The following is a 72089-nucleotide window of genomic DNA, read 5'->3' on the forward strand; positions in this document are numbered from 1 at the left end:
ACCAGCGAGTAGTTGATTTTCCCACCAACAATCCGCACTGATTAACTGCTACTGCCACCGACTCCAGGAACCCCAGTTTCACTACCTCCCTGGAAGGTAGGCTGCCACGTAGAAGGTGGTCTACCTCGGCACGTTTTGCTCGCAACACCACCTCCCGCCTGAACGCTCGCAACACCACCTCCCGCCTAGCGGAGGAAGCAGCAGATGTCTCCTTCACTTCTTGCTGGGCAGTAGCTGCTGACTGTCCTCTAGATCATCCTCACTAAATAGTGGAGCATAAGATACTTCTGTGGGGGAGGGAACAGCCTAGGACAGAGGCAATGGGAGGACATGGAATGCTTCTGGGCAATGCAAACTGAGGGTTGTGTCTGAGGAACCCACCAACTGTTGACTGGGGGTGTCAGATGTCACTTGAAATGAAGTGGATGACCGTATTAACCAATTGATGGGTTGCTGGTCGGCAGATGGGTTGCTGGTCGAGACATGACAGCTAACTGATACTGGGAGCTCAGGCCTCTCACTGCGACTCCTGCTGCCACTCGCCCCATGTCTGCTGTGACCTCTGCCTGATGAATTTAGGCCTCTGCCACTCCTCTGTGCACATCCTGGAACTTCTCTGCCTGACATACTTGAGTGCATATATGAGGGGATTACAATACGCTCCACTACGCTTAAAACAGTATTTGTGTAAAACACCAGCCAGTGTGTACTTTTGGCTGACCTTTCACAGTATCTAGGCCCTTAAGACTTTAACAGGAACAAAATAGTACACTACTTAGATATACATATGTGGCATGCACTTAGGAGGGGAGGACAATGCGCTCGAATACTCTTAAAACAGTATGTGTGTACAACACCAGCAGTACACACCAGTGCTGCAGCACACAGTCGCTTTGTACTACACCCAAAATTGCACTTTCTCTCTCAATCTCACTCCCTTCCCTATCACTGCTTCTAGGGAGGATTTGGGCTTGAAGTGGATGGCTGCTGGTCTGTGCAACACACTGTGCAACACACTGCTCTCTGTCCCTCTCTCTGTGCAACAGAACACTGATGTGAATGGGAGGTGAATCTCTGCTGGAAAAATGCTTTTCTGTGCAGCACACAGTGCTGTCTGGCCTTCTCTATCTCTTTGGAATAAAAGGATGAAGTGACTGGCCGCAAGATAGCTGCCGATTATATAGGGCTGTGACATCACAGGAGTGGCTGGCTGCTGATAGGTTGCATGCTGCATGTGATTCAGGGTAATCCTGCCAAACCTTGTTCCCACCTTCCCATGATTCCTTGCCCCATGTCCTCACATGTAGATCCGCCACTTTAGATGCCATGGAGCCTGGACCGCACTAAATGGAGTTTAATGAAGCAGTTTGCGCAATCGAATTGCAGCAATATTTGCATTAGTTGCAAATCAAAGTTTTCATCAGATTTCATTAATTGATTCCTACTTATTACCTATGTCTAAAGTTATTTTTTTCTAAACAGATTGTCTAAAATGGGCACTGTCAAATTCAAAAACATTTTATATGTTGTACATCTTGGCAAAACATGAACTTTTCTAATATGCTTCATAAAACGTTTTTATAGAAATCATGGCTTATAAAATCATAGCTTTGTCCAAGGTACACCACAGACATGGACAAAGTCCTGTAAGTTAGAGCAGATGTCCTATAAGACAGGAGAGAGCACAGAGGTGTACAATCAGACAGGTGAGAGCACAGAGGAGTCCTATCAGAGAAGAGAGAGCACAGAGGAGTCCTATCAGACAGGAGTGAGCACAGAGGAGTCCTATCAGACAGGAGAGAGCACAGAGGAGTAGTATCAGACAGGAGAGAGCACAGAATGGGCATGTCTAAAATGGGCTCTGTCAAATTCAAAAACATTTTATATGTTGTACATCTTGGCAAAACATGAACATTTCTAATATGCTTCATATAAAGTTTTTATAGAAATCATGGCTTATAAAATCATTGCTTTGTCCAAGGTAAACCAGACATGGACAAAGTCCAGTAAGTGAGAGCACAGAGGAGTCCTATCAGACAGGAGAGAGCACAAAGGAGTACTATCGGACAGGAGAGAGCACAGAGGAGTACTATCAGAAAGGAGAGAGCACAAAGGTGTACTATCAGACAGAAGAGAGCACAAAGGAGTACAATCAGACAGGAGAGAGCACAGAGGAGTACTATCAGACTGGAGAGAGCATAGAGAAGTACAATCAGATAAGAGAGAACACAGAGGAGTCCTATCAGACAGGAGAGAGCATAGAGGTTTCCTATCAGACAAGAAGGAGCACAGTGGAGTCCTAACAGACAGGAGTGAGCATAGAGGAGTCCAATCAGACAGGAGAGAGCACAGAGGAGTCCTATCAGGCAGGAGAGAGCACAGAGGAGTCCTATCAGACAGGAGAGAGCACAGAGGAGTCCTATGAGACAGAAGAGAGCACAGAGGAGTCCTATCAGACAGGAGAGTGCACAGAGGAGTGCTATCAGACAGGAGAGAGCACAGAGGAGTACAATTGGACAGGAGAGAGCGGAGAGGAGTTCTATCAGACAGGAGAGAGCACTGAGGAGTTCTATCAGACAGGCGAAAGCACAGAGGAGTACTATCAGACAGGAGAGAGCACAGAGGAGTCCTATCAGACAGGAGAGAACACAGAGGAGTACTTTCAGATAGGATTCCTCTGTGCTCTCTACTGTCAGATAGGACTCCTCTGTGCTCTCTCCTATCTGAAAGTACTCCTCTGTGTTCTCTCCTGTCTGATAGGACTCCTCTGTGCTCTCTCCTGTCTGATAGGACTCCTCTGTGCTCTCTCCTTTCTGATAGGACTCCTCTGTGCTCTTTCTTGTCTGATAGGATTCCTCTGTGCTCTCTCCTGTCTGATAGGACTCCTCTGTGCTCTCTCCTGTCTGATAGGACTCATCTTTGCTCTCTCCTGTCAGATAGTACTCCTCTGTGCTCTCTCTCCTGTCTGATAGTACTCCTCTGTGCTCTCTCCTGTCTGATAGTACTCCTCTGTGCTCTCTCCTGTCTGATAAGACTCCTCTTTGCTCTCTCCTGTCCGATAGCACTCCTCTCTGCTCTCTCCTGTCTGATAGCACTCCTCTCCGCTCTCTCCTGTCTGATAGTACTCCTCTGTGCTCTATCCTATCTGATAGTACTCCTCTGTGCTTTCTCCTGTCTGATAGAACTCCTCTGTGCTCTCTCCTATCAGATAGTGCTCCTCTGTGTTCCCTCCTATCTGATAGTACTCCTCTCTGCTCTCTCCTGTCTGATAGGACTCCTCTGTGCTCTTTCCTGTCTGATAGTACTCCTCTATGCTCTCTCTTGTCTGATAGGACTCCTCTGTGCTCTCTCCTGTCTGATAGTACTCCTCTGTGCTTTTGCCTGTCTGATAGAACTCCTCTGTGCTCTCTCCTGTCTGATAGGACTCCTCTGTGCTCTTTCTTGTCTGATAGGATTCCTCTGTGCTCTCTACTGTCAGATAGGACTCCTCTGTGCTCTCTCCTATCAGACAAGAAAGAGCACAGAGGAGTCCTATCAGACAGGAGAGAGCACAGAGGAGTGCTATCAGACAGGAGAGATCACAGAAGAGTCCTATCAGACAAGAGAGAGCACAGAGGAGTCCTATAAGATAGGAGAGAGCACAGAGGAGTACAATCGGACAGGAGAGGGCACGGAGGAGTACTATCAGATAGTGTTGCTCACGAATATTTGCAATGCGAATTTTATTCGCGAATATCGCATATTTGCGAATTCACGAATATTTGCGAATATAGCACTATATATTCGTAATTACGAATATTCGTTTTTTTTTTATTTTTTATTTTTTGTTTTTTTCACAGTACACATCACAGTGATCATCCCTCTCTGCTTCCAGCTTATGTGGTGTAAAGAAGGCTCTAATACTACTGTGTGAGACTGGGGCGCGAATTTTCGCATATGCGAAAATTAGTATATGCTAATTTTCACATATGCGAATTTTCTCCTATGCTAATTTTCGCATGCGTGAATATTCGCATATGCGAAAATAAAACGGGAATATTATGAATATGCGAATATTCGCGAATATATGACGAATATTCGTCCATATATTCGCGAATATTCGCGAATTCGAATATGGCCTATGCCGCTCAACACTACTATCAGACAGGAGAGAGCATAAAGGAGTGCTATCAGATATGAGAGAGCACAGAGGAGTCTGATCAGACAGGAGAGAGCACAGAGGAGTACTATCAGACAGGAGAGAGCACAGAGGAGTACTATCAGACAGGAGAGGGCATAGAGGAGTCCTATCAGACAGGAGAGAGCACAGAGGAGTCCTATCAGACAGGAGAGAGCACAGAGGAGTCCTATCAGACAGGAGAGAGCACAGAGGAGTACTATCAGACAGGAGAGAGAGAGAGGAGATTGCTAGCCCATCCTCACTTACTGGACTTTGTCCATGCCTGTGCTTCAGCTTGGACAAAGCCATGATTTTTATAAAAAGGAAGTAACATTTTCTTATGAAGTATATTAGAAAGTTTTATGTGTTGTCAAGATGTTGAACATGTAAAAAGTTTTTTAATCTGACAGTGCCCATTTAATATACTGTATGAGCGGATAGACTGAAAGGTTTCTAACAATAGTAAGCGCAGAACATTCGACTATCCCTATCAAATCACACGTACAATATTTGCTCAGTTTGAATTTATTACACACGGCTTTGCAAAAGTATTTAATGCTGTTAAATCAGGCTTGTGTGCCACGATTAGACATTACTTTCAGCAATAAGTTCATCTGAACGCTTTGTGGTCATGAATTAATTTAAATAGTAATTATAAGAATTTTTAATATAATTATTATCATTTTAGCATTGTAAAAGTTACATGGGTTTAATTCGATTTGACTAAACAGTATAAGCTATAGTTCATCCAGTCGATGTCAAATGCATTTCATGCAAGAACAGGGAGTCGCATCGTTTTCTGTAATTAATAAAATTATTCAATCTACTTTCTGTTCTATGAGATGAAGACTAAGTGCAACTACCATGTATTATGTATTTACTTACTTAAAAAAATGTTTATTTATACTGTAATGCTGCCAGTTATAGTCCTGAATCAATCCAGTTTGTCACAGCTCCAATTAATCTTTAAGTCCAGGTTCAACACTCTGAAGAGATGTCTTTCTACGTTCCACCAGATTCCACAGATCCTCTGATGTTGGAGCTGTCCTGGTTTTGTCAGCACTCCCCAGTCTTGGATTGGCATACTGGGCATATTCTTTGCTTGGAGCCTCAATTCCGCACCTCCTGCTTGTTTGAGCCCCTTGCTACATAATCTCCTCTGATGCCTTAAAGGGTAGCTCCCACCATCCTATTTTTTTTTTTCTGTCCCTGTCTATTGTCAATCTATCCCTAACCCCCTCCCTGCTTTAAAATTTTTATTTTTATTATATTAAAAAAAACTTTTTGTCTGCCTGGTAGTGTGCTCACTACCAGGCAGACTTCCCCAGCAGGCACCACGTCACTGATGCCTGCTGGGGACAACACTTTCGCCCTTAGTTTATCTACACAGGGTGCCTCCAGCTGTTTCACTACTACAACTCCCAGCTTGCCCTGACATCTATTGGCTGTCAGGGCATGCTGGGAGTTGTAGTAGTGAAACAGCTGGAGGCACCCTGTGTAGATAAACTATAAGTTAGTGCCATGCGGCGCTGCGATGCTAGCCCGTTCCCTCCATCACAAACCCCCATACCCCGTTCCCTCCATCACCCCGTTCCCATCATCACAAACCCCCCTCCCCGCATACCCCGTTCCCTCCGTTCTGATACTTGCAGAGTCCGGCAGCGGGCATGCAGGGACAGCGGCGGCGACGACATGGGCGGGAGGAGTGGCCTCCCAGCCAGTGGCCGGGGAGCCAATGCGCTCGCTCCCGCCTGTCTGATTGACAGGCAGGGAGCAAGAGCAGCCTAAATGAAAAAGGACTGATTGCCAGGCCAAAATCAGTCCTTTTTCAGGCGTGACGTCATGCCGGGCTGTAGCCGGCCACTAGGTGGGTGACCCCTAGTGGCCGGTTTTTAAACATAAATTTCACCCTGATAATAAAAAAAAAAAATAATGACAATATATTAGAGATATGTTGTAGTACATAAGTACTACAACATATCAAAAAATAAAGTTGGTGACAGTGCCCATTTAAAGCTCTGCTGGTCTACTGGCACCTCCTCTGAACACAGCCTATAATGAAAATAATAATAAGGAAAAAGGTAGAGGCTCTACAATCCCACCAGCCATATGATTGTCCTTTTGATTTTCCACAAATGGTCCCCAGTCATACTCTCCCCCCCCCCCCCCCCCTATACATCTTATCCCCTATCCAGAGGATAGGAGGTAAAATGTCAGATTGCGGGGGTCCGACCTCTGGAACCCCTGTGATCTCGGTGCAGCACCTGGCATTTTAAACATTATTTACGGAATGCTTGGTGCGGGCGGCCATGGTCGTGATAACACCCCCCCCCCCCCCTCCATTCATGTTTATGGCAGAGGGTGTGATGGCATGATGGTGAAAAGATGTCTAGGGACGGAGTACCCTTTTAAAGTATCTGAACCCATGAGGCGCAGTCTGCTTAGCTATGACTGAAATCTCTCTTGCACCTACAGAAGTCCTCCATCTTCCTTAGTTGTTGTTTCTTCTGTTGAAGCAGGAGTGGTTTTTGATGCAGAAAAAATTAAAAGGAAAATCTATTACCTGTGGTTTCTTCTATTCTATGAAAAGGAATCACTCCATCAGCAAAAGAAGATTGCTTGCTATCAAACTCGCCTTAGTTCCCAATGTTCATACTTCTTTGCCAGATTTACTTTGCTGTTTTTCGGCAGATAAGAATGTAAAGGCTGTTGCCTTCTTCTATTCTATTAATCTGGCTAACCAGTTTGAAAAACCACAACATTGGCCCTCATTTACTATTCTAAACCCGACTTGTTTTGTCAGGTTTTTTTGGTGCATCTTTGTCTGCGCCATGTCACAGACATCGTGCGCCAGTCTGCGACACGCTGCGACATTTTTTCCTGACGAACCCGATGTGGATTCTCCCAAATCCGAAAAAGGGGCATAACCCGATATTTCTGAGCTTTCCCATGTATTTATAAAGGTTTCCAACCCGAATTTGTTGAATTGTTGTGGATTTTTTCCCGACAACTCAGAGGAGTTGGAAACCAAGCCAAAAAGACGCACATGCGACAAACAGGATGCAACATAATATTAAATACCAGGGGAAAAAAGCAATTGGGTAAGAAAGCAACATAGACTTACAACCCGATTTTTTAAGTAAATGAGGGCCATACTGTTGATCCCACATGTTCAGTCTCTGTTTTCTCTGTTTTCAGTCCATGGTGCACCTTTTCCTTATGCATTATATTTTTTAATATCACCAAAGAAGTGACCAACTCCTGTGTACAGTACTGGGCACTAGTGTACAAGAAACATATAGTTGAGCTGTAGAGGGTTCTAAGACTAAGGGAAATGGGAGGACTACAGGACCCAGAAAGATTATCAAAATAAAGGTAAATTATGTAGTTTAGAAAAAAAAAGACAGCTTAGGGGCAAGCTAATAACTATGAATTATATCAGGGGGCAATAGAGAGATTCTTCTCATGATCTATTTATACCCTGGACTGTATCTATAACAAGTGGGCATCTTCTTTGCAGGGCCGGACTGGGGATAAAATCCAACCTTGGAAATGATTGCATATCAGAAGGATTTTGGCTTACTCAACTTCATTTTGGCAAAATGTAGTCTTGCTTTTTTATGTTTCTGTGTCAGCAGTGGGGTCCTCCTGGGTCTCCTGCCATAGCGTTTCATTTCATTTAAATTTCGACAGATAGTTAGCGCTGACACTGATGCTCCCTGAGCCTGCAGGACAGCTTGAATATCTTTGGAACTTGTTTGGGGCTGCTTATCCACCATCCAGACTATCCTGCGTTGACACCTTTTGCCAATTTTTCTCTTCTGTCCACGCTACAGTGCCATGGGTTGCAAACTTGACATTATGTCCAATTAGCTTTTTTTTTTACTCCATTTTGTGGTTTAGTTCCAATACACACAAAGTGAAACAAAAGACAGAAAGTACTCCGTAGTGTGATACCGTTGTTGCACAAAAGTAGCTCAGGTGGATGTCACGCTTCCCAAAATGCCAAGTGCAACAAAGGATCAAGGCGTAAAGATCAAAGGAAATGAGGTGTCAGCAGCCACTTCACGTCTCGTAAGGTACAGATACAACAGGGGTAGAACTCCAAGGTGTAGACAGGATAAAAGGGCGCTGGACAACCAGGTAGCTAGACCAAACGTTCATTCACCCATAATGCAACGTGTTTCACAGCACAGCTGCTTCATCAGGCATGATGAAGCAGCTGTGCTGTGAAACACGTTGCATTATGGGTGAATAAATGTTTGGTCTAGCTACCTGGTTGTCCAGCGCCCTTTTATCCCGTCTACACCTTGGAGTTCTACCCCTGTTGTATCAATACACACAAAGGGAATAAACATGTGTATAACAAAACATGTGTTATTGCAATCCTTTTCTGTGAGAAATACTTAATTTTCTTGAAAAATTTCAGGGGTGCCAACATTTACGGCCATGACTGTATATATATATATATATATATATATATATGTATATATGTATATGTATATATGTATATATGTATGTATATATGTATATATGTATATGTGTGTGTATATATGTATATGTGTGTGTATATATGTATATATATATATGTGTGTGTATATATGTATATATATATATGTGTGTATATATATATATATATATATATGTGTATATATATATATATATATATATCATACCAATATACCAAACTACCAATTAGTTTGGTAGTTTGTCCCCATATTAGTTAGGCAGAAGCATAGTAGATAGTCCCCCACAGTAGGAGTGGGCTGCAGATTCCCCCCACAGTAGGCATAGGCAGCAGAGTTCCCCCACAGCAGGTGTAGGCAACAGAGTTCCCCCACAGCAGGTGTAGGCAGCAGAGTTCCCCCACAGTAGGTGTAGGCAGCAGAGTACCCCCACAGTAGGTGTAGGCAGCACAGTTCCCCCCACAGAGGTTACAGGCAACAGAGTTCTGCCACAGAAGGTACAGGCAGCAGAGTTCCCCCACAGTAGATAAAGGCAGCAGAGTTCCCCAACAGTAGCTACAGGCAGCAGAGTACCCCCACAGTAGGTACAGGCCCCAGGATGGAAAAAAATTTGCTCACCAGATGTCCCACCCAGCTATCTCCTCCGGAACGCGTCCTCCATCCTCCACAGTTACTCATCGGCGCCTGTACTGTGTGGGGGCAGAGGTCACGTATCCTCTCTGTGTAGGCCCCAGATGCGGCTCACACAGGGAGGAAGCGCGGTCTGCCTGGGGATCCGGGATGAGTGTCCTGGATCCTAAGTAGCAGTAGCGGCGGGCCCTTTACCCGTCCGGGCCTCGGACCACGCCAGTGCTATTTTAAGCATTGGGCAGTGAAGCAAGGGCCGGCCTACCGGGAATTTTTCCGGTTGGCCAGTCTGGCCCTGTCTCTTTGCCTAGAGGAATGAAGGTTTCTACACCAGCACAGATGGGGGTTCTGTACTGTAAGAGTAGTGAGACTATGGAACTCTCTGCCAGAGGAAGTGGGCATGGTAAACTCAATAAAAGACTTTAACCTTTTAAACTATGTAACTATGTAAAAGTTTTAATAAACTAATAAAGCACACATATGCTTTCTGCTCATGTTGGAAACAACATGGAAGAGAAGATGCCAACACAGCAAGAGGGGGTCTGGATAGTGACAGCAACACAGCATTCAAAATAAGGCTATGTTCACATGTCAGAATTCCTGCTCCGAATTTTGCATGAAAATTCTGCAGTAAATTCTGTTGAAATTAATTATCTAATCACTTCAATGGAATTCCTGCAGCGGAAATTCTGCTGTGCGAATGGAACAGCAGAATCCCATTGAAGTTTATTGGTTATAAATTCATGCAGAATGTTCAAGCGGAATTCCATGCAGAAATTCAGAAATGTGAATGTTACGCCGAGCGCTCCGGGTCCCAGCTCCTCCCCGGAGCACTCGCGGCGTTCCTCTCTCTGCAGCGCCCCGGTCAGACCCGCTGACCGGGAGCACTGCACTGACACTGCCGGCGGGGATGCGATTCGCATAGCGGGACGCGCCCGCTCGCGAATCGCATATCAAGTCTCTCACCTGTCCCGGTCCCCGGCTGTCTCGTCCTGGCGTGCGCGGCTCGTCTCCTTAGGGCGCGCACGCGCCAGCTCTCTAAGATTTAAAGGGCCAGTGCACCAATGATTGGTGCCTGGCCCAATCTGTCTAATTAGCCTCCACCTGCTCCCTGTCTATTTAACCTCACTTCCCCTTCACTTCCTTGCCGGATCTTGTTGCCTTTGTGCCAGAGAAAGCGTTTACAGTGTTTGCCTTACCAGTGTACCTGACCTCTTGCTATTGCTATTGACTACGAACCTTGCCGCCTGCCCCAACCTTCTGCTACGTCTGACCTTGCCTCTGCCAAGTCCTTCTGTCCCACGCCTTCTCAGCAGTCAGCGAGGTTTAGCTGTTGCCGGAGGATACGACCTGGTTGCTACCGCCGCAGCAAGACCATCCCGCTTTGCGGCGGGCTCTGGTGAATACTAGTAGCAACCTAGAACCAGTCCACCGACACGGTCCACGCCAATCCCTCGCTGACACAGAGGATCCACATCCTGCCTGCCGAATCCTAACAGTGAACATAGCCTAAAAGTACCAATTGGGCAACAGCAAAAAAATTATATAAGTTCCTCAATTCTTCCTCCCTGCATTTTCTTAGTTTTCCTCCTACTTTTTCGATTGTTCGTTCACTGTATAATTTGACAGTTCTCTTTCTTTTCTTCTTTGATGGTTGAATAGATAAATGAATAGATAGATATATAGATAGATATGAGATATATATATATATATATATATATATATATATATATATATAGATATAGATAGATACTGTAGTTAGATAGATATGGTAATAATCCAACAGCACTCCAAACTGTGAAAAACTGTGATAGTTTATTCCCCCATGTCTATGCGACGTTTCGGCTACCCACTTGTAGCCATTCTCAAGCATGAGAATGGCTACAAGTAAGTAGTCGAAACATTGCATAGACATGGGTAGAATAAACTATCACAGTTTTTCACAGTTTGGAGTGCTGTTGGATTATTACCATTGAAGTTCTTGGGGGTCCATGACCTGGTGGTCCCTTGGCCTGCTTGCACCCATCACTACCGACAACGCCTGGTTGTGCTGCTTCTCCCTTTCTCTGTAGATAGATACAGTCTCGGACTGGCCATCGGCAAAGCGGGCATTTTCCCGGTGGGCCGCAGCAGTCCGTGGGCTGGGCTGTTCCCCTCCCTGCTCTGAACACTTGGCAGTTTACAGCCACAGCTTTAAGAGCTGTGCCCTGGGCCGATCTCAGGGATTTACAACAACTGACAGGTTGGACACCGGCTGAGTCTGAGGGAAGGTCTGCTGCTGACAGGGACTTTTCTATTCTTGTAATTTTTCCCCTTCAGGCCCTTTACATCAGCGCTGGGGCCGCACAGACTCTGGGAGGAAGAGAGCAGCAGAGATGGAAGCTCCTCCCCCTCCCCCACACGACCCCCTGTGTTCCATGCTGTATTTCCTGCTTCACCAATAAAGCTGCCCACAGGAAAATGAAGCCTTCCCCTGCCCACAGCTGGTGCTATGTACAGTAAGTAACTTTTTCTCTATCTTAGTGTTTCCCAACCAGGGTGCCTCCAGCTGTTGCAAAACTACAACTTCCAGCTGGAGGTACCCTGGTTGGGAAACACTGATCCTATCTATCTATCTCATATCTATCTATCTCATATCTATCTGTCTATCTCATATCTTTCTATCTATCTATCTATCTATCTCATATCTATCTATCTATCTACAAAAACCAGATTGGAGCAGCACGTCCTATTGTACCATAGTGCTGGTGCAGGCGGCGTAAAAAGCTTTGGTCAAAGCAAGTCAGACATCTAGGAAAGATGCCGCAGCACACAAAAAGAGTTCAAGTGCAAAAAAACAGTGGTTTATTCCATGGTAATACAAGCAAGCGACGTTTCAGCTGCCAGTGCCAGTTTTTTTCCACATATTTAATCATCTTCACTATTACTGTAAAAACTTCTTGTTTGGTTTTATTTTTATTCATTATTCTTTATCATTTATTATTCATTAATTATTTGTCATTTTTTTTTTTTTTATTTGTTTTATTTTTTTTTTTTTATGCTATTATATTATATTTCCATTATTTTATTATTTTTATTATTTATTTTTTATTTTTTACTTTATTGTATTTTTGATTTTATTTTACTTTAGCTAATTTACATTGTTTACATAGATGGCATTAAATATTTTCTGGTACCCGTGCTCAGTGAGTGATAGATGATCGCGGGGCTGCCCTGGGTAAAATACCCACCTCCATAAGCCTACCACTATGGACCCGATCTGACGCACGACGCAGACGGGGACCTCGTGGTGACTCCCCCAATCACTTGGGGTGAGCAGGGGCAGTTGAGGGGTTCGGGCGAATAATAGCCCGATGTGTATGACATTTGTGCGTGGAGCCGGGATCACTGCCTTGATCGCATTACATCTTTATTACTTAAGCCCTATATCTATGGCTATATTTTCATTTTACTTCAACATTTTTTATTATTTTTTTTTATTTTTATAATAATTTTCATTATTTATTATTTACCATTTATTTTCATTTATTTTTATTTATTTTTTATCTTTATTTATTTTTATTTATTCTTTGTTTTATTTTCACTACACACTTTTACTTTATCGCTCTTTATGTCTTACTCACATGCTTTATTCACATACACACATTTTTATTTATTTGTTTATCTCACACCCACATTGCTTATTTCATTCATACACTTAGATCATACATATACTGCCTGCGATCGGGTGTGCGCCTTTGTTTGTGGCGCACCTGCGGTCGCACGGCTTATTTCAATACATGTTCAGACCGTGCGGCCACGGCTGTGCTCTGATTCGTGCCCTTGGCTGGACATGTCTCGGATCACGCCGTTTGACTGCCCGGTCTTCCTTTACACATCATGGCAGCGTTGACATCCTCTCCTCCTTGTGCGCATCCGCAGACTAGGGAGCGGTCACGTGGCGCCCAGGTCATGTGACGTGGGGAGGTCGCCTGGCCGCTCCTGGCGTTCTGCGCGCGTGGAGTTGTATACTACATACCCAGACTCTACTGTTACCTATAGCAACGACGGCTTTACACATAGAGACAGGTATGATGGGTGCGACCACCTTGCCCCCACCTTGTTTACTAATCATTTGATTCACCTGCTGTAATTATTGCTAAAATGTTATTTTTTACAATATGTGTAGCCTTTTCATATGTAATTCAATTTTAATATATCAAACATTGTTGTGTTTGCTCATTTACATGTATACTCTGTATGGTCACTACTTTGTTGCTTGAAAAAGGCTGCACTGGCAGCTGAAACGTCGCTTGCTTGTATTACCATGGAATAAACCACTGTTTTTTTGCACTTGAACTCTTTTTGTGTGCTGCGGCATCTTTCCTAGATATCTATCTATCTATCCATCCATCTCATATCTATCTATCTATCCATCCATCTCATATCTATCTATCTATCTATCCATCCATCTCATATCTATCTATCTATCCATCCATCTCATATCTATCTATCTATCTATCTCATATCTATCTATCTAATATCTCTATCTATCTTATATCTAATATCTATCTATGTCATATCTATCTATGTCATATCTATCTATCTCATATCTATCTATCTCATATTTATCTATCTCATATCTATCTATCTCATATCTATCTATCTCATATCTATCTATTGCATATCTATCTAATATCTATCTCATATCTATCTATCTATCTCATATCTATCTCATATCTATCTATCTAATATCTATCTCATATCTCTATCTATCTAATATCTATATATCTATCTATATCAGTGTTTCCTAAAAGGGGTGCCTCCAGCTGTTACATAACTACAACTCCCAGCATGCATTTGACTGTGTGCGCATGCTGGGAGTTGTAGTTTTGCAACAGCTTGAGGCACCCTGGTTGGGAAACCCTTTATCTATCTAGCTATCTATCTATCTAGATAGAAAAATAATGGAGCAGCAGCACAACCAGAAAATAAAAAGTAGGTGCAGGCAGCCTGTTAGCCCTGGTCGCAAGGCCCAAAGTCCAGATAATGAAACAAAGATGGCTGCAGTACTCAAAAATAGTGAAAAACCATGTGGGTAGCTTTATTCCATATTAAAATACAGGTGCAACATTTCATGATTGAAAAAGACTGCACAGGCAGCTGAAACATTGCACCTGTATTTTAATATGGAATAAAGCTACCCACATGGTTTTTCACTATTTTTGAGTACTGCAGCCATCTTTGTTTCTCTATCTATCTGTCTATCTATCGATCTCCCTCTCTCTCTCTCTCTTTCATAACTAGTGTTGCTCGCGAATATTCGCGATACAAATTTTATTCGCGAATATCGCATATTCGCGAATTCGCGAATATTCGCGAATATAGCGCTATATATTCGTAATTACGAATATTCGGGTTTTTTTGTTTTTTTTTTCACAGTAAACATCACAGTGATCATCCCTCTCTGCTTCCAGCTTGTGTGGTGTAAAGAAGGCTCTAATACTACTGTGTGAGACTGGTGTGTGAATTTTCGCATATGCGAAAATTAGCATATGCAAATTTACGCATATGCAATTTTTTGTTTATGTTAATTTTTCATATGCTAATTTTCGCATATGTTATTTTCGCATACGTGAATTTTCGCATATGCGAAAATAAAACGAGCATGTTACCAATATGCGAATATTCGCGAATGTATGACGAAAATTCGCGAATATTCGCGAATTCGAATATGGCCTATGCCGCTCAACACTACACATATCTATCTATCTCATATCTATCTATCTATCTATTGAGCTATATCCCTCTGTATCTATCTATCTCATATCTATCTATCTAATGAGCTATATGCCTCTGTATCTGTCTATTTATCTATCTATTGAGCTATATGCCTCTGTATCTGTCTATCTATCTATCTCATATCTATCTATCTATCTATCTCCTATCTATCTCCTATATATATATATATATATATATACATATATATCTATTGAGCTATATGCCTCTGTATCTGTCTATCTATCTATCTCCTATCTATCTATCTATCTATCTATCTATTGAGCAAACAAAATAGGCGACAGCACTCTCATAAGATGCAAATAAGCGGTCTTTATTCACATAGGCGTGGTGGCGATGTCGCCACCACGCCTATGTGAATAAAGACCGCTTATTTGCATCTTATGAGAGTGCTGTCGCCTGTTTTGTTTGCTGTCTATGGAGATCTGTGACCTGGATCTGTCGTGACTGTGTACACCTCATCATTTTTGTAAGGAACTACAGGAGTGCTGTTCTCTTTGGATTTTTTCTATCTATCTATTGAGCTATATGCCTCTGTATCTATGTATCTATCTCATATCTATCTATCGAGCTATATGCCTCTATATCTATCTATCTATCTATCTATCATCTATCTATCTATCTATCTGTCTGCCTCTATATCTATCTATCTTATATTCAGGGGCAGACTGACAGGTTGGGCAGCCGAGCACCCGAGGGACTGTGCCTGAGAGGGGGACAGCCTTTTTTTTTTTCTTTTAAACGGAACCAATCATCAAATAATGCTTGGCAATGCATTATATATGCTAAAATCATTATCCTCACCATCACAGGGAGATGTTTGTGCCCCCAAGGATGGTGAAGATGTTAAGTTATAAAGCAAGTTGTCCCCGGGGGATGTTTGTGCCCCTTACCAGCTCTGTCCGCTGCGGCCGTGGCTCCGCCCCACAGCTTGAATGACGGCTCACATCACCGCTCTGCTCCATCCGGTTAGGGAGCAGAGCTGTGACACAAGCCGTCATTCAAGCTGTGGGGCGGGGGCATGGCCGCAGCGGACAGAGCTGGTAAGGGGCACAAACATCCCCCGGGGATGGTGAGGATAACGATTTTATCATATATAACGCATTGCCAAGCTTTATATATGCTAAAATCTGCTGATTGGTTCCCTTTAAATTTAATTTACCTTCAGCCTACTTAAACGGCAGAAAAGTGGCCTGCCACCAGCCCCTAACCCCAACCTGGGGGCACTACCTACTGGGGGCATTACCTACCTAGGGAAACTACCTTTTATGAGCATTACCTACCTGGGGGCACAACCTACAGAAGGCACTACCTACTAGGGGAATTAACTACCTGGGTGCCCTATCTACTGGACCTTACCTACCTGGGGCACTACCTACTGGGTACTTTACCTATTTTGAGCCTTACCTACTACCTCCTGGGGGTATAACCTACCTGGGGGGCACTACCTACTGGGGAAATTACCTACTACCTACCTTTTGGGGGCATAAGCTACAACCTACCTGGAGGCATTACCTGGTACCTATGGGGGGCATAACCTACCTGGGGGCACTACTTACTGGGGGCATTACCTACAACCTACCTACTGGGGGCATTACCACCCTACTAGGGGCTTCTACCTTATTGGGTAGATTCTCTACCCTGTCTACTGGGGGCATTACCTAGGGCATTGAGGGTAGGGAACAGGTGGGTAATTATCTTAAAAAGTGCAAGCCTAATATGTTTGTTGTCTGGCAGATTCTGGGGTGACGACTCATTGAAAGGTTGGAAGAAGACTTCATGACAGTCTGAGTAAGACAGAGAAGAAAAGAGAAGAGAGCGACTCCAAGAAGGCGCCTCCTGTGAGTCAGTAGATGTAACTGCACTGTAATCACTTGTACGGTTTGCAGAGCCTGTATAGAGCAGGGGTCACTACTATGTGGGCTATGTATGGGGGATATTGGTCAATGTTCTGTGGTCTTTATACACTGAACATATGTGGTGGAAATGGTAGTGGTCATGATGTGATGGTGTTATTCTCACTTGTATACTGGTATTGGTGACATTGGTCTCAGTACACAGGATTTGGTCAGTAACAGTATGATGGTAATATGTATGGTAATAATATTCCTCCTTGTATACTGGTATTATTGGTAATATTGGTCTCAGTATACAGGATTTGGTCAGTAACAGTATGATGGTAATATGTATGGTAATAATATTCCTCCTTGTATACTGGTATTATTGGTAATATTGATCTCAGTATATTGTATTTGGTCAGTAACAGTATGATGGTAATATGTATGGTAATAATATTCCTCCTTGTATACTGGTATTATTGGTAATATTGATCTCAGTATATTGGATTTGGTCAGTAACAGTATGGTGGTAATATGTATGGTTATGATATATCTCCTTGTATACTGGTATTATTGGTAATATTGATGTCAGTATATTGGATTTGGTCAGTAGTGTTGCTCGCGAATATTCGCAATTCGAATATTATTCGCGAATATCGCATATTCGCGAATTCGCGAATTTCGCGAATATAGCGCTATATATTCGTAATTACGAATATTCGTTTTTTTTTTTTTCTTTTTTTTTTTTTTCACAGTACACATCACAGTGATCACCCCTCTCTGCTTCCAGCTTGTGTGGTGTAAAGAAGGCTCTAATACTACTGTGTGAGACTGGCGTGCGAAAATTCGCATATGCGAAAATTCGCATATGCTAATTTTCGCATATACGAATTTGCGCGTATGCTAATTTTGTATTTGCTAATATTCACATATGCTAATTTTCGCATACACGAATATTCGCATATGCGAAAATAAAACGGGAATATAACGAATATGCGAATATTCGCGAATATATGACGAATATTCGTCCATATATTCGCGAATATTCGCGAATTCGAATATGGCCTATGCCGCTCAACACTATTGGTCAGTAACAGTATGATGGTAATATGTATGATGATAATATTCCTCCTTGTATACTGGTATTATTGGTAATATTGCTCTCAATTTACAGGATTTGGTCAGTAACAGTATGATGGTAATATGTATGGTGATAATATACCTCCTTGTATACTGGTAATATTGATCTCAGTATATTGGATTTGGTCAGTAACAGTATGGTGGTAATACATATGGTGATATTTTTCCTCCTTATATACCGGTGTTATCTGGTAACTGTATGAGTTGTTTAGAGACGTGTTTCTATCATGGGAAATTGTCTTATCTTAACAGGCTAGATTCATAAAGTGTATTTCAGGCATATTTCATAAAAAAAAAATGTGTCTACAAAATCACAGAAAGGTTGTGTCAGTATGTTTAACATTAATATGCTCTATGTAAGTCTATGAAAAAGTGTTTGTTTTGCACACAATATTTTTTTTAAAAAGGACATAATGTTACGATCCGCGACGTCGCTTTCTCACACCTCCACATAGCCACGCCCACAGATAAAATGGACTGCTTATTGTAAAATGCCCGGGCCTATTTTTGGTCCCAGTCCAGCCCTGGATAGATAGATAGATAGATCGATAGATAGAGTGCAGAGAAATATGTTAGTGCAACATAAATAATGATTATTATACTTAATTTGACAAAAATGCATTTCCATTTCTGTAGTTATATGATCCTTTTGTGAACCACAATGATTTTTTTCCAGCTCATACATTGATTTTGGCAGGAATGTAAGCATGGTTTCCCTCCAAAGTAATCATCAAGCCGGCTTACTCAAGGCAGATATTAAAGTGTAACAGTGGGATTTCTCCATATCTCCCCTTTAACTCAATTTCTCTTGTAACTCAAATAGAGCTGAGATCTTATGTGACTGTCACAGTCTTAAGAGATTTGCTATCAGGTCGAAGTTATGATAGCAAAATATAATTTTCCAAATAAATATGTCTAACATTATTTTCCCGTGTACATTGTTAGCGATCATGTGTCTGGGAAATCAAAAACAGCATGTCCAAATAACCCCCCGCTCCATAGAGACTGCTCCTGAATTAAACTGGAACAAAAAACCAATTAAATGAAAGTGCATCTATATTAGTACAATTTGTAGACACTTCAGGTGAAAGAATAAAAAAAAAAAGTAAATAATGAACACAAAACTACACTTGATAACGTGGTTACAGGGATTAAAGCAGATGAGAGCCAAAGGAGGAAATTCAATTTAAAACTGTGAAACTACATGCATGGCTGGCGTCCTCTAAAGGGAGACATAAGCTTCTAGTTTTAAATAAGGACTTTCTTATGAACAATCATACTAGATTGTAGTATAAACCAAAAGGGTGCATTCACATGATTGGTGACATGCACAGAGTAAAAACTGTACGACAAACCTGCATGGGTTTTACTGGGACTTATATTGTTGTTGTTTTTTTCATAGACTTTTTGGTTGATCTGTTATTAATGTGCCAAAAAAAATATCGGAAAAATTGCCAAAACTCCCGGTAAAATGCACATGGTTTCACCACCCAAAGTTAAATCGATAGAACACCATTTGGCATGAGATAATACAATTTTTGGCCAATTTCACACAGCAATATTTAGGTTGGTTTTTTGTATCACCATTTGGAAGTCAAAACTAAGAAGCGATATAAATCGTTTGTTGCGCTTCTAGTTTTGGCCTATAAATACTGTTCATACACAAAATTCCCCCAAAAAAGGAGCATAGAATCCTAAAATAGAAAAAAACACATATGGGTCCAATAAAAAGATAACTTTATTAATTTGTATGCAAAATAAAACATTTTAAAGCAATGATAAAGATAATGGTAAAGGGTAAACTCCGTGGTATAACTCCAAGGGGAACAGAGGACACAGTAGAGGTCCAAAGAAACCAATAGCTGTATAAAAAAAATGTACATAGGAATAGGGCGAACATATGTGAAGTTCGATCCGCCCCCTATACTTTAACATTGCAATAAACTTTGACCCTATGAGTCAGAGTCAGCAGACACATTACAGCCAATCAGCAGCAGTCCCTCCCTTCCAGACCCTCCTACCTCTTGCACGGACGCCATTTTAGCCTCATTCAGCATGCTGCAGGCTTAGGAAGTGGAGGGTCAGAGAAGCTGCTCCTGCTGTATAGGGAAAGCGATAGCTAGGTTGCTGCTAGGTGGTGTATTCAGGGTCCAGTTTACTTCTAAAGCACTAGTGTAACATCTGCTTTAAGGACAGCACCCAAAAAAGCCCTTTTTAGGGCTGAAAGATATCAGTCCGTGTGTCTTGCAACAGCTGGGGGCACCCTGGTTGGGAGGGAACCGCTGGTTAAAAGGGGTACTCCAGAATCAAACTTAAGTTCCTTCAAGCAACTAACTACTACAGTATTCAAATGGCTGAAAGATATCACTCCGTGTGTTTTGCAACAGCTGGAGGCACCCTGGTTGGGGACCACTGCTTAAAAGGGGAACTCCGCTGGCAAGCTTTTTTTCTTTAAAGCAACTAACTACTACAGTATTCAAAGGGCTGAAATATATCAGTCCGTATGTTTTGCAACAGCTGGAGGCACCCTGGTTGGGGACCACTGCTTAAAAGGGGAACTCCACTGGCAAGCTTTTTTGCTCATTGTCACACTAGTGCAAATCACATTTGGTGTGACAGTTGTGCAAATTAAATAAAAAAATACCTTTTTTGGCTGTTAAATAAAAACAGTCGTCACTGTTAGTTCACGTCACAGTTGCCAGTTTTTTTTGCCTGCAGGGCAAATTGTGTCACCCTAGTGCAAATCACATTAGGTGTGACAGTTGTGCAAATTAAAAAAAACAACCTTTTTTGGCTGTTAAATAAAACCAGTCGTCACTGTCAGTTCATGTCAAAGTTACCAGTTTTTTTGCCTGCAGGGCAAAGTGCACCCTAGTGCAAATCACATTTGGTGTGACACTTGTAAAAATTTTACCAAAAAAATGACAGGCAGAGGAAGGCTACTCCGCAGGGGCCGTCGTGATGCTGGGATTCCCTTTGGCCCTAGAATGGCCAGTGTTCAGAGGCCACGTACCCTGAACCCCCAAAGTTCTGAGGACTTAGTTGACTGGCTATCACAAGACACCCAATCTACTACAGCTTCCGCTCGGAACCTTGACGCACAATCCTTCTCTCCTCTAGCTTAGCTTCGGGCACCTCTCATGCTACCACTTGACCGCCTGTCGCCACCACCAACACTAGCACCACTGCAGCTTTACTTGATCCATCAGAGGAGTTATTTACACATCATTTTGAAGACATGATTGATGCGCAACCATTATTGCCAGAGGATGTAGTTAACAGGGATATGTCTCAGTCAGGCAGCATTACACACATGGACGTACTGTGTGATGATGATGTTGTACCCGCTGCTGCTTCCTTTCTTGAGGTGTCAGATAGCGGTGAAGGTGTTGATGATGACGATGTGTCTGTGGATGCCACGTGGGTGCCCGCTAGAAAAGAAGAAGAGGGGGAAAGTTCAGATGGGGAGACAGAGAGGGGGGAGGAGACGAGTTGGAAGCAGGGGGAGGTCGTCGCAAGGAGCTAGTGGCACAGTCAGACAGCATGCATCGGCACCCAGGGTCAGCCAGACGGGACGCCAATCAACGCATGCTGTTGCCACCATCAGCATGCCGTCATCGCTGAGCTCATTTTTTTTTGTGTGCCTGCCTCTGACAACAATGAGGCCATTTGCAACCTGTGCCAGAAGAAACTGAGTCGTGGGAAGTCGAACACCCACCTAGGCACAACTGCTTTGCGAAGGCACATGATGTCACATAACAAACGCCTATGGGATCAACACGTCAGTACAAGAAGCACACAAAGTCAAAGCCACCATCCTCCTCCTGGTCCAGCATCTTCAGCCAGGTCAACCACTGCTGCCCTCCTTGCCCCCTCTCAACCATCCTCCTCTCCGTATCTCGCCTTCAGCAGTTCCTGCTCATCTGCCCACAGTCAGGTGTCTGTCAATGAGATGTTTGAGCGCAAGAAGAAAATGTCTCAAAGTCACCCCCTAGCCCGGCGTCTGACAGCTGGCTTGTCGGAACTGCTAGCCCGTCAGCTTTTACCATACAAGCTGGTGGAGTCTGAGGCCTTTAAAAAATGTTTAGCCATTGGGACACCATAGTGGAAGGTACCCGGCCGAAATTTTTTTGCACAAAAGGCAATCCCCAACCTTTACTCCATTGTGCAAAAGGAAATTATGGCATGTCTGGCACACAATGTACGGGCAAGGGTCCATCTGACCACTGATACCTGGTCTGCAAAGCATGGTCAGGGCAGGTATATCACCTGCACTGCTCATTGGGTAAACCTGGTGACGGCTGCCAAGCATGGAATGCGTGGCTCTGCAGAGGAGTTGGTGACACCGCCACAACTTGCAGGCAGGCCTCCTGCCACCTCCTCTACTCCTTCTTCTCCATCCTCTTCCATAACATCCTCGGCCGAGTCCTCTTCCACTGCTGTGTCTTGCTCGACATCACATGGGTGCTATTCCACATCCCGGATATGGTAGTGTCACGCCATTTTGGGGTTGACTTGCCTAAAAGCGGAGAGTCACACCGCACCAGCGCTCCTGTCGACCCTGAACACACAGGTGGACCAGTGGCTGACTCCGCACCAACTGGAGATCGGCAAGGTGGTTTGTGACAACGGAACAAATTTGTTGGCGGCATTGAGGTTGGGCAAGTTGACACATGTGCCGTGCATGGCACATGTGTGTAATCTGATTGTACAACGCTTTGTGCTCAAGTACCCAGGCTTACAGGATGTCCTGAAGCAGTCCAGGAAGGTGTGTGGCCATTTCAGGTGCTCCTACACGACCATGGCGCACTTTTGAAAAGGATTTCTTTGTGTTTTTCACCGTCCTGCATTATAGAGTCTTCTGGACTTTATGATAATTTAAACTTGAATTTTCAAGAGTACTAACCATTACACAAAGGAACGCTTGTTGTGTGTGATTTTTTAACTTCAATTTTCAAAAGTAAAATACAGAGAGGGATGAACTCTGTTTCTTTATTTGATGAAAAATGTTATTTAGAAAATAATTTCTTTGTCTGTTTATCCGTCCTGCATTCTAGAGCCTTCTGGACTCTTGGATATGAGCTTGTTCTTATTTTTCAGCCATGTGTACATGCCAAATTTTTCTTGCCTCTGGTGCTGCACTTTTTATGCTGCCGCAATTTTTCTGGGCGCTGCTACAGCTGCGGCTGCAACAATACCAAATTTTTGAGCCATGTGTACATGCCTAATTTTTCTGGTACTCTCTGCTGACATCTCTGTCCATTTTAGCAACTGTGCATATTAGATGCATGGTGGCTCAGAAGTTAGCACTGCTGAACTGCAGCGCTGGGGCCTTGGGTTCAAATCCCCCTATGTGCTGCCTAAAGGGGGGCTGGTCTCTAACTATGTGCTGACTAACATGGGGGAATCTATGTGATGCCTAAAGGGGGATCTAACTATGTGCTGCCTAATATGGGGGAATCTATGTGCTGTCTAAAGGGGGCTAAAGCACGTTATTCCAAACCATTTAGGAATGTTAGGTGATTTATGCCCTTTATGGATTAAACTATGTAATTTTCCATGGGAGTTTTGCCATGGATCCCACTCCGGCACGCCACAATCCAGGTGTTAGTCCCCTTGAAACAACTTTTAAATCACTATTGGGGCCAGAAAGAGTCCCTGTGGGTTTTAAAATTCGCCTGCCCATTGAAGTCAATGATGGTTCGCCGGTTTGCGAACCTTTGCGGAAGTTCGCGTTCGCGGATCGCGTTCGCGGACCGAAAATTTTATGTTCGCAACATCACTACATACAATGCAAAACATCTATGGATATAAGAAATATGTAACAAAATAAATAAAATAGTCATTACCAATTGGACTATTACAGAGGACCTCTACCACCCAACGTTTTACACCATAACGGTTTCTTCCGGGGTGTGTAAAGGTACCCTAAAGCCATGTTCAAACAGCTAAATTTTCGAGCAAAATTACATGGAAATATTCCACTTGGAATTCTGCTGCAGCAGAGTCCCATTGATTTCAATAGGATTTTACTTGACTGTGTACACAGCTGGATCACGATTTTGGTGTCCGCAGAAAAAATGAACCTTTTTTATTGTTTCTGCGGATTTTGCTCAGAAATGCTTTGCCGTTTATGGAGATGGCACAGTCCTAGCACTGGTGGAAGTACTAATACTTCTCCTTCCTCATGGATCCACCTCTGGCTTTGGTTTAGTTTTTATTTTCACTTTCCTTTTTCTTTTTCAAAACACTACAAAGTGGAAGCACAGCCTTAGGCCTCCTTCACACACATTGTTCAGCATTTTTAAATGTGTAACTCGTAAAACAAAATGCCATGAGTTTTAAGGGTTTTCAATGGCATTTTTGCATTTTTTATGTTAGGTAGGTTCACAGAGCATATACTCTGCAAAATACCTGCCAGAAATTTTAGACACACCATCATATTTTTTCCGCAATGTTTCTCTATTTTCTGTGACCCAGATATGGATGCAGTGACTTTGAGCCCTATTACACATGGTGATTATTGTACAACTAAATAAACAGACTTATAATTCATAACAGAGATATATTATTCGATGTGGAATTGATACAATATATGCCTACTATACCGACCTGAATACAAAATACTATAAAAATATATATATTTTTTGTAATAATGAAAAAATATAAAATCATGCTAAAATCCAGATAGAAAACACGACCTGACCATTGTTGGACAAAAATATCTATATGAAAGAAAGACCCATGGTATGCGACACAAATAACTAAAGGGAATATTGTTTAAACAAAATCAAGGAGGGATACAGAATAAAATGAAGTGGTATAGGCAGTGATTGTAAGTGGAAAAACAGAACCCTATTTAAAAGAAACAGGCTACAAAGTGCCCAAATGTGAGTGCCCACTAAACGAGAGAGAGAAAATACTCCCATGCAAAGCAAGCCACATAGCAAAACATCATTACGCAGCACAAGTGCACACCAGTGGAATTCTCCTTGTTTTTTATTAAAATATGATTCCCTTTACTCCTTTGTGTTACATACCAATATTGATTGTCATTACGCATTCATGGGGCATATACTTATTAGTAGTGTATAACAAATGTCTTGGTTTCTTTTTGTCTCTTTTTATAGCATGGATTGGGAGCATAGTATCTTTCATATAGATGTTTTCCTCCACCAATGTACTTGTTTTCTTCTGTTTGGATGCTGCTGCTCCATATCATCATGTGATTTTATATTTCTTTCATGATTACAATAAAATATGTCCGGCAATTATCAATGTGTTTACCCTTTTTTCCCATCTATATTTGGTGAAATTTTGGCACAAGAGTCGATGATAGTAGCGGGAGAATTAATGCATGCACTATTTCTCCCGTTTATTCGCCTGTCACAAAATAACGGCCGTTATTAATAATTTGCGATAACGGGTTAAAACAGGTATTAGAAAAATCCCTTAGACTATAATGGGATTTTCTAACGGCTGTTAGTGATTTTGTACCGGTCGTATAACTGCTGATTTCCTAACGGCATTCATAACGGAAGTGTTTTTATAATGTGAAAGGGGCCTAAAGTCACGGAACAGGGTATGGAAGGAATTGTTGCAAAAGAGGTGGACCAAACAAAGGCTCAGTTTATAATGCGGCCGACTGAGGCTATGAAGGAACTGGGGGATACAGTCTCAAAAAGCCCTCTCAGAATACTGGCTAGGACAGGTGGAGCATAGAAATGGGTCTCTAAATTAGCAAAAATATATTGAAAGAGAGGGAACAAGTACAGCAAACAAACTCTCATATTGAATCTGTAAGAGCAGAGGATAACATGCTAGTCTCAGATGACTTGGGAATTGAAAAGGTATTTTATGATTTCTATGCATTAATACAAATGTTGGCAGGATAGATGTTTACGTAAAGGGGTACTCCATCCTTAGACATCTTATCCCCTATCCAAAGGATAGGGGATAAGATGCCTGGTCGCATGGGTCCCACCGCTGGGAACCCCCGCAATCTCTCCTGCAGCACCCCTGTCGTCTGGCGCACGGAGCGAGCTTTGCTTTGTGCCTGATGACTGGTGATACAGGGGCCGAAGTATCGTGATGTCACGGCCCCGCCCCCTTGTGACATCATGGTGTGTGTTTTATATGCAAGAAACAATTTAAAAAAAAGATTTGATAAAAAAAATTGAAGACAAGAAATGAATGTCACTGTTTTAACGCATCAATAATTCAGCAGAGAAAGTTTTAGAACATATTTTCAGCCTGTTTGTCCACATGATCTCATAGACTGCTCCCTTATCAAGAAGGAAAACTGAAACCCTGATTAATGGTGTTGTATAATGTGACTGGTTTAAGTAAATTGTGTTGGAAAAAGATATGCAGCAAGTTTATGGTATGACAGATGGAAAATGTGGTGCACAACTGATAATGGTATACCGTAACTATAAATAACTATAATGGTAAAGTTGTATATTGCCCTTCATTTCACATTGATGATACTCAGTAGGGCATCTGTAGGGTCATTATATTTTAAGAAATTGGGCAATTGAGATGTAGCTAAATTTGACAGTTCACCTGTATAGCACTGGTGCAAAGCCCTTTTGGTTTTACCTTACCTAGTAATATCTCAAGCAACATACAAGACCTCATTTACTTAGAGTAGAGTATAGTTTTCTTTGTGGGTTTTTGCGTTTCCTACAAGTATTTCCCCATGGTATTTACCATGGTTTCTTGTTTTGGCCATTTTCCCAACATTTTGCTCTTTTTACACATGCTCTGAGCTGTCGGGTTTTCCAGAGCTGAAATCCACCACATTTTTGTTGTAGAAACATTAGTAAATTTGTAGATTTCTTAAAAAAATATTATTTTTTTTTTTTTTTTGAGACATTCCCCATTTTCCTGATGGCCATGCCATCTGGGTGTGGTTAAGCTTGCTGAGCCAATTAGAGTCCTCCTGGTTGCAGCTCAGGCATATATAAGGTGGCCCTTTTCAGTCATTCTCTGCTTGTGATAGTCCTTAGTAACTTACCTAGCTATCTCTGTACTCATTCTGTTAATTCTGGTTTTGTGACTTTTGGCTTGGCTTTTGACTTCCCTTTGATACTCTGTTACTGTACTTCGTGCTCTCCAGGTTTAGACTCGGCTCTCTGACTACATATTTTTTGTGTGTGCATGTTTAGGTTTGTTTTCTGTTAGTCTTGTACCTCCAGCCTTTCCCGACCTTTTGTCAGTTTTGTAGTTTATTGTTTTGACTTTTTGACTGTTCCTCACTTATTTAGGAAGGGACTGTCACCGTGGTTACGGACCTATAGTCTAGGGCAGGTACGTAAGTTGGCAGGGACAGTGGATGAGAATAGTGTGCACTCCTTCCCTGCCCAGACGTGACACCAATTTTTTCTATGTTCCAAGCAATACACTAAAAACCCTTTAAGTAAAGGCTAAAAGCTAAAATTAGCTTTCATTTACCACAGATGTTATATAGTTTTATGGTCACTGTGTGGAATCTTTCAAACAATCTGGAAAGCTATGCCATGTATTAAAACCTTCAGACAAGTTTAGCTATACAAGAAAACTGTAGTAATTTGCCCATAGCAACCAATCATAGCTCAGATTCCATATCTTATTGAGTTCTAGTTGTTGGGCCATTATGGCTATTGTCTCCAAGAAATAGAAATACACGTGCTGTGTCTGGTAATGCAGCACCATTGCTTTAATAAAGAAGCAATGTCTAAGGATCTGTTCAAACCATGTTAGAGCCCTGTGTTTAGTGCATACGTCAACAAAAGCTCAAAATATGAATGTCAAATACACACAAAGAGCTGCATTCCCCTGAATGAGGCCAAAAAATATTCATTTGATAACCATCAGACCCTTATATGATGGTAGATACAGTACACTTTTTTTTAAATGTTTCTAATACATATATCTGGCAGCAGGTTCTAGTGGAATGTGAACAGAGTCATAGCTCATTTTATATAACCCCTAGAAGGGAATCTGTCACCAGGGTCACCTGCACTAACCTACTGGTACAGTGTTATAGTGTGGGTGACTTTGATTCCAACACAGTTTTTTGTTTTTTTTCCTACATGGCAGAGTTATGCCCAATAATCCAAATATGCAAATTAAGTGCTTAGACGCACTGGTGGCATTCTCAGGCCCTTGGTGCATTCTACTGCCTACCCGGCTCCACCACGTGCTATACCCTCTTCATAAATATTCATGGACCCGATATCCATTCTATACATGGAACATGTGACTCTAGATCCGCCCACTCCTGTCACATGATCATCATCATCAAAGGTCCTTCAGCCACATTCTCTTCTATCCACACTACTGAACTTTGCCAGCCCTATGTAATGCTGTATCTAGCAGATGCAGAGCAGGTTCTGTTTGGGCAGTCACTGAGGAGCAGAGATCTCCACACACAATACAACAGCAGTGGCTGCCCGACATGCTTGAGTTGTAAGACCTTTGATGACGTCACAGTCATGTGACCAGTATATATGTGGGGAAAGCTCTGCAGTGCAGAATAGAAGAGAATGTGGCTGAAGGGCCTGTGATGATGATGATCATGTGATAGGAGTGGGCGTAGCAAAGAGTGCACCTTGCACTTAATTTGCATATTTGGATTTTCCAGGATAACTTGGGAATGGGGTCACATAGGAAAAATAGACAAACAGCATTGGTATCAGCATCACCTGCACTATTCTATTACCCGGTCAGCAGGTTAGTGCGGTTGACACTGATGACAGATTCCCTTTTAGGGTAGGGTCACATGCAACAGATCCGCAGCATATTTTATGCTGCAGATCTGCCAATGACCAACCCGAGAGTGTGCCTCCTGCTGTGTCTGCTCATAGCAGCAATCCACCACTACAAGCAGACACACAGGGACCTGCGAGTTGTGCGCGCATGTGCAGTGTACTCAGACATTGCAGCCATTCTCGGCCTAGCTCAGGAAGCAGGAGGAGCAACCACGATGTCTGGTCATAAACTGCCCATGCGCGACTTGCAGGTTCCTGTGTGTCTGCTCGTAGCGGCAAATTGCTGCTACGAGCAGACAACGCAGGCACAGCAGGAGGCACACTCTAGTGTGATGTAGAAACAGAGGACAAGACAGCAATCACCATCCAACTCGGCTTTATTCAAGCGTTAAGATGACAGAGTATGTGCTCAGGTGGAGGCGGAGGCGGGGAGCATGGCCGGGGCAGATCAGTCCCTGGTCTGTCCCGACCATGCTCCTCGCCTCCACCTGAGCACATACTCTGTGTCATCTTAACGCTTGACTAAAGCCAAGTTGGATGGTGAGTGCTGTCTTGTCCTCTGTTTCTACATTGTTACTTGCTCTTTTAGACATTACACCACCGTTGCCATCCGTTGCCTGGATTGTCCTTCTGTAACTCTCCGTCGGCTGTTTCCACTTACCCTAGTTTTGTTCGTGCCGGACCACCCCATTTTCTACATATTATACACTCTAGTGTGACCCTACCTTTAAACTTCTCCAAAATATTTTAAAAGAAAGTTTCTGTCCCCTATCTTTAAATTACTTAACCATCTGCCAGAAAATTACTTTTGGACCTTACACAGCTGGAGCCTTGCGGTGAGGACAGAGGGTTCAGATTTATTTGATTCTAGAGGACAGTTTAAAAACTAAATTGACTCTCTGTTACAATTCCTAAGATGGCGTCCCTACCTATTTGCATGTGATTAATACAGCCGTATTACCTCTAATGACATTGTACTGCATGCAGAAGGTGGTGTTGTTGTTTACAGAGAAATAATAAGGCTTCCCTTATTTAATCCATCTGCAGTTATCCTCAGACAGATGATAAAAGCCACAGATTGAGAATGAGCGCAGTTTACAGCTAAACGCTGCCTTGTGATTACCTCTTCTCAGGTGGTGACGGTTATTTCACCACCTCCCAATCTAAATGTGTTATCACAACATGACACATGGTGTTCAGAGAACCAGGAACAGACATATCAGCAATAAAACCTGTGTATGAGCTAAGAGTAGCATTTGGATTATGACCACATTAACGTCCATATGAAAACAAAGTAGCGAAATTGTTTTCGACTTCATTAGTCACCGGCTCACAATTCCTGTCTAGAGAGTTTCCTTCTAATTACGCGACAAACTAATTAGGATTTTCACGGATATGATAGATTCTGTTTGTTAACTTTGAAAGGAGGTGTTTTCTTTAGGTTGCCCAAAGGTAATTGCATGATCTGAGCAACAAAAAGTACATGCAATTTACCGCTAATTGAAGCGGTTTGGTGACAAGTACAGGTGTAGTATGTCAGAACCTGTAGGGTTAAAAAGTTCTGACAGCTTCTTTGTTGTTGTTTGTTGCTGGGTTATGCCCGGCTGTCTGGACTGGTCAGCTGACCTTGATTGTAGCACCTTTTCTGGCTCCATATAAGCTGGCAGTCTACTCCCAGTCAGTGCTTGCTATAGAGCTCAATTTGTACTCTAGCTAGCTGTCCTCTGTATTTGTTACATCTGGCTTTTTGAACATTTGGCTTCTCTCTCTGACTATTCTCTCTGGTATTAGTGAACTTGTACTGTGACTTCTCCTGGTTTCAGACGTGGATAGTTGACATTGGACCTATTGTGTGTATTGTGTGTTTAGTCTTTCCTTGTTAGTCTGTCTGTTATTACTGTCCCCGGACTTAAGACTGTGTCATTGTAGTTTATCATTTTGACAAATACGCCCCTCACGTATATAGGAAGGGACTGTCTTCATGGTTGTGGACCTGTTATTTAGGACAGGTACGCAAGTAGGCAGGAACAGGGGGAGTGGGCGAGAATAGTGTGCACTCCTTCCCTGCCAATTCCTGACAAAGTATTTGGTTTTTATGTGCTTCACTTAACCCCTTAAGGACCAGGCCATTTTATACCTTAAGGACCGGAGCGTTTTTTGCAATTCTGACCACTGTCACTTTAAACATGAATAACTCTGGAATGCTTTTAGTTATCATTCTGATTCCGAGATTGTTTTTTCGTGACATATTCTACTTTAACTTAGTGGTAAAATTTTATGGTAACTTGCATCCTTTCTTGGTGAAAAATCCCAAAATTTGATGAAAAAAATGAAAATTTTGCATTTTTCTAACTTTGAAGCTCTCTGCTTGTAAGGAAAATGGATATTCAAAATATATTTTTTTTGGGTTCACATATACAATATGTCTACTTTATGTTTGCATCATAAAATTTATGAGTTTTTACTTTTGGAAGACACCAGAGGGCTTCAAAGTTCAGTAGCAATTTTGAAATTTTTCACAAAATTTTCAAACTCACTATTTTTCAGGGACCAGTTCAGTCTTGAAGTGGATTTGAAGGGTCTTCATATTAGAAATACCCCATAAAAGACCCCATTATAAAAACTACACCCCCTAAAGTATTCAAAAAAACATTCAGTAAGTGTATTAACCCTTTAGGTGTTTCACAGGAATAGCAGCAAAGTGAAGGAGAAAATTCAAAATCTTCATTTTTTACACTCGCATGTTCTTGTAGACCCAATTTTTGAATTTTTGCAAGGGATAAAAAGGAGAAAATTTTTACTTGTATTTGAAACCCAATTTCTCTTGAGTAAGCACATACCTCATATGTCTATGTTAATTGTTCGGTGGGCGCAGTAGAGGGCTCAGAAGGGAAGGAGCGACAAATGGTTTTTGGGGGGCATGCCGCATTTAGGAAGCCCCTATGGTGCCAGGACAGCAAAAAAAAACACATGGCATACCATTTTGGAAACTAGACCCCTCAGGGAACGTAACAAGGGGTAAAGTGAACCTTAATACCCTACAGGTGATTCACGACTTTTGCATATGTAAAAAAAATATATATTTTTTTTACCTAAAATGCTTGGTTTCCCAAAAATTTTACATTTTTAAAAAGGGTAATAGCAGAAAATACCCCCCAAAATTTGAAGCCCAATTTCTCCCGATACAGAAAACACCTCGCATGGGGGTGAAAAGTGCTCTGCTGGCGCACTACAGGTCTCAGAAGAGAAGGAGTCACATTTGGCTTTTTGAAAGCAAATTTTGCTCTGGGGGCATGCCGCATTTAGGAAGCCCCTATGGTGCCAGAACAGCAAAAAAAAAACACATGGCATACCATTTTGGAAACTAGACCCCTCGGGGAACGTAACAAGGGGTAACGTGAACCTTAATGCCCTACAGGTGTTTCACGACTTTTGCATATGTAAAAAAAAATATTTTTTTTTACCTAAAATGCTTGTTTTCCCAAAATGTTTACATTTTTAAAAAGGGTAATAGCGGAAAATACCCCCCAAAATTTGAAGCCCAATTTCTCCCGATTCAGAAAACACCCCATATGGGGGTGAAAAGTGCTCTGCTGGCGCACTACAGGTCTCAGAAGAGAAGGAGTAACATTTGGCTTTTTGAAAGCAAATTTTGCTCTGGGGGCATGCCGCATTTAGGAAGCCCCTATGGTGCCAGAACAGCAAAAAAAAAACACATGGCATACCATTTTGGAAACTAGACCCCTCGGGGAACGTAACAAGGGGTAATGTGAACCTTAATACCCTACAGGTGTTTCACGACTTTTGCATATGTAAAAAAATATATATTTTTTTTACCTAAAATGCTTGGTTTCCCAAAATTTTTACAATTTTAAAAAGGGTAATAGCAGAAAATACCCCCCAAAATTTGAAGCCCAATTTCTCCCGATTCAGAAAACACCCCATATGGGTGTGAAAAGTGCTCTGCTGGCGCACTACAGGTCTCAGAAGAGAAGGAGTCACATTTGGCTTTTTGAAAGCGAATTTTGCTCTGGGGGCATGCCGCATTTAGGAAGCCCCTATGGTGCCAGGACAGCAAAAAAAAAAAACACATGGCATACTATTTTGGAAACTAGACCCCTCGGGGAACGTAACAAGGGGTAATTTGAACCTTAATACCCTACAGGTGTTTCACGACTTTTGCATATGTAAAAAAATATATATTTTTTTTACCTAAAATGCTTGTTTTCCCAAAAATTTTACATTTTTTAAAAGGGTAATAGCAGAAAATACCCCCCAAAATTTGAAGCCCAATGTCTCCCGAGTACGGCGATACCCCATATGTGGCCCTAAACTGTTGCCTTGAAATACGACAGGGCTCCAAAGTGAGAGCGCCATGCGCATTTGAGGCCTAAATTAGGGACTTGCATAGGGGTGGACATAGGGGTATTCTACGCCAGTGATTCCCAAACAGGGTGCCTCCAGCTGTTGTAAAACTCCCAGCATGCCTGGACAGTCAACGGCTATCTGGCAATACTGGGAGTAGTTGTTTTGCAACAGCTGGAGGCTCCGTTTTGGAAACAGTGGCGTACCAGACGTTTTTAATTTTTATTGGGGAGGGGGGTTGTATAGGGGTATGTGTATATGTAGTGTTTTTTACTTTTTATTTTATTTTGTGTTAGTGTAGTGTAGTGTTTTTAGGGTACAGTCGCACGGGCGGGGGGTTCACAGTAGTTTCTTGCTGGCAGTTTGAGCTACGGCAGAAAATTTGACGCAGCTCAAACTTGCAGCCGGATACTTACTGTAATCCTCCGCCCATGTGAGTGTACCCTGTACGTTCACATTGGGGGGGGGGAATCAGTGCAAAACTACAACTCCCAGCATGTACGGTCTATCAGTGCATGCTGGGAGTTGTAGTTTTGCAACCGCTGGAGGCTCCGTTTTGGAAACAGTGGCGTACCAGACGTTTTTCATTTTTATTGGGGAGGGGAGGGGGGCTGTGTAGGGGTATGTGTATATGTAGTGTTTTTTACTTTTTATTTTATTGTGTGTAGTGTAGTGTTTTTAGGGTACAGTCACACGGGCGGGGGGGTTCACAGTAGTTTCTCGCTGGCAGTTTGAGCTGCGGCAGAAATTTTGCCGCACCTCAAACTTGCAGCCGGATACTTACTGTAATCCTCCGCCCATGTGAGTGTACCCTGTACGTTCACATTGGGGGGGGGGGGGAACATCCAGCTGTTGCAAAACTACAACTCCCAGCATGTACGGTCTATCAGTGCATGCTGGGAGTTGTAGTTTAGCAACAGCTGGAGGCACACTGGTTGTGGAACACCGAGTTTGGTAACAAACTCAGTGTTTTGCAACCAGTGTGCCTTCAGCTGTTGCAAAAGCTACAACCCCCAGCATGTACGGACAGCGGAAGGGCATGCTGGGTCTTGTAGTTATGCAACAGCTGGAGGCATACTACTTTGGCTGGGGATGCTGGGGATTGTAGTTATGCAACAGCTGGAGACACACTGGTTTGCTACTTAACTCAGTGTGCCTTCAGCTGTTGCAAAACTACAACTCTCAGCAGTCACCGACAGCCAACGGGCATGCTGGGAGTTGTAGTTATGCAACCACCAGATGCACCACTACAACTCCCAGCATGCACTTTAGCTGATTGTGCAAGCTGGGAGTTGTAGTAACACAACAGCTGAAGGTACACTTTTCCATAGAAAGAATGTGCCTCCAGCTGTTGCAAAACTACAAGTCCCAGCATGCCCATAAGGGCATGCTGGGAGTTGTGGTGGTCTGCCTCCTGCTGTTGCATAACTACAGCTCCCAGCATGCCCTTTTTGCATGCTGGGAGCTGTTGCTAAGCAACAGCAGGAGACTGTCACTCACCTCCAACGATCCTCGCCGCACAGGTCAGTCCCTCGTCGTCTCCGCCGCCGCCGCTGCTCCTGGGGCCCCGATCCCAACAGGGGCGCCGGGGATCGGGGTCCCCAGCACCCGGGGTGCACGTCCCGCACCCGCTCACGTCCTCCGGAAGAGGGGCGGAGCGGGTTGCGGGAGTGACACCCGCAGCAGGCGCCCTGATTGGTCGGCCGGTAATCCGGCCGACAAATCAGGGCGATCGTGAGGTGGCACCAGTGCCACCTCACCCCTGCTGGCTCTGGCTGTTCGGGGCCGTCGGAGACGGCCCCGAACAGCCTGTAATTCCGGGTCACCGGGTCACTGGAGACCCGATTGACCCGGAATCCGCCGCAGATCGCTGGACTGAATTGTCCAGCGATCTACGGCCATCGCCGACATGGGGGGTCATAATGACCCCCCTGGGCGATATGCCCCGATGCCTGCTGAACGATTTCAGCAGGCATCGGGGACCGGCTCCGCTCCAGATGGTTGCGGGGGGCCGGTAAAACACATGACGTTCTCATACGTCATGTGTCCTTAAGGACTCGGAAATGGAGACGTATGAGAACGTCATGTGTCCTTAAGGGGTTAAACCTACCATGAAACTGTCAGAAAATTGCATGTGGAAAGGGACTGGGACTGGGAACGCACTGGGAAAGGCATTGCCTGCCTCCTGGGTAACGCCCCTTTCCCAGTCTGTGAATCTGACTGAGACTGAGAAGAAAATACATAGCAAGATCAAGGGAGAAAACTAAAAAATAATAAAAATAAAGGTAGGGGGTGGTTTATCATGATGGGGCAGGGAGCTGGGATGATTACAAATTACCTCTTATTATCTTGTTAAATTTTATAATGTATAACTCTTCTATTGTAATCTCTTCCTAGGCTGTGTCCTATTTTATGGCATCACAGAAAATTGTCTCACAAAGTAACAAATCATATATCTTTATCCTTAAACTGTGTTCTCCTTTGATGAGGCCACAACAATGTTGGTTTTTAACCCTAAAGTCTTTTTACATGGGCCAATTATCTGCTAAATGTGCATTCCTAGGAACACTCATTCCTGATGATCGGCCCATGTAAGAAAACATGCATAATGAGAAATGCACATTTGTTGGCTGTATGGATCATTTGAGAATTGAATAAAATCTTTGTTTTTGGCCACACATTGCCCAGGGGATGTGTGGCTGACAATGATAAACATTAGCGATTGTTCATGGGGATCGACCACAAGATTGATCAAATCTTGTAAAGACTCAGTATATAAGCGCCAATCCCTGAAATCAATGCACTTTATCGGTGCCCATTGTCCTGTCACATAGGGCAATAAGGCTCTGTTCTATAACTGTGATGTCACTGTTCTATTTTAATGTTATCTCAATAGTTAGGCATTGTTCTGGTGTCATGATGTCACTATATTTTGTATCTTCTTTTGCAGTATAAGCTGTGTTATATTAAGTGTTTGTTTATACATAATATTTATGCCATGTGTTGCTATCTCTTTTACTATATCATACTCATTACTATGTTCTTATATGAATTTGTGACAAAATATTGTCAGATGGGATGGACAGTAGAAAGGTTTTTAGGCTTATGTTTTCTATTTAGATTGCAGACTGAGCTGAACTGATACGAAAATATAGCATATAATTTTACTAAGAGTATCAAACATAATAAATAATAATTCCAAAATAGAAAATTTGACTCATTCTTCAAAAAAAAAAGGAAAGTTACTGTCACAACAGGTAAGGAGCAGTACAGAACTGAGCTCGCCCCAACGACTGTCCCTAACTACTTACAAGATCCACCCTAAATGGCAGCCATAAACTGGGCGACTTTCCATACAATTACTAAAGGCATAGAGCATTAGGGAAGTATGACAGGGCAGGTCAGAAACACACAGACACTAGAAAATACCAGAGGGGAAATCCTAGGACAAGCCATAGGAGAACAGCGTAGTACAAAATCAGAAGCAGAATCAGGATAATAAACACACAAGGGTCAAACATGCACAAAATCAGTAGGCTAAAGAGAAGTCCTGAAACAGGCAAAGGATTAGGCAAAAATTTAGGGATAGTCCACAGGGAATAAACTGCTGGTGAAAGATAGAACCACAATAACAGGTATCTAACTGCAGCAGATGTTCAGTTTAAATATCCCTCAGGAGGTGTGAGTGTCGGCACTATAGCTGATTGGCCCTTTGCCTCCCCCTCCTGATTGATCAGCCGGACTAACAGTATGATGTGTGAGTATGACTTTGAATCCACAAAAACCATCCCAGAATGTGTTTTACCCCGATAACAAAAGCCTAAAAGGTAACCACAATTTGGAATAAAGATTTGGAAAATGGTGCAGCTCACAATTAAATACTGGCCTAGGCAAAGGAGGCAAAAACACCTACACCCAGGTGTATAGTAATAATTTGTTTAAAAAATAAAACTGGGGCTGCCTACACCTCAAGGATAGTAGTTTGAACAATTTAATATGTTTAGGCTGAGACCATGCTTCAAATATTCATAATATAAATTTATTTAAAACATGAACATCAAAGTAAAATATGCAAAAATATATACACACAAAAATGTACAAAAATATACACACAAACAAATGTCTAGAGACAAAGTGAATGCATAAAAAAATTCACAATAAAAAAATTTACTTTTAAAATGTATCAATGCAGTGTGACCGCTAATACGGCATTTCTGTGTCTGATGCTACCAATGTCCAGAAAAATAAATCAAGACAAATATATGAATGTCCAAAGTATTGTCCCAAATAGATCTGCAAAATGGTGTATAATATAGTAGAGATATTACCCAAAATGAGGATTCCTGTGTTACCCTTGCGCTGTGACGCTGTCCTGTGAGCGCTGGCAGGCGCCGGCACAGATGCAGTGCCGTCTGAACCAGCCATGCCAGCGCCTGCCAGCGCTCACAGGACAGCGTCACAGCGCAAGGGTAACACAGGAATCCTCATTTTGGGTAATATCTCTACTATATTATACACCATTTTGCAGATCTATTTGGGACAATACTTTGGACATTCATATATTTGTCTTGATTTATTTTTCTGGACATTGGTAGCATCAGACACAGAAATGCCGTATTAGCGGTCACACTGCATTGATACATTTTAAAAATAAATTTTTTTATGGTGAAATAATTTTTTATGTATTCACTTTGTCTCTAGACATTTGTTTGTAACCTTTTTTCCCCCCGCAAGGGCCCTGTGAGGGGATTTTTGTGTGTATATATTTTTGCATATTTTACTTTGATGTTCATGTTTTAAATACATTTATATTATGAATATTTGAAGCATGGTCTCAGCCTAAACATATTAAATTGTTCAAACTACTGTCCTTGAGGTGTAGGCAGCCCCTGTTTTATTTTTTATACAATTTAGAATAAAGTTCGGGAAAAACCTGTTTGCCTAAGTGGCATCCCCAATGACCACTGAGGCGCTGGAATTTTCTGGCAAGGGATGTTTAGAACAGAATTTTAGAAAGTGACTAGCTTCACCACAGTAGAAACAGTACCCTTTAAATAGTACCCATTCGAAAATGGTTATGACATTTTTGACGCTGTCTGCTGGGGAGAGCACCCATGATGTAATGTCTACCGAAACAGGGAGCCACCAATTGGTGCAAAACTACAACTCCCAGCATGCCCAGACAGCCTTTGGCTGTCTGGGCATGCTGGGAGTTGTAGTTTAGCAACAGCTGGAGTCTCCCTGTCTGGGTAGACACTGCCAGAAGGGTCTGTTCACATTACACAAAACGGACAATGTGAACAGAGCTTCAGATTAACTAGCCTTGTTCCCCTCTGTAGCTCCGCCCCCTAATGATGTCATCACTAGGGGCGGAGCTACACGGACCTGCCCTGTACTCGAGGTAAGTAAGCGGACTTAGTCTTCTGTATACACTATATACAGCGATCTATAGATAGCTGTATATAGTGTATACCGCCAAAAGGGTTAACCTACACTGTCCAGCAGTGTAAGTTAACTCTTTCCTTGCTGGGCTTGCGCATAGCGCACAGCTCAGCAAGGGGTTAAGTGAGCCAGCAATGTGTATACTGTATACACATTGCAGGCTCACTGTAAGTTCTTGCTGGGCAGTAGATATACGATGTATACCTACGGCTCAGCGTCAGCTGTTCTCCCGGCTCTGTAGCCATGAGAACAGCTGATCCCGACATTCACATAAGGACGATCGCAGCGGGTGTCAGGAGGAGTGACATCCCTGGGATCTGTCCCTTACTGCAGGTACTAATACTCCCAACATGGAGCACACTCTGCTCCATGCTGGAAGCTGTAGTACCTGCATTAATAGACATATCGCAGCGAGTGTAACTTCTGACACCCACTGCGATCTGTCTATTAATGCAGGTACTACAGCTCCCAGCATGGAGCAGAGTGTACTCCATGTTGGGAGTAGTACTTGTAGTAAAGGAAAGATCACTGCGGGTATCACTCCTGACACCCGCTGTGATCCTCCAGTTTAATGTATGGATGCGGCGGCCGTTCTCCTATGGACCCCTGCACTGCCGTATATATACACATATTCCTATTTCTCACAGAGAGCTGTGATTGGCTGGAACCATCTGGCCAATCACAGCTCTGTGGGAAATATGAATATGTGTATATATAAGTGAGTGCAGGGGACCATAGAAGAGCGGCCGCCGCATCTATACATTATACAAAAGGATCACAAGGGACCCCTGCGATCTGTCAATTAGTACAGATAACTACTACTACTCCCATCATGGAAGAGTGTGTTCCATGCTGGGAGTAGTAGTACTACCTAAAAAATGTAAAAACAAAAGTGAAAAACACGCGCACACTACATTTTTATTATTGTCGGCTACATTTTTAGTGCTTTACCCGCTCACATAAATTGATCTCTGTTTAAAAATTAATAAACATTTCATAATAAAAAAGATACATTTTGTTAGATACATTTTTTTCCATCACTACTGTATCTTTTTTATTATTATTTTTTTATGGTACCCTACGAAACTTTAATAAAAAAGGTATCTCCATAATTTTTTAGGATCGCTAAAGTCCAAAAAAAGAATAAAAAGATTTACCGAATGTACCCGAATACCGAATGTATCCGAAAAATCAAACCGTATCTGTATCCTTTTTATTACTTTTGTTATTAGAATGAATTCTTTACATTCGTTTAGGGATAACGAATGCATTTGTTATTGTGCTATTCGTATTATTGTGGCTATTCGGGAACGTTCAAAATATGTTTTCATGCATTCGGATCAGTCCGAATGCCCGAAAACGGTAACATTCGGTAAATTAGACATTTGTGCCAAACCGAATTGCACATGTCTAATAAGTTTATATAGCTGTGAGCTTTGTCCAAGGCCAGATTAAGGGTGCTTGGGGTATAGAGCCATTAAAGGGGTACTCCCGTGGAAAACTTTTTTAAATCAACTGGTGCCAGAAAGTTAAACAGATTTGTAAATTACTTCTTTAAAAAATTCTTAATCCTTCCAGTACTTATTAGTGGCTGTATACTACAGAGGAAATTCTTTTCTTTAGGGATTTATTTTCTGTCACAACCACAGTGCTCTCTGCTGACACCTCTGTCCATTTTAGGAACTGTCCAGAGCAGCATATGTTTGCCATGGGGATTTACTCCTGCTCTGGACAGTTACCGACATGGACAGAGGTGTCAGCAGAGAGCACTGTGGTCATGACAGAAAAGAAATTCAAAAAGAAAAGAATTTCTTCTGTAGTATACAGTCGTTAAAAGTACTGGAAGGATTAAGATTTTTTAATACTAGTAATTTACAAATCTGTTTAACTTTCTGGCATCAGTTGATTAAAAAAAAAAGTTTTCCGCCGGAGTACCCCTTTAAACATATAAGGAACTTTCAACATACACAGGCTTTCTACCACCTCTAGACTAAATTCAAGTGTGAGATAATACTGTGGCATATGCCTTTGAGCTACATGCTATACAATATACATTAGGGGAATTAATAGATGTTACCAATGATACTTGATACCACTAAACAATAATTTAAAGCGTACCTGTCATAGTGCAAAAAAAAGAAATATAAGTGATATATTACTCAGGACCCAATCCTGATCATGTGCATATAATTTTTATGTGTCTCTGACCTATATATCCAGAGATATAAGCATTTATCTGCTGGTGAGTTACTTTTTCATTGTGCAGGCTGGAGGGGGGGTGTCAGTCTGTCTCCCTCACAGGAGCAAGCCTGGGCAGTCAGCCAATCAGTGCTCTCTACTCTGTAACCCTTTCCTCTCTGGTTTTATGCTGTGTTATATTACACAGAGGAAGATGCTTGGAGCTTGCCTGCAGTAATCAGAAGACATTATGGTGAATTCATAACAGGATAAAATGTATAAATATAAGAATAGATCTTTATAAAATGAGTGCAAGGATTTTTTACATAAAAGTACATCATTTTTATGAATACATGTTCTATCTGTTTTATCTTCTCCTAGTAAAGCTGGATGCTAATCAGCATAGCTTTCACTATGTGTGTCATTCATCTTTCACGGACTCCTGAATGTCTGATCAACTTCTTTGTCATTCAGGAGTCCGAGAAAGCTTTGACTATTTCAGCATGCTGGGAGTTGTAGTTTAGTAACAACTGAAGCTGCAATGTTTGTAAATAACTGTGTTAGAGCAGTGTAGCCTCCAGCTGTTTCAAAACTACAGCTCCCAGCATGTCCACACATCCTTTATCTGTAGTTTTGGATACACAATAGAAATCTCCTATACTGGATACCGGTATGCTTTACAGCAGGTATCCAGTATGCTGTAAAATCTAGACTAGTCTGTCTGGCTAAAAGACAGGCGACCCCTAGTGGTGGCTATTTTGAGCTTGAATTTCAGGTGAAATTTAATTTTTTTTTAACAGGTGTATATTGTGAAATGTCATATTATAATGAGTCCTGCAATATATATGAAAAGCTTTTAACAATTACAGTGCCTCTTTAAATAATACTGCCCCATCATGACCCACTACTTACTGTACAGACCCTATAAGAGATAACAGTGCAATTACATCCAGTGACTTTTAGGTGACATCTTCTCTGGTCATTAACTGTACCTTCCCTTTTCTTCTCCATCCAGCCCAGGTGACCATGAAAACTTCTTCTAGCCGCAACCAATCTCTGCTGAACCTTCCAAACAAACATGTTAGACTCCAGGACCCTCCTCGCCTTTCCCTACCTATAGTGTCCTAAACAGTAATAATGCCCCACTTTATATCCTGCATAGCAAAGTGGGTAGGTAAGTGAGTTGCGGGAAGGGTAGTTGGTTCGGAGAGTAGAAATTGGTTCCCCCTCCATTTGGTAGGCAGATAGCTCAAGTAGATATCTTAGGTAGTTTACCCTGTTTGGTAGAATGCTCCTGTTGGTAGTTTTCTCTATTAGGTAGGTTGCCCATGGTGATATTTTTTTTACCATTAGGTGGGTTTCCCCTGTAGGTAGTTTTTCTGCATTTGAATGGTACTCTTTGCCAACATTTTGATATTTACTATGCTCATTACTTACTGGAGAAGTTCAACCTGCTCTTATTCTTGATATTTACAACTCTACCACAGTCTATCAGGTTGCACATTTTATCTTAGAATGAGCCGAATTTCACGATATTTATGCTAGATTATCTAGACTGCCTCTTTGTATTAGAGAGAATGCATTTTATCAGTAGTGAGTCTAATGAGGAAAATTATGTCATCTGATGAGGGACGTTTTCCATGAAACATTGTTATGGCTTATACTGAAAATTACTAAAAAGAGATTTGCATAATCCTCATTCTAAATGACTTCAATGTTCATAAACTTTCAAGTAAAAAAAAAATCCAATTAATGTTAAATCAGAGATAGGGCTTATTTGTTTCCATTTTACTGAGTTATTCATTAAATGAGCAGCTATTCATTGTATCATTTGGCACAGCATGTTTCTGATAAATTTAAATTCATTCACAAAGTATTATCCATATATATTAGTACCCTGAGGTTTCCTTGTTCTGTCAGACTGCTCGACATTAGGTATGTAGAAATTTATGGACAAATTAGGAGTCCAATTTAGCTAAAATAGAAGGCATATACTAGAACAGAGAGGCGAGGAAGTGTATAATCACACATTATGTTAAGTGTGGCATGTTGTAACTCATGGCTGAAAACTGGAATTACTCATGAAAAGAAAGCTTTAACTTTAGCGAGATCATCAGCAGATGCACATGACTACATTATATATGGTCTTCCTCAGGGCTCAGAGGAAGGGAAAACCAAGGCCCCCGTTTTGAAAGATCCAATGACAATTGTGGACCTTCGTATGGATGTCAGTCAAGAAGGTAAAACCTGTCAGGGAATTTCATAGTTTTTGTTTATCATTTTTATCCAAACCATAGATTTTTCCTAATCCCAAACCCTTGTTTTGTTAAAGTAACTATGAAACTTACCTGCCCTTGCTCCCGTTCTGCATCTGATCTCTGCAGGGCCCCACTGGGATCATCTCTCTGCTTGGCACAGAGATTCACAACCTATCAGAAGGTAGAGGCACGAGGCCATTTAGCTCTGGAACCAGTGCTCATGCCTCATGCTCATGCCAGGATATTGGAACTGGGTACATGCTGCAGTCAGGTGCCCATGATTGTGGTTCTACTTGTCAGCAGCATTTTTTTCCCTGTGTCTTGTCCCTGAATTTTGACCTGACCTGAACCTTTGGCTTTTTTTTATTTTATTTCTCTTTAGCCTGTTTGGCAATGCATTATCCTCCTGGTCTTGACCCGTTTGCTTGTCAATTCGTTTCCCCATTTGGTATTCCTATTTGGTCATGTCAATTTGTTGCTAACCTCTCTGATGCTCCATGCACTTAGTAAGTGTAGAGACCATCGCCAAGTTGGGCACTGCTGCTTAGGCTGTTCAAGTAGATAGGGACAGTGACTGGGGTGAGCTCAGGCCTTCACTACTTCTTATATGTCGTGAAAAAATCATGGGCCCATTATTACATCTGGTGCCCATTATTACATCTTGATCTCATATGCCATGGCAAAGCTGGTAGATCAGATGAAAGGACCTAGTTGTTCCAGGACTTGGCATCATGAGATGTCTCAAACACTCTCAGCCCCTGCTCTTGTTACCTTAGACAAGAGAGATCACAGGTGAAAATGGACCTCTACTCCTAACCCACGTCTACAGCCAGATCCATCTCCGTCTCCCACTCTTTCACCAACAGTTGCTCAAAAACCAATGCAACTTGGTTCCAAATTGAATCCACAGGAGTAGAAAAGGTTATAGTAATAGTAGTTATAGTAAAAAAAAAAAAAAAAAATCAAACGAACACCCGAATACCGGATGTATATGAAAAATCAAAACGGAAAAATTTTTCAAAAACGAAAAAACTAAACGAAAATGTTTCTAGTGCACAAGTCTAAAACGTATACAAATGGGCACGGCACAGGGAAAAATTGGCATGGCATGTAAAGTGTGCCACTAGATTATTTGGTATCTCCATGATGAGTCATTACATTACATGGTAGTCTCGTATGGAAACAAAAGCTATGCCAGCAACGCCAGGATTAAATTGCTTGTAACCCTTTTATTTGCACCCTAAGCCTTCCTGATAAAGTATATAGAACTATTTACTTGTCACAGTTATTTGGACCCCCCGACCCTAAAATTTCTGGATGTTCCCCACCCATCTCAGCCAGACAGGGATTAGGAAGTGAAAAACAATGTAAACCATTTTAAATGAGCACTTTCAGATCCAAACACTTTTTATATGTTGTTACTGATGACAATTAAAGAAATGTTCTAATATGGTTGTATAATATTTTTTTTTATATTTAATGAAGAAAATGGCTTGTGAAAATCCCACCACTATGGGTCCCCATACCTACTAGGACACTTGCCAGTCCTGCAGGAGCATTAGTCTACATGAGCAGACCCACCAATCACCTCCCACACCACAAGGGATGGACACGCCCCCTTCCCCTGAGAGGATTTCTAACACTGTGAGCTAATGATAAGAGGTATTTTATAATAAATATAGGTGATAGAGGCGTAAAAATGTACATGGTCAGGATTAGGTAATGAGTAACATATTCATTAGCTTTTTGTGGAATCTGACAGGTATGTTTTAAGGTGTATTTGGAATGACAGACATTGGATAGTAATAAAAAATAAATCTAGAAAAGCATGGAACAGTGGAAAATTAGCCAGATGAAGCGGACGCATGAGTACACTTCTCCTATGTATATAGTGAGAAAAATGATTTAAGAGACAAAGATGAACCCAAAGATCACACTTTTAGTAAGGTCATCTTGAACTGAAATTGGGATTTTCAAAATTCAAACAGCATCACCATATACAGAAACTTATTGGAAAACATCAGGTAAAGAAATCTTTCCTAACAGAAAGACCCAAATTTGAAAGCCTGGTCTTTGCAAAATGCCTTTGTAACCAAAAATGGAATTACAAGGTGTAGATAGATAGAAGGAATGATATACACAAAATTAAACTGGTGCTCAGTGTCAAAACCATAGACATACCCATAAGTACTGTATACCAAAGCTAAAAAAATCAACACATAAACTACTATATCTATCTATATATATATATATATATATATATATATATATATATATCTATATAAAACTCAATGGGGGAGATTTATCAAAGGATTTAGACTGTTTTTTCCTGTCTAAATTTGTCGCACAGAAAGTCGCAGTCTAAATATGTGCAACTTTTCTGCGACTTTTGCTGTAGAGGATTTTTAGAACATTATGCATGCAAGTCTATTTTAGACAGAAATGCATTGGAAAATGCATTGGTGCTGAATTTATCAAGTGCGACTTTTGTGCGACAAGTCGCATCTGCCCAAAATATGCTGAAATGTCAGACCATGTTGGACCAGGTCTAAATGCAGTTTAAGCTGTAGACCCTGAAGTCTGAGCACAGAATTTATCAAGGGCTGTGAGACCTTTGATAAATTAGGAGCACAATAGACAGGAGACTACCACATACGTTGGTCTATGAGCATACCCAGAATAGACTAGATTAGGAAATGTCCCCCACTGTGTGTATGTATGTATGTATGTGTATGTATGTATGTATGTGTATGTATGTGTGTATGTATGTATGTGTAAGTGTTTGTATGTATGTATGTGTGTATGTATGTATGTGTGTATGTATGTATGTATGTATGTGTAAGTGTTTGTATGTATGTGTGTATGTATGTATGTATGTGTATGTATGTGTATATATGTATGTGTGTGTGTATGTGTGTGTGTGTGTGTATGTGTGTGTATGTGTGTATGTATGTTCCAGCATCACGTCGAAACGGCTAAAGATATTAACATGAAACTTGGCACATGTTACTTATATGTCAACAACAAACATAGGATAGGTGATTTAACCCTTACTCACCCCCATTTGCCAGGGTCGGGGCTTATGTTTAAAGTCCCATACAAGTCAATGGGAAATATAAGTTACTGCATAACTTCCAAACGGCTGGAGATATTTCCATAATACTTGGTCATATGTTACTTATATGTCCACTTAAAATATAGGATAGTTAATTTAACCCTTAACTACCCCCATTTGTGAGTGTCAGGGTTTTTGTTTAAAGTCCCATGCAAATCAATGGGAAATATATGTTCCCACATAACTTCCGTACGGCTGGAGATATTTCAATACCTTGTACACATATTACGGGTAGTGTTGAGCGGCATAGGCCATATTCGAATTCGCGAATATTCGCGAATATTCGTCATATATTCGCGAATATTCGCATATTCGTCATATTCTCGTTTATTTTCGCGTATGCGAATATTTCGCGCATGCGAAAATTACCATATGTGAATATTGGCATATATAAAATTAACACGCGCGTAAATTCGCATATGCGAAAATTAGCATATGCTAATTTTCGCATATGCGCATTTTTGTATATGCGAATTTTCGCACGTCAGTCTCACACAGTAGTATTACAGCCTTCTTTACACCACACAAGCTGGAAGCAGAGAGGGATGATCACTGTGATGTGTACTGTGAAGAAAAAAAAAAAAAAAAAAAAAAAAACGAATATTCGTAATTACGAATATATAGCGCTATATTCGCGAAATTCGCGAATTCGCGAATATGCGATATTCGCGAATAATATTCGAATTGCGAATATTCGCGAGCAACACTAATTACGGGTCGGGACATGAGGTCGGGACAGGAGGACGGGACAGGAGGACGGGACAGGAGGACGGGACAGGAGGACGGGACAGGAGGTCGGGATAGGAGGTCGGGATATGAGGACGGGATATGAGGACGGGATATGAGGATGGGATATGAGGTCGAGATATGATGATGGGATAGGAGGTCGGGATAGGAGGTCAGGATAGGAGGACGGTATAGGAGGTCGGGATATGAGGACGGGATATGAGGTCGAGATATGATGATGGGATAAGAGGTCGGGATAGGAGGTCGGGATATGGGGTTGGAATATGACAACAATATATGAGGAGGGGATATGAAGTCAAAAGCTTCCTCCTTTGTTTATTTTCCTCCTCAACAATGATTAGGAAGGAAAAACCGGGCAACGCCGAGTACTCAGCTAGTATCTATATATAACTCAATGGCCCTCATTTACTAAGAGTGGAGTGTTGGTTTGTGTTTTTGCAAGTCCTTTACTCCTTTTTTTTCTGATGCCATTTACTAATCGGTCGCCCAATTTCCCTTTCTTTGTGTCGCAGGTTTTTTTTCTGTCGCACAAAATGTATTCTGTGCGACAGAAAAAGTCTCTGCAAATTCTGACTACATTAGTGCTTGTACTACTACCCCCATCATGGAACAGGGTCTATTCCATGTTAGGCTGAGGGATTGATCGCACCGGGTCTCACTTCTGAGACCTGATCCGATCAGATGTTATTAAGCAGGGGAGCGGGCGGCATGTTCTGATCCCCTGCAATGTACAGTAAACTTTCATTTTTAAATTCCCCACCGAGGAGCCAATCAGGGCTCCTGGCAGGGTTATAATATAGAAGCGCTGTGGTGGGCAAAGATGTATAGAATCGCTGGGGGGTATATATCTGGCCCCTCCAGCGTTTCTATATATCTTTCCCCCTGCTGCGCCATATCAAACTTAGTGCCCGCTGCGCTTGAATAAATGCACTGCCCCCCCAGCGCTATTATATATCTATACTGTGACCGCCGCTGCGCATATACTGACCCCCGCTGCGCATATTTATATATATACTGACCCCCCCCCCAGCTGCGCATATTAATATTCATGCTCTACCTCCCCTGGTTGCCAATGAATGAAAACTCTATTAGCGGCGGAGCGGAAGGCTGCTAAGAGTTTGTCATTCATAGCGGGCAGCAGCTGCATATCATGCTGTGGGGGTCAGACATATGGATATATGTCTGACCCCTACCGTGCATCTATATATACAGGTGCCGGCTCACCGCTATGAATGACAAGTAAAGCAGTGCAGGGAGGCTCGCACTGCTGCTCCTAATTGCTTACTTGTCATTGATAGCAGTGAGCCGGCATTTGTATATGTATGATGTGAGGGTCAGACATATATCCATATGTCTGATCCCCACAGCATGATGTGCAGCTGCTGCCCGCTATGAATGACGAACTCTTAGCAGCGTGAGCAGGCAGCAGCCTTCCGCTCCGCCGCTAATAGAGTTTTCATTCATTGGCAGCCAGGGGAGGGAGAAAATGTGAATATTAATATGCGCAGCTGGGGGGGTGTCAGTATATATATAAATATGCGCAGCGGGGGTCAGTATATGTGCAGCGGGGGTCACAGTATAGATATATAATAGTGCTGGGGGGCAGTACATTTATTCAAGCACAGCGGGCACTAAGTTTGATATAGCGCAGCAGGGGGAAAGATAAATAGAAACGCTGGAGGGGCCAGATATATACCCCCCAGCGATTCTATACATCTTTGCCCACCACAGCGCTTCTATATTATAACCCTGCCAGGAGCCCTGATTGGCTCCTCGGTGGGGAATTTAAAAATGAAAGTTTACTGTACATTGCAGGGGATCAGAACATGCCGCCCGCTACCCTGCTTAATAACATCTGATCGGATCGGGTCTCAGAAGTGAGACCCGGTGTGATCAATCCCTCAGCCCCTGTACTACTACCCCCAACATGGAATAGACCCTGTTCCATGCTGGGGGTAGCAGGATTCACTCCATTTTGAGGAATTTACCGACAGCTCTGAGCTGTCGGTTTTCTGTGAAGCAAAACTCATAGGTTTTCCTGTGAGTTTTCTTCACACTCTGAGTGTTTTTTTCTCTTTTTGTCGGGAACACGCCCCTTTTGTCGGGAAAAACGCCCCTTTTGTTGTTGTTTTTTTTTTACTCTGAGGGATTTCGATTTTGTCGGGTTGTGCGCCAGATTCTGGCACAAATTCTGGTGCAGACAGAATTCTGGCGCAAAACCCAACAAAAAGTGTCGGGATCCTGTTAGTAAATGAAGGCCAATGTGTGTGTGTGTGTATGTATGTACAGTATGTGTGTGTATGTTCCAGCATCACGTCCAAACAGCTAAAGATATTAACATGAAACTTGTCCACATGTTACTTATATGTCAACAACAAACATAGGATAGGTGATTTAACCCTTACTCACCCCCATTTGCCAGGGTCGGGGTTTATGTTTAAAGTCCTATACAAGTCTATGGTAAATATATGTTACTGCATAACTTCCAAACGGCTTGAGATATTTCGATAATACTTGGTCACATGTTACTTATATGTCCACTTAAAGTATAGGATAGTTAATTTAACCCTTAAGTACCCCCATTTGTGAGGGTCGGGGTTTTTGAAGTCCCATGCAAATCAATTGGAAATGTATGTTCCCACATAACTTCCGTACGGCTGGAGATATTTCAATACCTGGTACACATATTACGGGTTGGGATAGGAGGTCGGGATAGGAGGTCGGGATAGGACGGGATAGGAGGTCAAGATAGGAGGACGGGATAGGAGGTTGAGATAGGAGGACGGGATAGGAGGTCGGGATAGGAGAACAGGATAGGAGGACGGGATAGGAGGTCGGGATAGGAGGACGGGATAGGAGGTTGAGATAGGAGGACGGGATAGGAGGTTGAGATAGGAGGACGGGATAGGAGGTCGGGATAGGAGAACAGGATAGGAGGACGGGATAGGAGGTCGGGATATGAGGACGGGATAGGAGGTCAGGATAGGAGGTCGAGTTAGAATGGACGGGATAGGAGGACATGATAGGAGGTCGGGATAGGAGGACAAGATAGGAGGTCGGGATAGGAGGACGGGATAGGAGGTCGGGATATGGGGTTGTGATATGACAACAATATATGAGGACGTGATATGAAGTCAAAAGCTTCCTCTGTTGATTTCCTCCACAACAAGGATTAGGAAGGAAACACCGGGCAACGCCGGGTACTCAGCTAATATATATATATAATGTCTATACATTTAGTGACCAAAGCTGAAATACACAGAATAACCTAAATCAATATAACTGCTTTACAAGTAAAAGATAGTAAAATGTATTTACGGCTTTATGAGTTCTAGGAGGAAGTATTATCCCTCTCAAGTATGAAATGTCACACGTTGTGTACAGGCCCTTTCCTCTGAACACTCTTGAGCCTTCACACAAGAGAACGATCTGGAGAAAAACTGAAAAAAAGTTCTTAATGGAGATGAGCAGTCAATCCAGGAGCACAGGTCCGGAAAATGTATTCATTGCGCATAAAACCAGCAAACATCCCTACACCCAACTGTTCAGTGATGTGGATTTCTCTGCACATTTTGTTGTTTTTTTTATCACATTAACTTTAATTAAAGATTTTATCACAGGACACTGCCGTTACATATTACTTGGCTGCCTTTAATGTTTATTATCACCTATTTTAGTGCACCTGCCGCCATTAATTGCCTTTGACTCGAGGAGGGGTAATATGGGATCATTTTAGATTTTTGATTAGATGAAAATATTTGTCAGGAATTGTTTATCACTTATACCACTTAAAATGGATCAATTGGCTCAGACACAATTTGTAACTTTGAGAAGAGTTCATCTGCAGAATTTCCTCAATACAATGGGGATGAAAAGGAAATTGGGATAATTTACCACAAGCAGCAGACATTTCATTAAGGGGCAAGTCTGCTCATTGCTGGAATTCAGTTTTGGGTGAAATATCTTTACACTATTAATTTAAAAAGGCTGAAATGAAGAAAAAAAAAGTAAAGCAAAGAGACACTACTTCTCTTTATTTGAACTATGTGATACTGCTTCATAAGTTACCGTGGCCTGGGAGATAAAGCTTGCATAACTGTTTAACTTCCATGGACTTTAAAGAAGAAGGTTTTTTTTTGTTTGTTTTTTGCCCATATCATGCACACTGACCACTGCTATCCCTACAGTGCCATCTTTTATATTGTGATAAAATTACATTGTTTACTGTGTCAGAAGGAGTGGTTTGTCGTGGGTCAGCTGACTTTCTGAAAAACACCAGGATGATGTCATCACCTATTAGATCTCTAGTGGCTGCTCACAGACCCCTCCACACTCAGATCTGAATGCTGCTGCTATGTCTATTGGAGCAGGATACATATTAGTTATATGCATATAGATGGCTGTATAATGTATAAAGTTCCTCAAGGAGTTATCTAGTGCTAATTAACTCCTTCTTTGCTGGGCTGACCTGTACTTGCAGCTGCATCTTCTGACCTCTATAACTTTTTTATTTTCCATGTACGAGGCGATCTGACTTTTTGATCACTTTTTATTCATTTTTTATGGCATAAAAGGTGACCAAAATACGCTTTTTTGGACTTAATTTAATTAGCGATATATTTTTATAGTTCAGACATTTACGCACGCGGCGATACCACATATGTTTATATTTATTTTTATATGCACAGGTTTTTTTATGGGAAAAGGGGGGTGATTCAAACTTTTATTAGGGAAAAAAAGTTAATAAAGATTTTTTTTTTTCACTTTCTTTTGCAATGTTATAGCCCCCATAGGGGACTATACCATGCAGTACATTGATTCATTACACTGATCAATACTATTGCAATGCAATGGCAGGGATCAGTGTTATCGGCGGTTGATTGCTCAAGCTTGGATTTCAGGCTTCGAGCAATCAATCGCCGATCGGACGCACAGGAGGCAGGTAAGGCACCCTCCTGTCGCGTTCTACCTGATCGGGACATCGCAATTTTACCCTGATGGTTCCGATCAGCCCGACTGAGCTGCCGGGAAGCTTTTACTTTCACTTTTCTATTTGACCACCTATAACTTTCTAATTTTTCCATATACAAGGCTGTATAAGTGCTCATTTTTTGCACCATGACCTGTAGTTTTTTTTGTGTATATGTGACTATTTGATCGATTTTTATTACTTTTGTTTGGAATGTGATGTGACCAAAAAGCTAAAATTTTGGACTTTTTTTTTACGTTCACGCCGTTCTCCATACGGGATCATTAACATTACATTTTGATAGGTCGGACATTTACACACACGATGATACCAAATATGTTTAATAATTATAATTTTTTAAACTTTTTTGAGTTAAATGGGGAAAAGAGGTGATTTTAATTTTTATTGGGGGAAGGGCTTTTTTCCATTTTCCCTTGTTTTCCTTTTATTTTTAACTCATAGGGGACTATCTATAGCAATCATTAGATTGTATATACTTAACAGTGCTATGCATAGGCATATCACTGATCAGTATTATCATTGATCTTCTGCTCTGGTCTGCTGGAAGGCAGATCAGAACAGAAGACCCCAGGAGAGAGGCAGAGGCCATTGAGGGGACTTCTGTCTGCCATCTTGGCTGATCAGAACAGCCATTACAATAGGCGCACTGCCGCAAATGCCGTCATCTGTATTGATCACGGCATCTGAAGGGTTAATGGCAGACATCAGCATGATCACTGATGTCCGCCATTACCATTGGGTCCCCGGCTGCTATCATGATCTGCTGTGCATGACGCAAGCACCACTCCGGTACTCGGGTCATGTACAGGACGTAAATTTATGTCCTGGTGCGTAAAGTACCAGCACATAAGGACGTACATTTACGTCAATTGTCCTTAAGTGGTTAATGAGGTTAAGCCTATGGGCTGCACATAGAGACCTGGGGTGCCATGACAGCCCACAGCAGTTGTAGACCCTTCCCCACCCTTGGCTCTGGGGTTGAAGCAGAGGTCAGCAATGGGTAAGGGGTAAATATTTCCACAGCACTCCCAGTTCATATATTTTTAATAATAAATGATTTTAAAAAAATAAAAAGTTAAAAGTTATTAAACATATAGCAAAATGCATACGAACCTCATTCCTTCTTTGTTATTGTCACTGCTAGATTTGGCGGGAACTCAAGACCAGAGACATAGTCCATTGGGGAGTTAGACCTAGAGATGGTACCCCATGTGTTCACCTCTTAGGCAGAGACTCATGGTATACCGGGTTGGTGCTTCGTGCCCGCAGTTCGCTGCAGCAGGCATATGTGTTAAGTTTCATTATAATGTTATAAATCAATAAAGCTGTGGCCTTTGCAATCCCACAAGTTGTCAAGTGAGTCATTTTTTGGGAGAAGAAGGTTACGCCACAATAAGGTTTCCAGTTATCAGTGTTGATGCATATTATGCTGTCATGGACATTCATGTAACTGTAATCACTTTACGAGCTGTTCACATACCTAAATACGGCCTAGCAACACTTCAGAGAAATGAAAGTATCGCAGGTTTCAAATCAGTGTAACTACAAGCTGTCAAGTGGTCTGACTACTGTATATCATGCCACACCACATCATTATTCCAGAAAAAGGATTGGTGTAACATTCCCTCATGAAGGCCTCTTATGGTGTAGTCATTCCAATTAGTTGTTGGTCTCCCAGTATCTGGGACAGTCAATGTTAAACACATTTCAGCATGTAGTCAGCTGAGTGACAAAGCAAGGTCTCTCACTTCTGACCCTGTCAGTTTGTGACAAGTGCCCACAATTGGCATGTTGATGAACAGGAGGCATCACACCATCATACTGTACTGACTAGTTCCTATTTTATACCAATAAAGCCCGTCCCACATGCCACACATAGGCCTACAGTGGGGAAAAAAAGTTTTTAGTCAGCCACCAATTGTGCAAGTTCTCCCACTTAAAAAGATGAGAGAGGCCTGTAATTTTCATCATAGGTATACCTCAACTATGAGAGACATAATGATAAAAAAAATCCATAAAATCACATTGTCTGATTTTTAAAGAATGTATTTACAACAATGGTGGAAAATAAGTATTTGGTCACCTACAAACTGGCTCTCACAGACCTGTAACTTCTTCTTTAAGAGTCTCCTCTGTCCTCCACTCGTTACCTGTATTAATGGCACCTGTTTGAACTTGTTATCATTATAAAAGACACCTGTCCACAACCTCAAACAGTCACACTCCAAACTCCACTATGGCCAAGACCAAAGAGCTGTCAAAGGACACCAGAAACACAATTGTAGACCTGCACCAGGCTGGGAACACTGAATTTGAAATAGGCAAGCAGCTTGGTATGAAGAATTCAACTGTGGGAGCAATTATAATCTCCCTCGATATGGGGCTCCACACAAGATCTCACCCTGTGGTGTCAAAATGCAAAGAGAGAAGGATAAAAGACTATCCCCACTAGGCGCTATCTCCAGAGGAAGAAATAAAAAGGGAGGAGAATCCTCTTAATCCAATAAAAACTTGTTTATTAAACAAACAAAAAATTAAATAACAGACTACATCAAAGCAAGACGCGTTTCGGGTGTTTTACTACCCTTCCTCAGTTGCAGATATATGGAGTGTGATGGGCATAGGGGCCCTCTTAATGTTTGGGACTATAAAGAGGGCCCCTATGCCCATCACACTTCACACATCTACAACTGAGGAAGGGTGGTACAACACCTGAAACGCGTCTTGCTTTGATGTAGTCTGTTATTTTATTTATTGTTTATTTAAGAAATACGTTTTTATTGGATTAAGAGGATTCTCTTCACTTTTGATTTCTTCCTCTGGAGGTAGCGCCTAGTGGGGACAGTCTTTTATCCTTCTCTCTCTGCATACCCCTTACCAGTTCCATGCAGTTGGCACCGGTCGAATCACAGAGAGCCGCTTGGATCCACAGAATTACACAAGGCGCTGTCCTCTGTATATTTTGCTTCTTTCTCCTTATTGGGGTGTCAAAATGACCACAAGAATGGTGAGCAAAAATCCAAGAACCACACAAGGGGACCTAGTAAATGACCTGCGGAGAGCTGGGACCAAAGTAACAAATGCTACCATCAGTAAAATATTACGCCGTCAGGGGCTCAAATCATGCAGTGCCAGACTTGTCCCCCTGATTAAACCAGTACATGTCCGGGCCTGTCTGAAGTTTGATAGAGAACATTTGGATGATCCAAAAGAGGAGGGAGAGAATGTCACATGGTCACATGAAACCAGAGTAGAACTTTTTGGTAAAAACTCAACTCGTCGTGTTTGGAGGAGAAAGAATGCTGAGCTGCATCCAAAGAACACCATACCTACTGTTAAGCATGGGGATGGAAACATCATGCTTTGGGGCTGTTTTTCTGCTAAGGGACCAGGACGACTGATCTGTGTAAAGGAAAGAATGAATGGGGCCATGTATCATGAGATTTTGAGTGAGAACTTCCTTCCATCAGCAAGGGCATTGAAGATGAAACATGGCTGGGTCTTTCAGCACGACAATGATCCCAAACATACTGCCTGGGCAACGAAGGAGTGGCTTCGTAAGAAGCATTTCATGGTCCTGGAGTGGCCCAGCCAGTCTCCAGATCTCAACCCCATAGAAAACCTTTGGAGGGAGTTGAAAGTCCATGTTGCCCAGTGACAGCCCCAAAACATCACTGCTCTAGAGGAGATCAGCATGAAGGAATGGGCCAAAATACCTTTGGATAGGGGATAAGATGTCTAGGGGTGAGGAGTACCCCTTTAAACTCTCAAGGAGATCATGAACTCTGCCTCACACAGTATGGGCACAATTATTTCACTTATCAGCACCTGCACTGTAAAAGGGGCTCTGCTGCAGCGGAGATTGCTCGGTGGGACAGGAGGTATGACATAATTAAGCTCCGCCCCTGCTCCACCCCAAGGCACAGCTAAGGGAGGAAATTACCGAAGATCCCGGCAACGGAACGACGGGACAAGGTGAGTACCGTTGTCACTAGTAAAGTGGCCAGAGAGTGTGAATTGACTGCTATCCAACAATTTTTTTTTTTAAAACCTTATACTAAACTTTAGTTTACTTTTCTATATTCTACAGGGAATAGGTATTCAGGAGCTGTACAGATTAATTTTTTTGAAGAACTAGAAACCTTGTGTGCAAATGTACTTTTTATTGAGTTTGAACAGATTAGGGTCTTTAAGTAAATCCTGATAAATTGTAGTCACCTTAAAAGACTTTATCTTAAGATCAGCTGGTGCCCTACAATTGATTTTACAGCATTCTTCACTCATGTAATACTATAAGGTGACTTTTGAAGCTGTAAGAATTAGTACTTGCAAAGGAAAAATCTCCTTCTAATCTCTACACTTTTTTTTTAAAGAATGGGGCATTTTATGTATTTTTTTGTAAATACAGTTAAAAAAAGGGTTTAGTATTTTTACCAGCAGAAGCTGGGTATATGGTAAAGATATGTCACAATATGAAAAAGGAGAATAACTATGAGGTGCAAGAGTTACTGACAGATCTGGGCGCTTAAAGGAGTACTCCGCTGCTAGACATCCAAAGGAAAGGGGATAACATGTCTGATCGCGGTGGGCCGGCGGATAGGGGATAACATGAATAGGGGCAGAGTACCCCTTTAAGGAGGTCATTTGGCTTCTCTGCCATCTAAGAGTAGAGGGGGTGTTATTAGATGCCTTACTTTGGGCTTAGAAGCTTGAGTTTTATATAGTCATACTGTGGCGTGCCCTATTATAAATACTTATCTCACAGGTGTTCACACTTAGAACATGGAACATATTGACTTGTAGAAACGTAGTCCGCACCGATCTGCCACATGCATGAGCCCTAAGATGCACTGTTTTTTTTTTATTTTTTATTTTAGACAGGAGGTAAAATCTAAGGTAAGGACTTTGAAGCGTTTGAGAGAGAGGATGTGCCGGCACTGACACTGATTTAGTGATCTCTGAATGTATATTTAAATGCACTTTCCTCACAGCCTTGCTGTTTTCCCAATGACAGCAATATTAATCACTACCATCAGTCTATGACAGTGAAGCTTTACTTTAAATTCTGCAATCCAAACAAAACAACAGAAACTTGTGTTATATGAGCGTAAATAAAGGGAGAAAACTTTTACTGCCCTAGTTTCACCTGTAAAAATTAGGCTTAACCTCCAAACCTCGAACCCCTTCTCGCCCCATGGCAGTAGAATACGTCCTGGTAGCAAACACATTTATGTGACCGGTTGTATCCATATGTCCCAACTATCCCAGGCGCTGAGAAACTGAGCACACAGGATTGGAGTTGGGAGCCAAATGCTGAGACCGAGATTGCACCAGTCTCTGCAGTTTTTACCCTGTAGATGCCACAGCCAGTACTGACCGCTGCATCTACAGGATTCAGCAGCAATAACAAATGCACACATAGCCAAGAAATATGCTTCGCGCTCTTGTACTTTATCTTAGATATGTTTAACTTTCTTTTTAGCATAATTCCACCAAGTGCAACAGTCGCTGGTATACCTTCATGGATGTGGCAATGTTAAAAATGTCCATTGCTTCAGCCGGAGCTTCCAAGTTCCATGCCAGCCATCCAGTCTTTTCCTCCGGACTGAAAATGTAAGCTCACCAGAAGTGTGGTTTATGCATCTATAGGATTGCCAGGGGGAGGGGGCAAGATCACTGAGCATGGCAAGTCCTGTGACAAGCGTAAGAGGGGACCCAGATTCCTAGAGTGAGCACAGCTCCCAACTGTGTGTGCGTCCTGCACCAGAAGTCAGAAAGAGAAGAGGACCATATGGAGGCAGTGTGTGGGTCCTAACTACTATATGGGGGCAGCCAGTGTATGGAGAAAATATTGCTCTGTATAAAATGGATTTTATAAAATAACTGTATGGAGGTATTATCTAGTCACTATGTGGTGGTAAGGGTAGTGGCCATAGTGTGGTGGTATAATGTGGCCCTTGTATACTGGTATTATTGATAATATTGTTCTTGGTATAATGAGTTTGGTCAGTTACAGTATAATGGTAATATACTTGGTGATATTTGGTGATATATTTGTATACTGGTATAATTCGGTTACTGTATGACTATTAAATTTACGTATACAGTATAATCATGCTTAGAAAATAGTCTGATATATATTAATATTGTATATATGTAATTCTTTTTTATTGACTGCATTAAAGCTATCATGGGAGGGGGGCCGGCCTGGGATTTGCATCGCAGGACGCGTCCACATGCAAGTCCCAGCCCGTCACTCACCTCAGTCCTCTGTTGTCTCCTCTCCCACTTCTCAGCTGCGGCGCGCGTGTCTCCATCTCCTAGGACGCGCATGTGCTGGAGCTTTAAGATTTAAAGGGCCAGTGCGCCCATAATTAGTTTTGCACCTGTCACTCACTTATAAATTCCTGCTCCTCCTACACTTCCCTGACGGATCTTTGTTTCCTCGTGCCATTGAGAAAGCGTTACTGTGATTTGCCTTGCCGTGTTTCTGACCCTTTGCTCTGTGACCGGACCTTGCTCCTGTGCCGCCTGCCTATTGACCTCCTGCTACGTTCCCGACTACGCACCAGTGCCACCTGCCCTGACCTTCTGCTATTCTGACTATGAGTTTCTGCATCCCTCCTGTACCTTGAATCTCCTCAGCAGCCTGTGTGGTCGTGCCAGGGGTAGCAACCTGGGTGCCGCCTGCCGCAGCAAGACCATCCCGCTTTGCGGCGGGCTCTGGTGAAAACCAGCGGCTCCCTGGTAAGGCCTGTGTCATCTGCCACACAGGTTCAGCAGATCCATTACCTCTGGTGTTCCTTTCTACCTAACCGTGAGTGCTACAGCTGTAGCCCTATGTCTAAACCTAAATCTTAATCCTAAGCATAAGGGTTAGGGTTGGCCCTGAGGCAGGTGCTGATTATGTGCTGCTAGTAAGCCCAGATGGTGAACAGCAAAGCATTTTGTTGCATCAGTGTCTCTGCCCAATTTATCGCCAGTGTTTGCCTCCTAACAGCCCGTACATATTAGGCTTTCCCCTCACTGCACAGATGAAGGTCCAGACAAGCTGTGTAAGTGACTGCTGACTCTTGGATTGCATGAAACAACTTGTAAACTTTATATAAAGTGTTGCTGTCGTTAGAAATACCTTTTTTTCCATTTAATACTTTCTAAAAAACGAAGCATTTTCCTAATATAATTAATTAAAAAATGTTATTGCTAAAGATGTGAAAAAGGGGTTTAAAAAATGGCGACTAGGGGTCTCTGTTTCTTTAATTTTGTAAACGAACTATGAAAATCCAGCCTTTTTGGTCCTTTTATAAAAATAAAAATGTTATTAAAAAAAGAACCAAAATATGTGAGAGGATGGGGGAGGGAGGTGTGGTTATCTCCATTCTGTGCCTCAGAGCACAGACAAGAAGCAAACAGATTGAAGTCTTTATGAAGAGAAGCATTTACATGCATAGTTTCTCTTTGGTCATTTCATTAACTTATTTCTTGTGTATTTGCACTATATAGGTTCCACATGGCTGTTTAAGGGTTATAAAAAAGCATGAATTTTGGTTACAAAGCTGTGGAAATGTAAAAATATTAGTTTTTTAGCACAAAAGGCTGTTTTTTCTTCTGTCCTTGCACCATATAGTTTCACATGGCTGCATTCGAGTTATATAGAGCATGCATGGTTGCATTAAAGTTATATAGAGCAAGCATGGATGTATTAGAGTTATACAGAGCATGCATTTAGGAAGAAAGTGTAAAAATGTTTGTGCAGACCTCATGACATGGGAGAGGGGAGTGGGGAGAGGAGCCCATCATACTCCAGGGGAAAAACTCCCAGCCTCTAAGGGGAATTCAGAAAGACTAATTTCAGTAATACATAGATCAAAATGTATTTTACATATTAACACATGCATATTATTATGCTACAGGTCTTTGGGCACATTACTGCACTGATTTAAGCTTTTTTTTTATTCTTACTAATGACAGTAACACTTTAAAGGGAATCTGACATCAGCATCACCCCTACTAACCTGTTGGTACAAGTTGTAGTGAGTGCGGGTGGCAGGGTATGCTAATAATCCTGCTTGGTGCAGGGGGAAGATGATAGTATTAAAGGGTTTGTTCCCAAGCCCCAGGTGCATGGTGACATCTGGCCTGCATCTTTATTGTAACACCTCCTCCCCGATGCAGAGTCTTGCAGAATAGAGCTCCACTTTGCAGCATAACTCCTCTCCACTGCATGCGCAATAGCCACAGGCATAATGATGTAGAGTTGATCTCCATTCTGAAGCATAGGAGACTCTAAACAGGTTACGAGGTGTTATAATGAAGATGCCAGCTGGACATCACCATGCACCCATGGCTAAGGAACACCCCACACACATCCATGTGCAGCAGCTTTTCTCTTGAAACACAAAAATCTTTATCTTGGGGCTGAATTGTAGACTGTATCATCTCTTTGCAATCAAGATCTGAGGTTAGGAGAAACAGAATTATAGACTATACTGGTGACATGACAGATGTCAGTGAATAATGCCTGACATAGCAAAGTCAGTGAGAGCTCAGGGACTTACATGGGGCACTCTCTGTGTCCAGCCCTCAACTAACTAGAGGAGGTTTTGACTCTCCCCTTTCCCCAGGAGAGAAAGGCAGGATAAGGGATTTCTCCTGTAATATTGGTCATGTGACTTAATGACAATTAAGGCAGTGTGACGGGCGTAAGGAGAGTCGGGGAGAATAGTGGGAGAAAAATGACTGCAAGAGCCATCTTTTTCTCCCACTATTGCCTTCAAAAAAGACAGGTCCCAGTGGCCCCATAATAGTAGATGGGAGCCATCGGGACCCATTGTTGCCCGTTGCTCCCCGCCATGAGAATAGCCTTTAAAGTCACACTCAAAAAAAGAGATTTTAACACCCGTTTTTGACAGGGAGCAAAGGCAGTGTGAAAGGGGCTTTAGCTGTACATTCAGTGCAAGTGAAAAACATTAAACCAATTTTAAACCGATTTTGGTTACCTCAATGCATACATTAACTTTATATGAAATTCTTCAGTACCTGATATACACAATATATGTCCAGCAAACCTTTAACATTCCAGCCACCTGACAACTCTAGTGGATAGCAGCTGGAACTGCTGTACTGGGACACCCCACTGTTTATCTACCAAGCACAGGAAAATGACCATATTAGTCAACTACTTATGAGAAATTTGTATTAATTATATAATAAACTGCAGATATGTCCTGTTTATGTCTGGTCCACCAAGCCCAAGAAAATTATTACATATCTGATTCTATGGAATATGTGTTTCATTCCGCTTCAATCTGCATATCTATCCTGTATTCAAAGTCCCAGAATTGCAGAAAATTTCATAGGAATCTGTTTATCTGGAATTTTGTGTTTATTTTACCATCAGCTTTACATAAACCCTTTATTGGTCTGCAAAACATAAGAATCTTTACACCTTATTTTTTATTTCACCCATTAGTATTCTCTGCTGCTTTGAATTTTGACTTTGGTCTCAGCTTCTTAGCATTTCTGCTGAGGTCTTGGTTGCTTGGTATTTTGGTTGGGTCTTCGCTGCTTAGCCTTTGGGTATGTTCACACGATCGGATCTCCAGCGCGTATTACGCTGCGGATCCTTTTTACAGGTGCCTGCTTGGAGCGACAGTCCGCAGTATACTCGCACATAGCGGCTGCTCTCGGCCAGGCTCAGGGAGCAGGGGAGCGGCTGTGATGTGGCGAATGCACCGCGCATGCACGGCAACTTGCACATCGCAGCAGTGTGTCTGCTCGAAACGGCGTATTGCTACTCCGAACAGGCACAGCTAGAGGCAACCTGTAGGGGTCCTTCAGCAGTGGATCTGCAGCGTAAAATATGCTGTGGATCCACTCGTCTGAACCTACCCTTCCAGTGGGAACTCATCTGTGCAACAGCTATGATGGGTCAGGGACTCAACTTTGGAGCATTCTGGCTGGGGTCCTGGTTGCACTCAGAATTTTTGATTGTTTGAGAGCAAACATTCCGTTTCATTTATTTTCCTTATGTACAATCCAGTGCACAATCATCCAATATTCACAGTTTGTGGGATTTTGTTGTTGACAACACTGATAGTTGATTGATGCTTTCATAGTAAGACCTTACTGCCATGGAATCCATACAGAAATGGCTGTAAAAACACAAGCAATAACCCTAGAATATCAAAGAACTGGAAACATTTTGCATGAAAAAGTGGTCCAAGTGTCTTATTGTATTTGTTTTGTTAGACTATCCCTTCAGGGAAGTGATAAGGTGGTTTAAGTGCTCTCACTGCTATTATTGAGCTCCTAAATGTAATTCCATAGTGCATAGTTATTTCTCATTCTCTCTATATCGGGGGGAGTCCAGAGCTGGGCTGTTTGCTAGTACACACTCAGAACTTCCTTTACCTTACTTCCCAGAACAATCACAGGACATCACTTACTCCTTTCTATGTCATGGCACAGCAATGGTGAACTGGCTGGCACTATGCTGGGGGATTATTTATCCAGTACACAGATGATATGGGGGGGGGGTGGGAAGGGGGGTTACTTATGAACTTCATTTGCAAGGTGCTACATGAGCAGAAAAATAAACAGTAGCAGAACAGCAAGAAGGGAAACATTACACTGCAGCACTGGTACTTAGACAAGGGATAGCTGCCCAGAGCTTTATAGATGGGAAGCCTTGATTTACCTTTTAGGAACAGCGTGGATCATTTTGCACAGACAAACTGGCTCAGTTTGCAGGTACACAGCCCATGCTCTTGAGTTCTTTTTTCATTTTCTGTGCACCTACTTCGTGTGTTCTGTCTTGCTCTAGCTGTGACTAGAGACAACTTTCTCCAACAATGGGCAGTTGACAGCAGAATGCAGGGAAGTGATGCAGCTAGTGGCCAAGATTGTACAGCTGTTTATCTGGGGTAAGGAGTCGTTTTTGTTAAATTAAATAATTAACAAATATGATAGGAATCACATCAGTGTAACATTATAGCTATCACATGGAAAGAAGTCATGTGAAAGAACAGTGCCCATTTAAACATCACAGCTCAGTGATGTCCTTTTTGCTTTGGAAACTAGTAATAATAATAATAATAATAATAGGGATAGTATATTGTTGGATAATAATAGTAGGGATAGTATATTGTTTAAAACAAAAAAATCATGTTCTGGTTAAAAAAGTGAACTACAACTACATACAAATTTAATCACAAATATTAATGACAACCAATAACCCATAATGTTTCTAAATGCATTACAGATGTAAGCCTGACCTCCTAAAAAGTGTAAAGACAGAGAATATAAAAGCAAATAGGTGAGAAAAATGGATTCAGAGTGCCATCATGTGTTTATAAGGCTGAACAAGTAGCAAGAACTAGTGGAAGAAATGTGTTTTTCCGATGCTTCTAAAATGTGTCTATGAAGGCGATTTTGTTTAACATAAACTTAATAAATCACAATGGAAGAACCTGTCTATTTCACAAATGTCATTGATCTGAATTCCATGGTCATTAGGGATGAGCGAATCGAATCTGACGAATCTAAATTTGTTACGAATTTCAGGAAAAATTTGATTTGCAACGAATGCAAATATCGCCACGATTTGATTGCGCAAATCACTTCATTAAACTCCATTTAGAGCAGTCCAGGTTTCAGGGCATCTAAAATGGCTCATCCACATGTGAGGACATGGGGCAAGGAATCTTGGGAAGGCGGGAACAAGGGTAGGCGGGATGAATCACATGCAGCCTATCAGCAGCCAGCCACCCCTATGATGTCACAACCAATATAATCGGCAGCCATCTTGCAGCCAGTCCCTTCAGCCTTTTATTGCAGAGACATAAAGAGGGACAGATAGCGCTGTGTTGGCCAGAAAAGCATTTTTCCTGCAATTATTCACCTCCCAGTCACATCAGCATTCTATTACAGAGAGGGACAGAGAGCAGGGTGTGTTGCACAGAAAAGCATTTTTACAGCAGCGATTCCCCTCCCAGTCACTACAGCGTTCTATTACAGAGAGGGACAGAGAGCAGTGTTTTGCACAGTATGTTGCACAGAACAGCAGCGATTCACCTCAAGCCCAAATCCTGCCTAGAAGCACTGATAGGGAAGGGAGTGAGATTAAGAGAGAAAGTGCAATTTTGGGTGTAGTACACAGCGACTGTGTGCTGCAGCACATGTGTGTACTGCTGGTGTTGTACACAAATAATATTTAGGGTTCCTGGAGTGCGCGGCAGTAGCAGTCAATCAGTGCCGACTGTTGGTGGGAAAATCAGCTACTAGGCGGTGTGGCAGTTTTTCATCAAGCACCCGGAGGAGGATAACATGCAAGATGTGTCAGGAGAAGGTGAAGCGTGGCCAGGGTCACAATGTTGGCCCCACAGCCCTGCGTCAACATATGCAGCATCACAATAAAGCAGCCTGGGAGAACCGTGGCTCCGATGTGGTGGTCCAGCCTGCTGCATCACTCAGTGGCACGCCTCTCCCTGTTTCAGGACAGGAGAGGAGGAGCATGAGCAGCTAAAGGAGCAAGGGGGTTATGAGGAAGGACAGACAGAGGACGCATACACCATGGCAGTATGCAGTGGATATGGAGGCAGGGAGTCCTTCCGAGCCACTTGCACAAATGGCACGATGCATGCTCATTTGCTTGCGTAGTGGCTGCCGAATTGTCATCATTCGGCAGCGGGGTGACTTCTGGTGCTCCACCTTATTGGACCCTCGCTACCAGCACAAAATGGGGGCCTTTTTTACACCCACTGAGAGAGAGGACAAACTGACCTACTACAGAGACCTCCTATGTAGTCAGTTGGCCGATGATCTGTGCCATCATCCATCCTCTCGCAGGTCTGACTCGGGGGGCCCTCTGCGCTCACCTTCCACTGCCATGGCTGCTGGGGAGGGGTGGGGTGGCAGGAGCAGTACCAGCTCCATCAGCAGCAGCCTGAGTCTACAGTCGCTGATGAGTAGCTTTCTTCACCCCGCATAGTGAAGCTACTCATCAGCAGCAGGTAGACCTGGAGCAGGACCTGAACCAGTAGGTGGTGGCATACCTTGACATGACCATGCCAAAACACCTTGAAGATCCTCTTGACTTCTGGGCAGCCAAACTTGATTTGTGGCCGCAACTAGCAGCGTTTGCCCTGAAAAAGCTGTCCTGACCGGCCAGTAGAGTGACATCAGAGCGGGTGTTTAGTGCGGCGAGGGCCATAGTAACCCCAAGGAGAACTCGTCTGTCCATGAAAAATGTGGAGAGACTGACCTTTGTGATGATGAATCAGGCATGGATCAGCCAGGATTTCCACCCACCAATGCCTGATGCATCAGAGTAGATTGAGAGAGTAGTGGATGCATGGAATAGCCTTCCTGCAGAAGTGGTCGCTGCAAATACAGTGAAGGAGTTTAAACATGCATGGGATAAGCATAAGGCTATCCTTTATATAAGATAGGGCCAGGGACTATTCATAGTATTCAGATTATTGGGCAGACTAGATGGGCCAAATGGTTCTTATCTGCCGACACATTCTATGTTTCTATGTTGACCATGGTGCCACACCAACACTTCACAAATATAGATAGTGCTAAAGATATTCAAATCACTGCTCCCCAATTACCGACATTGCTCCGCATCAGACCACAAGTAAGTATTGAGGATATGCATTACGTAAAACTTACAATTTAATAATATTCTTAGGATAAAATATATGTACCCAATTTTTTTTAAATCAAACAAAAGGAAAGGTGTGGTAAAAACAACATGTGCCACCTACACCACCAAGTATTGATGTGATTCAAAGACCTCTAAAAGGTGGAATGGAACAAAGAATGGTCCATTGTAACCACTGGGGGTAAACTTCCCCTGTGAGCCCCTACTCTCGCATTATTAATTCCCTTCTTGGCAAGTGTTACTCGCCCTAAAAAGGGCAGCCCCACACAGGAAACTTTCCCTATTTCCCCCTACAAACACTGCCATTTCCCACGGTTTTTAGGTGGAAATAGAGAGTTTACTGTGTGAGGCCGCCCTTTTTATGGTAAGTAACAATTGCCAAGAAGGGAATTAATAATGCGAGAGTAGGGTCTTACAGGAAAGTTTTTACCCCCACCGGTTACAATGGACCATACATTGTTACCTTCCACCTTTTAGAGGTCTTTGCATCATATCAATAATTGGTGGTGTAGGTGTCACTTTGATTTAAAAAAATAAATGTGGGTCCATAAATTTTATCCTAAGCATATCCTAAGCATATTATTAAAAGTTACGTTTTACGTTATGCAGATCCTCAATACTTACATGTACATACTAACAATTTTACAAAAGAGACCGTTTTCTTCTGCCTACCTCCCCAGCTTCTATTCTGATCCTGCCACCCGCCTGATGCCACACATCTGCTGTAAAGTTCTCCTTTTTCACCCACCTTCCTCACCGGGTACTGGTATTGCCACCCACCGGCCCACTCTGTCACCAGGTCACTTTCAGGACTCCTGATGCTGCTGCTGCCACCTCCAAGCTGTCTCATTCTGCCATCATATGTTCTCCTCATGCTGATGCCAGCTCTAGGCTGTCTCATTCTGCCACCATATGTTCTCCTCATGCTGCCGCCACCTCCATGCTGCGTCATTTAGCCACTATATGGTCTCCTCATATTGATGCCACCTCCAGGCTCTGTCATCGAGCCACTCTGCAACAGTGATTCTAATAGCGATGCCTCTGATCTGCATGTCATACTGAATAACAGTATTATTTCACTAACCCAGCAAACAGCCTATGCATTTTACAGCAAGGCAAAGTGTTCTACACCCCTATTAAGGCTCTCTGTGTCATTCAGCCACTAAATGTTCTCCTCATGCTGCCATCACCTCCACGCTGTGTCATTCAGCCACTATATGGTCTCCTAATGCTGCCGCCACCTCCATGCTGTGTCATTCAGCCATTATATGGTCTCCTCATGCTGCCGCAACCTCCAAGCTGTGTCATTCAGGCACTATGTGATCTCCTCATGCTGCCGCCACATCCACACTGGGTCGTTCAGCCAATCTATGGTCTCCTCATGCTGCTGCCACATCCAAGCTGTGTCATTCAGACACTATATGGTCTCCTCATGCTGCTGCCACCTCCACGCTGGGTCATTCAGCCACTATATGGCTTCTTCATGCTGCCGCCAAGTCCACGCTGTGTCATTCAGCCACTAAATGTTCTCCTCATGCTGCCATCACCTCAACGCTGTATAATTCATTCACTATATGGTCTCCTCATGCTGCCACACCTCCACGCTGTGTCATTCAGCCATTATATGGTCTCCTCATGCTGCCGCCACCTCCACGCTGTGTCAGTCAGCCATTATATGGTCTCCTCATGCTGCCGCCACCTCCAACCTGTGTCAGTCAGCCACTATATGGTCTCCTCATGCTGCTGCCAACTCTAGGCTGTGCCGTTCAGCCACTATATGATCTCCTCATGCTGGCACTACCTCCACACTGTGTCATTCAGCCAAACTATGGTCACCTCAGTCTGTTGCCACTGCACGCTGTGTCATTTAGGCACTATGTGGTCTCCTCATGCTGCCGCCACCTCCACACTGGGTCGTTCAGCCATTATATGGTCTCCTCATGTATATATATATATTTATATATATAAATTTGGACCGAAACATATTTTGGGGGAAAATTCGGTAAATTGGGTGAATCGAATTTTTCAAAAATTCGCTCATCTCTAATGGTCATAATAAACAGACATAAACCAACAAACATAACCCAAAATAAAAGGGGTTAACCACCATAAGGTGATTTTAGTACATACCTGCCAGACAGTAATGGACATTCTTAGAAAGGATCCGTGCTAGTCTTGGGGCTAAATGGCTATGTTGTGAAATTACCATAACGCTGAGGAAATCTTTTTGTGAACTGGCCATTTATTGTTGGAGTTTGTTCTCTTAAACTACAAGTTCCATTATTCATTGTTTGTAAGTGTGAGGTCCCTTTTCTCCCTCCCACACATCACCCATCCTACCCATTGAAACATACCTGTGCTGCCTTCAATGCAATAAAGCAGTGTTTTCTAACCAGGGTGCCTCCAGCTGTGGTATGTTCTTGCAGAATGATCTCCCACCCAGTAGTCACTCAAACCATTGAAGCAAAGACAGGCTCCCTCTGAAAACCTGACTAGTAATGTAATGTCTCGGCCCGCACAGCAATCTGGGAAAAACTGAGATAACAGTAATTTTGTATGCTGCTAAATAAAGGTTTGGGCAAAGATCACATAGGAATTGCGAGACCACCATGAAACACAGGTACAGACATTGTGTTAAGAACTACACTAACTTTAAAGCCCCTAGAGCATAGTAAAAAAAAATCCTGGAATACTCTTTTAATTAAATTATTTCTGCACGTATCAATGTCAGTGGAGAATATGTATCAATGTGTCACATTCTACATCCGCCGTTTTTGGAACACCTGGTAATATTTATTTATAGTGAAAAACCGTATATATAAAAGTTGGACTACTACTAAAATAGTCACATCAATTTTCTTTTACTATGGTTTGGGGAATCCTTCTACTTGCACTGCTTACTAGAAAAAAAGAGTGTGGGTAAGCATAGGCAGAGGAAGAGGAGAATAAGCACACCCCTGTGACAGCGCTTTTCTCCAGTTTGAATACTACATCAAAATTCTGAAATGCTCAACTTTTCTTTTTCCTCACAGAAAACATCATGGGAAATAAGAGATATTTCATACAAATGACAGTGTATCAGGTATGAATTGCTTTAATGCCCATTGTCGATGCCTGATTTGTGTGTGATTTAACAAGAATTTGTGAATGTGAATGTGTGGATACCTGAAATGCAATGTTAGTAGGGGATAAGTGGGCAGGGTGTACCCACCGAATCTCTGTCCAGGGGCCACAACACTTTCATTATAATTTTCAGTAGAGATGAGAGAATTTTAGAAAAATTCTCAGAATTTTCCAGAAAAAATAATTTCGTCCCGAATTTATTTGTGGTGAATCACTATTAAAAACAGCTATTTCTGGCCTACAAAGAGCCTCAATAGGGGCGTAGAACACTTTGCCTTGCTGTTACATACATACGGTGTGTGCTGGGTTAGTGAAATAATACTGTTATTCAGTATGACATGCAGATCAGAGGCGTCGCTATTAGAGCTGTCACAGAGCGGTACAATGACAGAGCCTGGAGGTGGCATCAGGATGAGGAGACCACATAGTGGCTGAATGACACAGCGTGGAGGTGGCGGCAGCATGAGGAGACCATATAATGGCTGAACGACCCAGTGTGGAGGTGACGGCAGCATGAGGAGACCACATAGTGCCTAAATGACACTGCGTGCAGTGGCAACAGACTGAGGAGACCATAGATTGGCTGCATGACACAGCGTGGAGGTAGCGCCAGCATGAGGAGATCATATAGTGGCTGAATGGCACAGCCTAGAGTTGGCAGCAGCATGAGTAGACCATATAGTGGCTGACTGACACAGCCTGGAGTTGGCGGCAGCATGAGGAGAACAAATAGTGGCTGAATGACAAAGCGTGGAGGTGGCGGCAGCATGAGGAGATAATATAGTGGCTGGAGTGACACAGCGTGGAAGTGGCGGAAGCATGAAGAGAACATATGGTGGCAGTATGAGACAGCTTGGAGCTTGCATCAGCATGAGGCAAACATATGGTGGCAGAATGAGACAGCCAGGAGGTGGCATCAACACGAGGAGAACATATGGTGGCAGTATGAGACAGCTTGGAGCTGGCATCAGCATTAGGAGAACATATGATGGCAGAATGAGACAGCCTGGAGGTGGCAGCAGCATCAGGAGTCCTGAAAGTGACCCGGTGACATAGTGGGCAGGGGATGCCAATACCAGTACCCAGTGACGAAGGTGGGTGAAAAAACGAGAATGTGGCATCAGATGTGTGGCATCAGGCAGGTGGCAGGATCAGAATAGTAGCTGAGGCAGGTGGGCAGAAGAAAACATTTATTTTTTTTTTGTGAAAGTGTCAGTATTGTGTTTAAATCAAACAGAAGGAAAGGTGTGCAAAAAACACCATGTGCCACCTACACCACCAAGTATTGATGTAATTTAAAAGGAACAACATATGGTCCATTGTAACGGGTCGGGCTAACAACTTCACTTGTAAGGCCCTACTCTCGTATTATTAATTCCCTTCTTGGCAAGTGTTACTCGCCCTAAAAAAAACGGCCCCACACAGGAACCTCTCCTTATTTCCACCTACAAACACTGCCATTTCCCAGGGTTTTTAGGTGGAAATAGGAATTGGTTCCTGTGTGGGTCCGCCCTTTTTAAAACGAGTAACACTTTGCTTGAAAAGATGGAAGGGAACAACGTATTGTCCATTGTAGCAGGAGGGGGTAAAAACTTCCCCTGTAAGGCCCTACCCTTACCCTATTAATTCCCTTCTTGGCACGTGCTACTTTCCCTAAAAAGGGTGGCCCCACACAGAAAACTCTCTCTCTTTCCACTTAAAAACCCTGGGAAATGGCAGTGTTTGTAGGTGGAAATTGGGAGACGTTCCTGTGTGGGGCCGTAACACTTGCCAAGAAGGGAATTAATAATGCGAGAGTAGGGCCTTACAGTGACAGTTTTTACCCCCACCGGTTACAATGGAACAAACATTGTTCCCTATTAGAGGTCTTTACTCTAATACTTGGTGGTGTAGGTGGCACATGGTGTTTTTTGCACACCTTTCCTTTTGTTTGATAAAAAAAAGTTAAGTTTTACGTAATGCATATCCTCAATACTTACTTGTGGTCTGATGCGGAGAGATGTCTGTAACTGGGGAGCAGGCCTTAAATATGTTTTGCACTTTCCATATTTGTGAAGTGTTGGTGTGGCACCATGGTCAATCTACTCTGATGAATCAGGCATTGGTGGGTGGAAATCCTGGCTGATCCATGCCTGATTCATCTTCACAAAGGTCAGTCTCTCCACATTTTTCGTGGACAGACGAGTTCTCCTTGGGGTTACTATGGCCCCGGCCGCACTAAACTCCCGCTCTGATGGCACTCTACTGGCTGGGAAGGACAGCTTTTCCTGGGCAAACGCTGCTAGTTGCGGCCACAAATCAAGTTTGGCTACCCAGAAGTCAAGAGGATCTTCAAGGTGTGTTGGCATGGTCAAGTCAAGGTATGCTACCACCTGCTGGTTCAGGTCCTGCTCCCGGTCTACCTGCTGCTGATGAGTTGCTTCACTATGTGGGGTAAAGAAAGCTACTCATCAGCGACTGTAGACTCAGGCTGCTGCTGATGGAGCTGGTACTGCTCCTGCCACCCCACCCCTCCCCAGCAGCCATGGCAGTGGAAGGTGAGCGCAGAGGGCCCCCCGAGTCAGACCTGCGAGAGGATGGATGATGGCACAGATAGGTATCGGCCAACTGACTATGTAGGATGTCACTGTATTAAGTCAGTTTGTCCTCCCTCTTAGTGAGTGAGCATGCATCTCCACTGTATACTGCCACGCTGTGCCTCTGTCTCGCTTTCCTTATAACCCTCTAGCTACTCTGGCTGCTCCTGCTCCTCCTCTCCTGTCAGATGATTAGAAAAACCACCCAACTCACAAAACCAAAACTGTGCTCCACTGTGCCCCTCCCCCTCCTCCTCCAGTTCAGCGCCCACAGGGCTCATGTGGCTGTGAGATGTAGGTGCCACGTCTCCAGTGCCCTGACCAGCCATAGTTTCCAACACGTGTTGTAGTAAATAAAGCAGTGGAATGACGTTGATCATCCCGTAATCCTGGCGACTGACTAATAAGGTGGCTTCCTCAAAGGGCCTGAGCAAACGGCAGGTGTCACGTATGAGCTGCCACTGGTTGACATTAAAGTTACACAGGGGAGTCCCCTTATCTGCTTGGATCATCAAGGAATCCACAGGACATGTATTGTCCCTGACTGTAGTTACAGCTCCACACGATGGCGCTGCCGTGCACTTTGGTACACACTGACAGGCTCGAGGACAAAGCTGTACAGGACTGGTTCTGCCTTCTTTGCAAAGAAATGATAGCCTGAGACTCTCCACCTCAAGCCATCAGTTCTCTGAAAGGTGCAGAGTCTACCACTGGAAAAGGGAGGGACTGCAGCACCAGGAACTTGGACATGAGCACATTCAGCTTCTGCGCCATTGGAGTGGGTGAAAACTGTTGTCTCTTGGACATGGCTTTACCAATGGATTACTGACTCTAAATAGGAGGAGCAGGAGCATCTGGAGCGAC

Source organism: Hyla sarda, chromosome 5, assembly GCF_029499605.1.
Source record: "Hyla sarda isolate aHylSar1 chromosome 5, aHylSar1.hap1, whole genome shotgun sequence".
NCBI classification, from domain to species: domain Eukaryota; kingdom Metazoa; phylum Chordata; class Amphibia; order Anura; family Hylidae; genus Hyla; species Hyla sarda.